This window comes from Miscanthus floridulus, chromosome 17, assembly GCF_019320115.1.
Source record: "Miscanthus floridulus cultivar M001 chromosome 17, ASM1932011v1, whole genome shotgun sequence".
Taxonomy (NCBI): domain Eukaryota; kingdom Viridiplantae; phylum Streptophyta; class Magnoliopsida; order Poales; family Poaceae; genus Miscanthus; species Miscanthus floridulus.
Window position 1 is genome coordinate 69941519 of NC_089596.1, and position 71606 is coordinate 70013124.

General features: G+C 44.9%; 3 protein-coding genes, 1 long non-coding RNA gene and 1 pseudogene across 4 annotated transcripts; 2 read left to right on the forward strand and 3 right to left on the reverse strand.

Moving 5' to 3' along the window:
• Positions 1–3980: 3980 nt before the first annotated feature.
• LOC136515764 (uncharacterized) lies at positions 3981–11364 on the reverse strand. Its single transcript, XM_066509267.1, has 2 exons — positions 11225–11364; positions 3981–4362 (listed from the first exon to the last, which is right to left on the reverse strand). Exons 1-2 carry the CDS (start codon positions 11362–11364, stop codon positions 3981–3983), a joined length of 522 nt encoding a protein of 173 aa, XP_066365364.1.
• A 5224-nt stretch (positions 11365–16588) lies between these two features.
• LOC136515765 (uncharacterized) lies at positions 16589–20056 on the forward strand. The gene is made up of 4 exons (XM_066509268.1): positions 16589–16943; positions 18076–18442; positions 18548–18669; positions 19465–20056. Exons 1-4 carry the CDS (start codon positions 16589–16591, stop codon positions 19530–19532), a joined length of 912 nt encoding a protein of 303 aa, XP_066365365.1. The 3' UTR covers positions 19533–20056.
• Positions 20057–22175: 2119 nt separating this feature from the next.
• LOC136517429 (probable anion transporter 2, chloroplastic) lies at positions 22176–26463 on the reverse strand. The gene is made up of 8 exons (XM_066510989.1): positions 25184–26463; positions 24082–24308; positions 23373–23721; positions 23235–23279; positions 23015–23161; positions 22767–22904; positions 22585–22618; positions 22176–22510 (listed from the first exon to the last, which is right to left on the reverse strand). Exons 1-8 carry the CDS (start codon positions 25670–25672, stop codon positions 22338–22340), a joined length of 1602 nt encoding a protein of 533 aa, XP_066367086.1. The 5' UTR covers positions 25673–26463; the 3' UTR covers positions 22176–22337.
• LOC136517430 (uncharacterized) lies at positions 24181–25174 on the forward strand. Its single transcript, XR_010774265.1, has 3 exons — positions 24181–24319; positions 24523–24549; positions 24623–25174. It is a non-coding gene; the product is annotated as an uncharacterized lncRNA (long non-coding RNA).
• A 40610-nt stretch (positions 26464–67073) lies between the features above and the next one.
• Positions 67074–70191, reverse strand: LOC136515766 (uncharacterized; annotated as a pseudogene).
• Between the last annotated feature and the right edge of the window lie 1415 nt (positions 70192–71606).

Consider the following 71606-nt stretch of genomic DNA (forward strand, 5'->3'; position numbering starts at 1 on the left):
GAAGCGGTGGAACGTTGCCGATGGAGAGCATGGCGTGGCGGCCATGGTAGATGAACTGGTCCATGTACATGCTCGGACATCGCCGATGGAGAGCTTGGCGCGGCGGCCATAGTAGACAAACTAGTCCATGTACATGCCCGGACGTTATCGATGGAGAGCTTGGCACGGCAGCCGTAGTAGTACTTGTAGTAAAGCTAAGTAGAGCCTGTAATTGAATAAGTTTGGGGGAGCCCCCGAGTGAACAATCCTTTGAATTTTAGGAGTACATTAGTCCTTTGTGTGATGAAATCACTTTGTAAGTGGTGAATTTGTGCAAAAATGAACAAGTTTTCATGTTTTGTTACGGAAACAGTAACAGTTTTTCAGTTCCCTCTTTTTGTGAAGAGGTTTCGATGCCCTCCTATGGCCCAAGTTGCAAAAAACTAGGATGGTGGGTGAATTAGTTCTGATTATGCTGGTGAGTAAAGAGGTTGTAGCCGCTGGGGCATGGGTCTCCTGTAGTCCTACCAGTTATACTCAGAATTCGTTCCCAAAATCTTAGTTTTTAGGACTTGAGGAGAATCGAAAAACTTTAGATAAAGTTTGCAAAGATAACCACAGGAAGTGTTTGCACAATGTACTTGTACTATTTGTACCAGCCCCCGAGTGAGGTCCGACCCCTCATGATTCGTAGGGGTTGGATGTCACTAAAGATTGGGTATTTGTAAAGACAAAAACTAATAAGAAGGAATATGCGTTTATTAAGGGTAAAAACGACATAGCTGCTCAATGTTTCAGGTGTTGGTGAAGACCTCACCATTGATGGTTTTCAACTTGTAGGTGCCCAGATGAAGTACTTCCATGATGACGTATGGCCCCTCCCAGGGCGGGGAGAGCTTGTGGCGATCCTTATTGCTCTGCATGAGGCGGAGGACAAGGTCCCCAACGTTGAAGGCCCGGTCCTACACCCGTCGGCTGTGGTACCATCGCAACGCCTGCTAGTACTTAGCTGAACAAAGGCGGGCGATGTCGCAGGCTTCATCTAGCTGGTCCATGGCATCTTGGTGGGATGCCTCGGCCCATTGTTCGTCATATGCTCTAATTCTTGGTGCTCCATAGTCAAGGTCCATTGGGAGAATGGCCTTAGCGCCATAGACCATGAAGAAGGGTGTGTAGCTAGTGGCCCAGCTAGGAGTTGTCCTTAGGCTCCAGAGCACCGACAGGAGCTCAACGAGCTAGTGCACGCCGAACTTGTTCAACTGGTTGAAGATTCTAGGTTTAAGGCCTTGTAGGAGCATGTCGTTTATGCGCTTGACCTACCCGTTCGTTCGGGGGTGCGCGATGGCTACCCAATCGATTTGGATGTATTGTTCATCGTAGAATCGAATGAATTTCCTGCCAGTGAACTACGTGCCATTATCTATGATGATGGAGTTTGGTACTCCAAAGCGATGGATGATGTCAAGGTAGAACAGCACAGCTTGCTTGGATTTGATCGTGGAGATCGGTCGAGCTTCAATCCATTTTGTAAATTTGTCTATGGTGTCAAGTAGATGGGTGAAGCCCTTGGGTGCCTTTTTGAGTGGCCCAACTAGGTCGAGCCCCCAGACCATGAAGGGCCATGTGATGGGGATCATCTAGAGTGCCTGGGCTAGAAGATGAATCTACCAAGCGTAGTACTGACACCCTTCGTAGGTGCGTACAATTTGCTCGGTGTTGGCTACTACGGTGGGCCAGTAGAAGCCCTGTCGGAACGCGTTCTTGACCAAGGTCCTTGGCGCGGCATGGTGACCATAGACCCCACCGTGGATGTCACTCAGTAGAAGTCTTCCCTGTTCGCTGGGGATGCAGAGCTGTAGGATCCTGATGTGGCTCTGTTTGTAAAGTTCGCCTTCTACAATAACAAAAGACTTGGCGTGGCATACGAGCCACTGGGCTTCCATCTTGTCTGTTGGTAATGTGTCGTGGAGGAGGTAGTCAAGGTAAAGCATTCTCCAGTCGTTGAGAGGGTCGGGCTCTACTGTTGGACCCTCTTCAAGCTCCATGACCTCGGGGTTGGGCGGAGCAGTTGGTGGGTCGGCCCCCGGGGCCGGATCAGATGGGCCATTGTTGGCCTATTCCGACCCCACGTAGCGCACTGAGGGCTTGTGTTGATCACTAGCGAAGACACCCACCGGAACTAGTTCTCGGCCAGATGCTGCTTTGGCGAGTGTGTCGGCTGCTTCATTAAGGCACCTTGGGATGTGATTGAGCTCGAGGCTGTTGAATCTGTCCTCCAGTCATTGGACTTCTTGGCAATACGCCGCCATCTTGGTGTCATGGTAGCTAGACTCCTTCATAACCTAGTCGACGACTAGCTAGGAGTCACCCCTGACATCGAGGTATCGGATGCCTAGCTCAATGGCGATTCGGAGGCCATTGATGACCACTTTGTATTCTGTGATATTGTTTGATGAGGGGAAATGGAGCCAAACCATGTACCTCATGTGGACCCCAAGGGGTGATACGAAGACTAGTCCCACATCGGCGCCCTTTTTCATTAGTGATCCATCGAAGTACATTGTCTAGTACTCTTGATCGACGACTGCTGGTGGTATCTGGACTTCGGTCCACTCCACGATGAAGTCAGCCAGCACCTAGGATTTGATCGTCGTTCGAGAGGCATAAGTAATGCCCTGATCCATCAGCTCGAGCGCCCACTTCGTGGTTCTTCCTATAGCATCTTGGCTATGGACGACCTCGCCGAGGTGGAATGACGTCACGACTGTCATAGGGTGTGAGTCAAAGTAGTGGCGTAGCTTCCTTTTGGTGATGAGGATGGTGTAGAGGAGTTTCTAGATTTGGGACTAGCGGGTTTTGGACTTGGATAACACCTCGCTGATGAAATATATATGGCACTGGACCTTGAGGGCATGCCCCTCTTCTTCCCACTCCACTACTAAGGCGGCGCTAACCACTTGCGTGGTGGCCGCTATGTACAGGAGGAGGGATTCTCTGTTGCTTGGAGGAACTAGGACCAGGGGTTTTGTTAGAAATTGCTTGACCATGTCAAGCGCCTCCTGGGCCTCAACTATCCACTCGAAGTGGTTGGACTTCTTCAGGAGTTGATAAAGGGGGAGCCCTCGTTTGTCGAGGCACGAAATGAATCAGCTGAGGGTGACAAGGCACCTTGTGATCCGCTAAACCCCCTTTATGTTCTGGATTGGGCCCATCATTGTGATGGCTGAGATCTTCTTCGGGTTGGCTTCGATGCCGCGCTCGGAGACAATGAAGCCGAGCAGCATGCCCCTCAGGACCCCAAAAACACATTTTTTGGGATTGAGTTTGATGCTATTCGCCCGAAGTTTCGCAAAGGTTCGTTCGAGGTCGGCGACAAGATGGTCTGCCCGTTTGGACTTAACTACGATGTCATTGACGTAGGCCTCAACGGTTCACCTGATGAGGTCCCCGAAGCAGTTGAGCATACAGCACTGGTATGTCACCCCTGTGTTCTTCAGACTGAACGGCATGGAAATGTAGCAGAACGATCCAAAGGGGGTGATAAAAGACGTCGCGAGCTGGTTGGATTCTTTCATTGTAATATGGTGGTAGCTAGAGTATGCGTCAAGGAAGCAGAGGGTTTCGCACCCTAAGGTAGAATCGACTATTTGGTCTATGCATGGCAAAGGAAACGGGTCCTTTAGGCATGCCTTGTTGAGGCCCCAGTAATCGACACACATCCTCCATTTCCTGATTTTCTTTCACACAAGAATGGGATTTGCTAACCACTCTGGGTGGTGTACTTCCCTAATGAACCCAGTAGCCAATAGTTTTGCTATCTCTTCGCCAATGGCCCTACATTTTTCCTCGTCGAAGCGGCGCAGGCGTTGCTTCACCGGCTTGGAGCCTCGGTGGATCTTCAAGGTATGCTCGGCGACCTCCCTCGGGATGCCTAGCATATCTGAGGGTTTCCATGCAAAGATATCTTTGTTATCGTAGAGGAAGTCGACGAGCGCGCTTTCCTATTCAGAGGAGAGCGTGGTTCTGATGCAGACTTTTTTGCCCTCAGAGCTGCTAGGGTCCATGAGGACCTCCTTGAACCCTTCCACTGATTCGAACGATCCAGATGACCTCTTTGCGTCGGGCGCTTCCACGACCTCCTCCCTAAGGGTGGTGAGCTCTTTGGAGGTGACGACTACTGTGGCATGGCCGTAGCATTCGACTTCGCACTCGTAAGCACGACGGAAGGAGGTGCCAACGGTGATGACCCCGTGGGGGCCCGGCATCTTCAGCTTGAGGTATGTATAGTTGGGGATGGCCATGAACTTCGCATAGCATGGATGTCTGAGGATGTCATGGAAAGTTCCGGGGAACCCTACCACGTCGAAGGTGAGGGTCTCAGTCCTATAATTGGACTGATCCCCAAAAGTGACGGGCAGATCGATCTACCCTAGCAGTATGGCCTATTTGCTAGGTATGATGCCATGGAAAGGCACTCGGATGGGGTAGAGGTTTGTTTGGTCGATGCCCATCTCGTCAAGTGTCTTGGCGTACATGATGTTGAGGCCGCTGCCTTCGTCCATCAGTACTTTTGTGAGTCGCTTTGGGCCGATGATTGGATCGACAACAAGCGGGTACCTTCTTGGGTGTGGGATGGCATCCAGATGGTCAGTTCGGTTGAAGGTTATGGCGGATTTTGACCATCAAAGGAAGGCAGGCATGACTGGTCCGGCCGTATAGACCTCGCAGCGTGCGACCTTCTGGCGGTGCTTGGAGTCGTAGGCCGCTGATCCTCCGAAGATCATGAGGGTGCCATTCATGTTGGGAAGGCATCGTCCTTCTCCTCTGCGTCATCTATGATGGGGGCAGGTTCCTTCCCCTACGCCCCTTTGTTGAGGCCCCCGGACAAGTATTTGCGCTTGAGGCCGCAATCCCTGTATAGATGCTTGGCCGAGAAAGCATGGTTTGGGCATGGCCCCTCGAGCATTTTCTCAAAGTGGTTCGGAGTGCCCTTTGCGGGCTTCCGGCCACCCTTGCGGTCGACAGTGGCCACGAGCGAGCTATCACGCCGTTGCTTCTTGTTTTTTCTTTTGGCAGGACTGTTGGAGGCGCCTTCGCCGGCGTCCTCATCCCGCCTTGCCTGGCCATCAGAGCGGTCAAAGATGGCTCCGACCGCCTCCTCTCCTGAGGCGTGGTTGGTGGCGATGTCCAGGAGCTCCTTGGTGGTCCACAGGCCCCTTCGCCCCAGCTTGTGAACTAAAGACTTGCAGGTTGTCCCGGATAGGAAGGCTCCTATCACGTCAGCATCGGCAATGTTAGGGAGCTCATTGCACTGCCGGGAGAAGCACCAGATGTACCCGTGGAGGGTTTCATCGGCCTTTTGGCGGCAGTTCTTGAGGTCCCATGGGTTTCTGAGGCATTTGTATGTGCCCTAGAAGTTGCCCACGAAGATCTCCATCAGATCCGCCCAACTTTGAATGGCGTTGGACGGTAGGTGCTCCAACCATGCTCGTGCTGAATTGGCCAAGAATAGTGGGAGATTGCGAATAATGAAATCATCATCACTCGCACCACCGGCTTGACATGTAAGCCAATAGTCTTCGAGCCAAAGCCTAGGGTTTGTTTCCCTAGAATATTTAGGGATGTTGGTTGGTGGTCGGTACCTTAGTGGGAAAGCAGCGTTGAGGATGTGTCGGCCGAAGGCCTGAGGGCCTGGCAGGCTAGGGCTCAGGCTTCAGTCCTCGCCACTGTCATAGCGTTTGCCATGTCGAGGATGGTAGCCATAGTGGGATCCCTCTCCCACGTTGCCATGGGTGCACCTACGGGCGTTGATGGTGCTACGCATATTGCAGTTGTGGCCGAGACGTTGATGTACCAAAACGGTGGTGTGCTGCCTACCGCCTGGCAGTGTCTGGTGAATGGACACATCCTTGGTGGGGCGCACTAAGGGCGTGCACTAGCTGGCATCGAGCTCATGTCGTTGAGACAACGAGCTTTCTACCTACTGCGCCACCGCACCCTCGAGCAACGTGCGAATTTCTTGGTGGGCCCGGCGATCCTCGGACGTCGCTGCCTCCGGAAGGTCGTGTAGCAAGGCCATCGCAGCGGCAATGTTTTGGCTCACCCAAGTGAAGTGAGGAAGGGTCCCGTCATCGGTGAGGATCCTCTAGTGTACAGTGTGGGCCATGGTATGTGCACACCCACCGCTTTTGTGGCGTTCGATCTCACGATTGATGTCCATGTACTCCTGGATGAGCCCTTGTCTGGCCTCATCGATCTCTAGCTTGTGGGCTCTCAGCTGCTCCATCCTCAAGTGAGATGGGGCCGCTGCCTCCCCCCTGGACCTACCATCAGGGTTGCTTGTCGGGGTAGCCTCTTCCCCGGAGATGCTTTCAACGCGCCCCTCGGGAGTTTACGCCATGAAGCATTCCCGGGAAGGATGATGGCTCCCCTACTGGAGTCAGAGCTGGAGGACAATCTTGGCTCCTCCATGAGGAGCCTGTGGAGAGTCTCTGTATCATGTTCAATTGTCCCCACAAACTCGCTGTCCATGGGTGGCTGAACCATGCGTAGTGCCAGAAGGTGGTAAGCGGTTGCCATGGCGTTACGGAGACCGAATAGAAACGCTGCCGAGGCGCTCTGCATGGGGTCTTTTGGAGAGAGGGTGATGTAGCGCGGGGCCTCCCTAGATAACTGGGGTCCAAGGGAGTTGCCAAGCCGACCCTCAAGCCTCTGGTGGCTGAGGCTGACGGAAGGGAGAGACTGCACGGCCGTGTGGGCCAGCGCCAGCTCTCCTCCTAGTGTGATGATGAAATCTAGGTCAGTGAAACACACGTGTGCGCCTGGGACCTAGCTGAATGCATGGGTGGCCATCCAAGGCCTGATTTGGAATGCACAAAGGCCCCTACCTAGCATGCCAACTATCGGTGTTTCGTACAAGCACCGACAAGTAAATTTATAGTGATGCACGTTAGGCCTAGATGGTGCGCTAAAGGACACAAGATTTATACTGGTTCAGGCCGAATGTCCCTACATCCAGTCTATTGATGCTCGTATTATTAGCACCGAAAAATGGTTCATAGTAGGGGGTACAAATGGTCGAGAGAGGGACTAGTCCCAAGTCTCTGATAGAAGGGTCGAAAGGATGTCAAGAGCTTGGTAGTAGCTTGACTGTGTGTGATGTGTGTTGTGTTGTTAAAAGTTGGTCCCTTTGTTGGAGGAAGCACATCCCCTTTTATAGACGAAGGGGACAGCTTTACAAGTGAGAGGGCAAGGGTGCGTACGCTACCTAGCCATGTTGTTCATGTCTACCAAGCCTTGTTGTCCATTCCAGCAGGAGTGAGAGAATGATAAGCGCCTACAATACTGTCGAGGCCACTGTAGAATGTCAGGATGGCTACAGAGTACTGCCCCACGTAGGGTATGGACTCTGGTATAGTGGTTTTGACTTATAAGCCTTGCCCAGCCTTGCTCCATATGCCTTCTAGTTCCTATGAGTCCCCATCGGAGGGATGCGGGGTCGGGGTCCAAAGTGGCACTGTGGGCAAGGCCTTTTGATTGGAGAGGACATCCAGAGGTCGAAGCGAGCGCTCCGATCTGGTGGACCCGAGTGGCTGTGAAGCGGGCGCTGCTTCCTTGGGACCATAACGTGGTGACAGCACATCCGTCATTTGTGGAGGACGCGAGTCCTTTCCTGGACCGTAGTGGTTGTCGTATGTCTACGTCGGGTTCCGTGTCCGAGGGCTGAAGGCGGTGCCAACAACTCCATAGGGCGAAGAGCACACGCCCGCAACACTATTTAGGCTCTGCTATGCCTAGAAGCATCTAAAGCACCCATCCCATCGTTCCCTGGTAGTACTTTTCCTGCCGGGGTGCAGGGTATGGTTCTTGAAGCCGCGGTTGACCCAAACGTCTTGTCCTACTCTGTTCCTATCATCGTGAGGGGGCGGGAAGAGGTTGATAGGCCAGACAAGCCAGTCTTTGGATATCGGACGAGGCGGAGTCCATCCCTAAGCCCTCGGGCGAGGTGGAGCTGGCCCTTAACCCTTGGGAGAGACTGAGCCCAACCCTCGGGGGTTGGGCGAGGAGGAGTCTAGCCCTCAGCCCTCGGGCGAGGCAGAGCTAGCCCTTATCCCTTGGGAGAGACCGAGCCTAGCCCTCGGGGGTCGAGCAAGGCGGTGCTAGCCCGAGGGCATCGAGCGAGGTGGAACCAAACTCCCATCATTCAGGCAAGGAAAGCAGCGGCGTCCTTGTCCGTCTGGGAGTTTTTAACGTTCGATGGTTATTGGTTCCACCTCTTGGAGTACCCTAGTGTTAGGTCTCTGATAGTGTGGATCGAGACTAAGCTCCTAGCCAAATAGTAAAGCGAGCTCGCTGACTTCCTATGTGCAAATTGCGATGTCTTTGTGTGGAAGCTCTCTAACATGTCGTGCATACCAAGGGAGGTCATCAAGCACACACTACGTGTCGTCTCAGGCTCAAAGCCCACCAAGCAATGCTTGCATCGCTTTGACGATGAAAGGCACAGGGCCATAGGCGAGGAGATCTCCAAACATCTAGCAGCCGGATTCATCAAAGAGGTATACCACTATGACTAGCTAGCTAATCCTATTCTTGTTAAAAAGAAGAATGGGAAGTGGGGAATGTGTGTTGACTATACTGGCCTCAACAAGACATGCCCAAAGGATCACTTCCCTTTACCACGCATAGATCAGATAGTCGACTCCACCTCAGGTTGTGAAATCCTCTCCTTCCTGGATGCCTACTCAGGCTACCACCAGATCGCAATGAAAGAGTCCGACCAGGTCGTGACTTCATTCATCACCTCATATGGTTTGTACTATTATGTAACCATGCCTTTCGGTCCGAGGAACGCTGGTGCCACCTATCAACGGTGCATGCAGCGATGCTTCACTGACTAAATCAACCTACCCGACCAACCTGACTAGGTCAAGCGGCTAAAACCAATAATCGCCATCTATGTAGATGACATAGTAGTGAAAGCAGCTCAAGCTAGCAACCTAGTCGCAAACTTGGCCGCAACATTCATGAACCTCCGAAGGTTCAACGTCAAATTGAATCCCAAAAAATATGTTTTTGGGGTCCCGAAGGGGAAGCTACTCAGATACAACGTGTCTGAGCGTGGTATGAAAGCCAACCCCAAAAAAATTGTGGCCATCTCCAACATGGGCCTGATACGCAATGTCAAGGGTGTACAAAGGCTCATCGGCTATTTGGCCGCTCCAAGCCGATTCATCTCCTAACTAGGCAAATGGGGGAATGCTTCTCTACAGACTTCTCAAAAAGACAAATGCATTTGTCTAGACAAAGGAGGCACAGCAGGCTTTGGAAAGCCTCAAAGTATCACTGACGTTGGCACCAATCCTCATCGCTCCTGAATAGGGAGAATCCCTCCTCTACGTTATGGCAAGCAACCACGTTGTGAGTGCTACCCTCATTGTTGAGAGGGAAGAGCTAGGACACCCCCTGAAGGTCCAACTTCTCGAGTGTCGTCTCGGTCTTCGCCAAGTGGGCCTTCATCACATCAAGTTTTTGCTTAGAATCAACCGCCCACTCGACTGCACACATCTCTATTGCCTGTGCTCCCATTGCCTCGGCCGCCCAGTCTTGGGACTCACGGCGAGTAGACTCTAGCTGGTGCCTAAGCTCATCGACCCACTGTGACACCACTGCTTCTTGCTCCATCCAACCGTGCTCCTCCCAGAGAAACCAGGACTTGCGGATCGACATCATCTTGAGTCCTGCTAACCCTTGGCCACTGTCAAACAAGTGCAGGTTAGTCACACTAAAAAATTTGACTATGAGGACAAAAGGAAGCATGAATACATACACAGACAAAAGCGGCAGAACCCTGAAGCCCCGACCGGCTAACGACGAGCCGACTAGATGAGGATCACTCAGGGGTTGCGACCCATGCCCCTTCGCATCAACCGAGGAAGGAGGCAGACCAGCCAGTCCCCGATCGGCCCATGAACGGCCGTGACCGCCAGCTCATGGCGAAACCATCGGAGCAACTGGCGGGGCATCTCCCCATTGGGGGTCGCACACATGCGTCGACCCCGGAGATGCAGGGGAATGATCATGCCCCCCCCCCCCCGCCGACCAATCGACGTGCTCCGCCACACTCAGAGCAGGGGGCCATGAAGTTGATGATGCCTCCGAAGGACGTGGTGACCGCACCCGCTTCGCCTCTCATTCGAGGACGACATCTTCACTTGCGGTGTGCTTCCTCGACTCAGGAACATCGCCACGCACTTCCAAACCATGCTCGCCGCTGACGGGCGCAGCCATGGGCTTATGGTGCTCCACCAAGGTCATAGCAATGCCCCTATTGATGAGTACATCACTCCTTTGGATATACCCACTAATCCTCTAACCATCATGCAAGGTCCAATGACCCGGGCTCGAATGCGTCAACTCAATTTAGAGGTGAGCTCGTTCTTAAGCGATCCTTTTTATACTTATGAGAATAGACTAATACCTAATGATGTTATCTTGCTTAGGAACATTGGAGAGAGTCATGAAGGACTTAGAGGACATGGTGGAGGCAAAGATGACCAGCAAGCATGTCCAATAGGAACCGGAGGCCCGGTCCAACACAATTTCGAGTCTGCCTCGGCCTCCAGGACCAGTCTGTCTTAAACTGGTCACCCAGGATGCATCCGGACTCCGTTTTTGACAATCCACATATGGATGGAAAGATAATTTGATAAGGAAGCCAATCCAAGTGATCTCACGTCAAAAGCTCTTAGAAATCAATGGTAATTGTCAAAACAAGTCAGCGTCCAGAATCTACCAGGGTGCTACGACATCGTCTTTTGGTCCGTTGGACCGTGTATCGTGTTTGGGCCCATTAGGGGCATGTCCAGGGGTCTTGCACAACCCTAGAGTCTTCATAAACAGCCACTGCCCCTCCATTAGGGTTTAGGTTTTGCTTAGATTATTCTGTCAAGAACAGTTTCACCGTTCATCAGTTTGTGAGACCCCAACTTTAAGAGATTAATCATTCATCTGTAATTTGGTTGTGTTCTTTCTTGTTCTTGCTTGTGTTCTTCATTGTGCAGGCAGGGATTAGCCTTCTTGGTGAGGTCAACCTGGTCTGAGACTCAATTGATAACCAGAGGAGCTATGGTGCTAAGATTGCAGGGTTTGATCTTTCGATCTGAAGCTGGATCGGTGTGTCATTCTTCGCCACAACGATAGTTACCACCACCTACCGGAAGATCAGGATCCCTGTTCCCATTACCTATCTTCCTCATCCTCCGAGGAACTCGTGTCATCACCCATTTCCATGGGCTCCACTGACTCGAGCTCCGCCTCCATGTCGCTCCGGCTCTCGCCACCATGAACCCGCTGGTTGATCTCCTTCTCCTTATCAAACCTCATCTAGGCCTTCTCGGCTTTCTTCTTCTTCTTGGCAAGCACAGCCCCTCTCTAGGTAGCTTGCCAAATTGTGCCTTCTAGCCCTCTTAGAAGATGCGGATGGGATTTATAGCCTGTGAGTCCCTTCAAAATGGGCAACTCAAAATCAATCAAAACATCAAAACAAGAAGGAAAAGGTCATGGGAAAAAACATACCAAATTGGATAGCTTCATGGCATGGAGGGGTCCGAGCATCCCTTCAAGGGAGTCTTCATCCCTCAACTGTAGCACTCGATCGAGATGACTCTAGACTTCATCCTTTGACAACTCCTTTGGCAACACATGGTCGGGATCCATTAGGCTAGAGTATTACCACATTGGCTGCATTCTCTCCACCAATGGGGTGACCCAAAGACCCACAACCCATCAAGCCCATGCTGCATGAGCCTCCAAAGCTCCATCTCGATAATCTCTAGCTTGTTCTATCAACGGGCGAGACCCCACGACTAGCTTTCCCTCCTCTCTAGCCTCTTCCCGGTGAACATTGGGAATGGCGCCTCCACCGAGATCCTAATGTAGAACCACACACCATGCCACCCCTAGTTGGAGTTATAGGGGGAGTACATGGGGTAGGGGACCAACATCTTTAGCCTCTTCTATAGGGCAAACCCCCCAACCGGTGTGATTCTAGGCAACTTCCCCTCAGACAGGGCTTGACCGCTGAAAATCCGATGGAAGAGGTCCACGTGTGGCTCCATCCGGAGGAAGGCCTCGTAGACCATGACAAAGCCGGCGATGTGCAATACCCTAGTCGGGTTGAGGTGCTACAACTCCAGGCCCCACTCATTGATGAGCCCGTGTAGGAACCAATGCATGAGATACCTAAGCCCACGCTCATGGAAGGCAAGGAAGGAGATAACCTCATTGGCTTAGGGTTGCGGAACAACCTCCCCCAACATAGGAGCCCTCCAATGCGCCACCTCCTTCGATGGGAGCAGTCCCTTCTCAGCGAAGGTGGCTAGAACCTCCTCATCCACATTAGAAGGCCTCCAGTTTGACATCGCACCTCGAATTCATGAATGAATATGTGAGTTTTTCCTCTCCCTCGCTCTTCCCTCCTCTATCCTAGAAACCACCGCGGCACACGAACAGGCTTGACAAAAAGAAGGAAGGAGAAATATCAACGGTTGAAGAAAGGCAAAACAACGGGAGGAAAACCCTCTCCCTTCCACCTATTTAATGTGGAAAGGTGTGTGGCAAGACGTGGCCCTGGTTGATGGGGCGCGGCCTGCCCGACGAAACATCGCCTAGCTAACGGGACGTAGCCTAGGTGGGGCCACCACTACCGCAACCTAGGCATGGGAAACAAGGAGCAACCACACACAAATGACCCTCCGCCTTCTCAGGCAAAGTTTAGAGGGACCCACCGATGGAAACTCCATCGAGGAGAGGCCAACGGGTTACCTGAGTCAATCGAATGGCTTGGGCGGCTACTGAGAGATAGGTAAGGAGTAGTGGGATGCCCCATTCAGGTTATGCCGACCCCATCATGAACAATGGACATGGATCCCACTGGACATATCCGATAGGAGCTCCCCAGACCCGTCACTTGAGCCATCAAGGTAACTTTACCAACCCCCATTCTACTTTCCTAGTGCATGAGCATTCATTCATCCATTCTCATGCATGCATTTATCCATACATCGAAGCATTGCATATGCAATTGTTGCATCACAACGCTTCACGTCGCATCATGAAGCGGTAGTCATCTCATTCGATATGAGCGATGACCGACTGAGGTTCGAAGGCCAGCCCACGAAGGGCACAAGGCCACCTCACATCAAATAGAGCTAGGGGAGAAAACACAGATGAGCACCAGTGGCCTTCGCCCAATCCACTGAGAAGCAAATATGGTCATCTCAACCTCCTCGTTCGATCCTAACCTCGAGCCATGCCCATAGAATCTCCATCGAGGGGAGGCCAGTGGGCCACCTGAGTCAGTCTTTGGAACAGTGAGTCTGTAGCCCCAAAAAAGAGTACCAAGGTACTCAGCCTACGACCAACTCCCTAGTCAGTCATAGACTTAGGGGCTACACCCACCAGGTGTGCTCGTGCGCACCAGGGGCTACACCCACCAGGTGTGCTCGTGCGCACCAGGTGCGCATCAGGATCAGTTCCAGCAGCAGCAGCCAAACACTTAGCAGTAGCTTCTTGATTTCATGAAGCATGTCCTTACGACTACAGGGATTGCTCCTTACCAGCCCATGTTGTAGCTTGTTTCGACTACTACCACCACCCCAATGCTCTAGCTATACAACCCAGTGGGCTTCAGAGTCAGGGACAACCGGCTACATAGTTTGCTTCGCCCGCCCAATAGATTTCATAGTGGTTTGCTTCACCAAGGACCGAGCAGACTCAGGGTTTCACTCCTATAGTCACCGGCTTCACTCCTACTCAGTTAGAGTCTGTGTTAGTGATAGATACTCTAGTCTCCTAGAGCTTGGGTGTTACTTTTAGTAAGCTAACAGGATAGCCTACACCCCTAGAGTTCCAAGTCCTTGCCCTACCACAGTCGCTCTGGTCATAGGGACTACTGAGATGATCTCATCTTCTATTGCTTCATTAGAGCCGCCTCCGATAGCCATTCCTACACTCGAGGCTTCAGTGATAGAGACAGCGGCAGTTGTGGCTCCACTTCCTATAGAGACACCTTCTGAGCCACAGGGTCAGGCTACTACCATAGCTTCAGAGTCTCCACAGGCTGACCCAGCTACCGAGTCCACCGAACAGACCCAGACCGCTTCACCTACACTTCTAGTGATAGAGGGTCCGCTTGAGTCTGCTCTAGAGGGTCCGACCGCTCAGAGTTTAGGGTTCGAGGATGATGCAGCATAGTTTTAGATCTCTCACCGCACCTCAGCGCCTGACTCGTCTGCTCCTACCCCGTCGTCTGACCCTTAGGTTTTCGTGCTTGACGCCAAAGGGAAAGAGGGAGCGAGTATGTTAGACTTAGGGGGAGCATATGAGATGGACTCGTTCTTTTGTGTGTGATACTTCATGCATTCATGTTTACTTTCATGCATTGTGTTATATGTGATATATGTGTGATTGTGAGACTTATGTGACATGTGTGCTCTCTACTTTGATATATATATATATTTCATGTCTCTTGGTTATGCTCATTTGCTTTGCTTTCGCGTTAAACTCCGATTCAAATGAGCTTTATATTTCGTACTCATGTTTAATTCATATCTTTTGAGTACATGTTGTTGGCTTGGTTTGTATAAGCATGGCTAACCTCTTTTGTTCTTATTGTCAAATTACTTATATGAACCAAGCATGTTAAAAACCTCACCCATCTCTTATACACATACTCGAGGTAGTGTTGTCATCAATCACCAAAAAGGGGGAGATTGAAAGCATCTAGGCCCCTAGTTGGGTTTCGGCGGTTAATGACAACACGAGATTACTGTGACTAACGTGTATTTTGCAGAGGTAATTTGAGTTAGGTCATGGTAATAATGATTAATTGGGTAATTATAGTTTTCATGCCCCTGTCGATGTAAATCATTTCAGTTTTTAAAGGATAGACGACAAGGTTAAGGATGGACTAGTTCTAAGTGTCGTTTGGCATTAGAGAGACACTTAGAGTAGTTTAGGATTTTATTTTTCCTTTGGCCATACTATTAAGGGGGTATGAACTAGTAGCTTGACCTAGGTGAGTCTAATGGTTTATGTGTGGTGCACACTTGTCAAACTTTGCACTAGGTAGCTCAGGGACAGCCCAAAGATCAGTTGGAGTCAACCTCATTCACAAAGGATTTTGAATTGGAAGTGAATGGAGGGAAAATTTGATGACCGGGCGCTGGAGTTTTATCGACCGGATGATGAGGCGCTGGGTCCGGTCAGTATTGGCGCCTGCACAGCCAAGGTCTGAGACAACCGGACGCTAGGTAGTTTTTGGAACCGGACGTGCCGCTAGCCATATCTGTAGCAGTGGGGTCATGGTTCTATGTAGGATCGGACGCTGAGCAGTAAACGACCGGACTCTGGGTTTGCAGTGTCCGGTCCACATCAGTAAGGTACCAGAGGAGAACTTCAATGACCGGACACGTCAGGTGGGTCTTGACTGGACGCTGGTCGGCGTTAGGTCACTCCAACGGCTATTTCTGATAGGGTCGCGCAGTGTAGCTACGTTGTACTGACTGGCGTGTCTGGTCACGTGGACCTACGCGTCCGATCACCTCGTGTAATGCTGAGTTGGACAGTAACGGTCATGTTTTGAATGGGGAAGTATAAATACTTCTCCAACTCGTCCAACTTAGCTCTCTTGCGATTTGGTTCAGCTGAGAAACATCTTTGAAGTGCAAGGTAGTGCAAGAGTCTAGTGGGGTGATTGAGATTTAAGAATCCAAGATTAAGGACCTCATTAGTGCATAGAGAGCAGCAAGTATGCATCCACCTTTCTCATTAGGCTTGTCTTGATCAAGTGAGAGCTTGTGCTTGTTACTCTGGGTGATCGCCCGCTCGGTGGTGATTGAAAGCTTGGTAATCATCCAGCGGAGCTTGTGGATGACCTAAGTCATGGTGTGAGCGGTTGTGGGCGATTCACCACGACAGAGTGTCGAAGAATCAACTCGTAGAGAGCACTTGATCCTTGCGCGGATCAAGGGAAAGCTACACCCTTGCGCGGGTACTCCAACGAGGACTAGTGGGGAGTGGCGACTCTCCGATACCTCAGAAAAACATCGCCGCGTTGCTCTCCCTCTCTTTAGTTTGAGCATTTACATTTGAGCAATTCAATTCATGTCTTTACAATCTTAGAACTGCCATGCTAGAGTAGGATTAGAATCTAGGGTACAAAACTTTTGTGCAGTAGAACAATAGAAATACTTGTAGGCGTGAGGTGGTGAAATGGGCTAAGTGTCGGACTTAATTATTGCAAGAAATTTAGAATTAGCTCAATTCATCCCTCTCCTTTTGGACATCTTGATCCTCTCAGCCACCACCACCGCCGGGTTAGGGTTCGAGCGAGGGCAAGAGAGAGGAGGAGTGCGGGAGAGTGAGACTGAGGAGACGACGGAGGTAACCGAGCCATTTACTTGAGGAACGGAAGATGGACGGATATGGTCCAGCGTATGCCACGTAAGCCTGCGAGCAGGCCCAAGCATTCAGCGGGTGTGGAGCAGTGGCATATTTCAACATATGCGAAAATTGTAATGGCGTGCTTCGGGGTAGAAGAACAGTAATGGCAAATCTTAGAATTTTAAGAATTATAATGGCACGAAAAAAAACTAAAAAGGAAAACCCCCGCGTGCGAACGGCATCTGGCACAAAAGGAAACCTCCCTCCCAATCAGCTCCAGGCGATCTCGACGCCGCCATCACCCGTGCAAACGCAGGCGGAAGAGCAGGGGGGCAGCACACTGCATCCCGCCTTCCCCTATCGTCGTCCCAGTCGTGCGGCGGGAGATCGGGACCCAGCGCGACCTGACCGCCCGAAAGTCGTGAGGGTAGAGCAACGGCCTCCCTGGTTGCGCTCCTCAGCACGCTCCCGCCCGCGTCGCGAGGAACTGAGCCGGCGCGGCGACCGCAACAACCTCGGTGAGCACCAGCGACTTCTGCTTCCTGAGTGTAGACGCTCAAGCCGTCGCGCGCGCCTCCCCTTGCCACTGCCGCCGGCGCCCTGCGTCCCCGCTGTGATTATGCGTGTCATGCGTGCGGCCCTCGCTGTGATGATGCGGGTTATGCTTGCGGCCCTCAACGTCGCGCTCTGCCCCTCACCGTTGCGCTCAGCCCTCGCGGCGGTGCGCGCGCTCGGCGGCTGCCTGCAGTCAGCCAGTGAATTCCTGCAGCCAGTCAGTAAAATTATTTCTAAATTCCTGCAGCCAGCCAGCGACTCGTTGTTAATCCTGTCCTTGCAACCGGGGATGCGGCTGATTAGCAATCTGACTTCTCCGGCCTTGGTCCTGCAGTCGTTCAGCATGTGATGATTGAGTTAGTTTTGGTTTTTCTTGAGAAAATCAGGGCAGGGGAAGGGTGCGGCATAGCCTCGGCCTACTGGCTTGGGTCTGGCTGAGTGGAGTGTTCATAGACCTGACTCATTCCTGGATGTGCACCTTCTCCTCCCGTTTGTCTCATGCAGGATCTCGTGTACAACACCTGACATTAGGTGCCTGGCAGTCAGTTCGATCCAAAACTCCCGGTGTTCAGGTCATTTCGCCGTGTACTGATCAGGTCATTTCGCCGTGCACTGTTACATAGTCTCAAACTCAATTTTGCTGTAGTTAATTACTGTCAGCTTTTGTTTTAGGTAATGCAAACTAATTTGGTCATGCAGGTCTCTGACGGTTTATGATTTCATCCTAAATGAATCATAGGCCCCGTTCACTTCGGTGAAAAAACAGGTCAAAATACTGTTAGCTAATTCGTTGTGAGAGAAAACACTGTTCCGGCTGAAAAAAGAAGCTGAAAACTACGGATTATAAAAGATGTGAACAGTCCGATAGTAGTTTGAAGAAGGGGCAGTTCCCTTTTAGAGTAGTTTCGGACTTCAGATGTGAATGAGTCATTTCATCCTTTCCAGTTGCATCCAATTAGTATCATAGTAACTGTAGTTTGAGATTTCCGAGTGGGAAGAAGAAGGGTAGTTCCCTTTCAAAGTAGTTTCAAACTTCAAATGTGATAAATGAGTTATTTCACATTTTCAGTCATTAATTATCTTGGTAAATTTCAGTTTTCTCTTCGTCACAATCACAACTAAAAAGACTAACGTGGAGACCATCGTCGTGCGACATATGTCGGGTCGTCGGTCTGCCGCGCGCCCCTGCGATCCCGCTCAGCGCCGGTAGGTGGGACCGCCCCTGCGATCCCGCTCTGCGCCGGCAGGTGGTTCCAAATACGTTGATCGGGGCTTCTCTATGGCATACGATCCGTGGCTCCAGCAACCGCCCTCGCGAGACCTCGCCCTCTCCCTCACGCCACCATCGCCGGCACAGCCGCCTCCTGCTCGCGCCGCCGACGCGCCGGTTCCTAGAGTTGCTCCGTCGCCCCGACGCCGTCGGACGCCGCCGCCTCCACGATCTGAGCATCGCCTGGAAAAGGTAACCTCGCTTGCCTCCTTCCTTTCCATTTCTCGGGAGGCACAAAACCCTAGCAGGATTCTCACCATGTATTCTCTCGGTCTCGCTGCGGTGATCGTGAAGCAGCAGGAGGATTCGTACGAGGAGGTCGGGATACGGCACGGTGAAGGACCTGACGCTGGAGCTGGTGAGCAGAGGGCATGGCAAGGGTCCAACGCTGCCGTCCTCGACGGCGTTGTCACTCCCAGGTGAGGTTCGCTCTTGCTATCCTTTTCGTTTATCTCGACTCCCTCCCCTCCCTCCTGTGATCCCGAACTCTTCTCTTACGAGCCCGCGGGTAGAGTGGAACATTAGAATTCCCATGGTTTGAGTCGTTGTACGAGTCAGGATCTGTGATTAGGGTGTTCTGCAGATGCGATTTAGGGCGTTAAGGGTGTTTTGCGGATGCGGTTTATTATAACTTTACGGCAATAGAGTTTTCCTACTGGCTTATCCTTAGTCCTCATTGTTATACTGAAGGTCTCAGTCCAATAGTCTGAAGTCTGAACTTCTCTCCTAATCTTCAGCTGATATACTTAACATGCCATTCTGATTGTAGCTAAGGAAGTTAGCTAAATATGGTCTTATGTGTTTAGAATTTCAGGTTGAGATGTCTTATATCTAACTGCAGACATCAACTAGGTGTGGTATTAGCTAAATATGGTCGTACGTTGTTGAATTTGCTTTTTTGGTGTTACTGCCACTTGTGAAACACCATCGCAAAGTTGAACTTGGAGACACTTGGTAGGCTTTTAATTGAAGGCCAATTTGCAGATTTTATTTCAGATATAGCACAATAAACTGGCTAATTTATATATCATGCAACAGACTGACGTAGATATAGGTCAACCAAGAAAAGCATGAAACACGAGAGATGGTCAGTGCATTACTAATGTGGATGTAATTCATTCTGATGACATTCTTGTGTCAACAGAAGCTATTAGTTTGCTTTCAAGTAATGTTACTTTTATTCTTGAGATATACTGAACTTGTTTACTTATCAGTTGGAACTAGGACAGCTTCTGATTCTGGCATAGGAAAAGCCGTGAAGCTGCTAGGAAAAGCCGTCTAAGAAAGAAGGTAGTTTCATCTACCTGATGGTAGATAGTATTTTCCTTGTGCATGAGGACTGTATTTAGTTTCTGTTTTCTGTCTCTATGTTGAACAACTTGAGAATAGCAGGCTGAAACTTAGCCAATTGGAGCAGGAGCTCCGGCATGCTCGCCAACAGGTATGGTCGTCATGTACTCGTGTTTTTTTGGATTCGACAAATCTGAGTTATCACCTTTGAATGATTTTATGGTAGCTATGTTTGTTCTAAAAAAAAAGTTCAGAAACCCTGCCCTTGTGTCCAAAGAGAAGAGATCACATTATTATGAAAAACGTGATGATGTTACAACATATTACGAGAATCCATCATCAACGAAACTACTGATTATATATTATATTTATTAACAATATATTGTTGATATAATCAGTTGTTTCATCACAAACTAGATAGTGTTAGCTATTATGCCTCACCAGAAACAAGCTGCTACCATCCAGTAGTGGATTGCGTCTACAGTCTGATTGTCGTATTCTTATATAGAGTTGACAATGGGAGGACCCTTTTTACTTGGTTACTTCTATTCAAACTTGTCCTTGTTATGCTTTTTGGAGCAACAAGAACGGAAGCCAACCTCAAGCGACTGGCAGTCAGGGGCCTGCAACAGCCAGCCGCCTGCACTAATAGGTTAGTGTTGGACAATCCAACCACTGAGTCACGGACAGCAATAGCATCTCTAATGTGTAGCTAGGTGATCTACCTTTTCCAGATTTGAGCATTCAAACTCTGATTAGCATTAGCATCTAGAAATAGAAATAATCAGTGAGAAATTGTTATTTGTCGACTTCTGTGATCAGATCTTAAAAGTCTTGCAGCATTTATCCTACATCAATTCTTAGCCTGTTTGTTTCGTCGTAAACGATCGTGGATTATTTACTGCTGGCTGGTTTGGCTAGTTTGGTGTGAGAGAAAAATACTGCTCCAGCTTATAATCCACGATCGTATACGATCGTATAAGCCCAGCCGAACAGGCTGTCTATCTAAAGATATAGAGTGTTGTCTGAAGGAGCTGTAGTCAAGCTGCATTTTCAAAGTTTTTTTAACTTCCTGTTGACCAGCAAAGAGTTTCATGAATAATAGTTGCATTTGTTTTCCATTTTCCAAATTTCCTGAACTTCCTGGTCTATATACATTTTTAGGTCATGCATTTTCAATGTAATTCAAATAGGATATATGGTATTCATTTATTCATATAATTTAGAGTTTCCTAGATTCACATAGTTCAAAGTTTACTAGCAAGGTGTCACGGCGTTGTGGCTATTTTCCCGTTGCAACGCACGAGCATGTTCCCTCTGTGGAGGTAATGGATATCGGAGATTTATTCCTACCGATATAAAACATTATCTTAGATGCATCACAGAAAGGTCTATACAATAGAGTTTGTGAGCCTACGATGACGCGCTCTCCGTGACTACGTTAATTTCACGAAGTTTGCTTTTTTTATTAAATGTCACTTTAACATCGGTATTTAGTTTCACAGTATTATTATCTTATCATCTTATCGTGCTATTATGTTTTTAATACAAAAGTTTAGTTGTCCCATAGCAACGCACGAGCACGAGCCTAGTAAAGAATAAGGACAAGGATCCATAATAGTCCATTTGTAAAAGAACGCAATTCTAGCATGAACTAACTATAAAAATTTTTATTAATATTTATAATATCAAATAAGTATCATTAAATTTGTTATGAGATATATTTTTATACTATATTTATTTGGCATCATAAATATTAATATTTTTATTTATATATTTAGTCAAAACTTTAGATATGTTAACCAATATATATATATATATATATATATATATATATATATATAGGGAGAGGCTATTCAGTAGCCGGCTACAAAAATAAGTTATTCTGTAGCCACCTCCATTTACTATAATTTTATATACTAATTTACCATAATGTCAATACATATTTACGATAGTTGGGTTACTATAACACATGGGGATATTTACCATAACGTTATATTAAACCACTTAGTAAGGAGTTACTATAATCTCGTAAAATAACATAGTAATTATCGTAACTCAAAGTGGCTACAGAATAAGTTATTCTGTAGCCAGCTACAGGATAGTAGTTATATAGAACTACTATCCTGTATATATATAGAACTACTATCCTGTAGCTATATAGAACTACTATCCTGTAGCTGGCTACAGAATAACTTATTCTGTAGCCACTTTGAGTTACGATAATTACTATGTTATTTTACGAGATTATAGTAACTCCTTACTAAGTGGTTTAATATAACGTTATGGTAAATATCCTCATGTGTTATAGTAACCCAACTATCGTAAATATGTATTTATATTATGGTAAATTAGTATATAAAATTATAGTAAATGGAGGTGGCTACAGAAGGTCGTCGTGACTCGCCACTCAGGACGGAACCCATAACCTCCGGCCGCACTGCGCCTCGGAGGCCGCCGGGCCGGCGCTCAGTCGGCTCATCGTTGTCGCGTTCTCCCCCGCACCCAAACACGGCAGGTGTTCGCACCAGATCGTCCACTGCTGTGCGCACCGGCGCATCTGCGCTGCGTTCGAACGGTAATTTCTTCGAACAGCTGACATGCACGTCCTTTCCGAATTCTTGTCTGTAGCTTGCCCACATGCAAGATGCAGAGATGTTTGCACACGATTTTTACACTTAGCAAACAATCAGCCTGTATTTTATTCCATTCTTGGGGAGATACAAATAAATGTTGGTACACTTTGGGATTCTGCGTCTGCACAAAAGAATCTTTACTAGCATTTAGCAAGTTCGTCTCAGTCAAAAATCAGGTCGCCGGTTGCGTAGATGTTGTAGAAGACGGTGGCGCTGAAGTAGAGCGCCGCCGTGAGGGTGAGGAAGGCCTGGAAGGACCCTAGCCACTGGACGAAGTAGCCGGTCCCGATGGTGCTAACTATGGCAGCCACCGTCCCTATGCCGTTCGTCATCCCTGTTCACGCATCAGAAGATATGTCAGATACAAAGCCTGAGCACTGCACTGATGAGGAGTGGAAGTTTACATACCGTGCAAGGATCCAGCGTATTTGGGAGCAATGTCCTGCTCGAATAAACAAGGAAAACACATTCAGTCAATTCAGAGAACAGATGGGCCAAACTAACACTTAAGAGTTCAGAAACTGGAACATTGTTCATGGAGTTGAGGTGGTATGATCACTGATCAGGCCACGAAGGAAAGGAAACATTACCTGTATATTGCAAAAGTATCCGGCTTGGCTAAAAGAACTCAAGCTCAGGGCAATGGTCATGAGAACTGCAGCAACTGATGGAGTTTGGGCAAACCTTAAGCATAGCAATGACACGCAAGGCCCCATAAAACCAATGGACTGCAGCAAAATAAAATCTGTGATGAGTGCTTTGTTTCAGGTTGTGCAAGTGATCAGTCTATTCTATGAGCAGAGCAAGGCCACAGCAAATCTCAGGCAATGCTTTTTACCTGCATAATTTTCCGAACTGGACCAATAGGGAAACCAGATTTGATCAGGAAATCTGCAGAGGCTCCTGCAACATAACCGGACATAGCCATGACTGCCCAAGGTATGGCGCTGAACCATGCTGCTTGTTTTAGATTGACGTTATAAACCTGTTGTAGGATTATGGTTAGAAACAGCTTAGAGTTCTGAGTGGTACAAATTAAAATGCCTTTGATAACATACCGTTTTGAAGTAAACAGGCATCCACGACAATAGGACAAAATAGCCCTGCATGGTATTTTGAATTTTCCATTTGTTAAAATTAGTACACGATACAATATGACCGAATTGCCATTTTTTTTGCTAATAGATCATCCTTACCCAGTTGTTGACCACATTGGCCAAAGTGATGGCCAAGAATTCAGTCTTTGAGAACAATTCCCTTAGGGATGGGAATTTACTGCCTTGGACTTTAGATCCAGTTCTTCCAGCTAGAATTAGTTGCAGCTCAGACTTGCTTATAGTACGGCTGTCAAGAGGATCGCTTTCTACATTTAACATCCATACAGAGAGCCACAAGTAACCAAGTGATGCGAAGAAGACAAATGTTCCCGAGAGGCCTATGTATGACATGATGATCGGTGTTGCTAGGAAGCTTATGACATTTCCAAGATGGAATCCACCCATGGAAATGCCAACAGCAGTGGCACGCTCATGTGTTGGGAACCACCTGTTTCATGTTCAATGTGAGATAAATCACAAACTGAAATCTTGTTCAATTACATAGGCATAAAATAGAGGGCAGTTGTTTCATTTTATATACTTTGTAGCAACTAGAATTTATATCAGTAAAAAAGAATGCAGGCAGAGAGTCCAGAAACTATGGTAAAGAGATGATGAAGGCTTGTATGTGCACTTGAAAGAATGGGTCTAGACTACAATAAACAGATTTAATTTAAACCCCAATTAGACATTCGTAATTTCTTTTCTGACTAGTTCTTTTAAGCTTCAGAGGTTAATGTTTCTTAAGCAAGGCTACCGAAAAAACGTCAATTATGAGCAAATTCAATGAGTGAAAATTGTTACTCACTTTGGTAAGAAGGTGCTCATTGTCGGAAATGCAACACCTTCTGCAAGGCCAAAGAGTGCACGTACAGCAAGCAACATGATGGTGGAGTGGGAGGCGGCCCAAGGAGTGAGAATTGTAGCCAAGGACCAGAGTGCAGCAGCACCTGCCATCACCTTCTTCCCGCCATATTTGTCTGCCAAAGCTCCTCCAACCATGGATGAGAAAACATATCCCCATAAAAACGATGACTGCAGAAATGGTGAGAATATTTAACCTCAGTGAATCAGCTTAATAGCAAGATAGCTGTGCTTGTTCAGAGCTATAGTCATGCATTGGGCATTTGGGCTTAATGATTTGAGTCTTCAGCAAATTAAAACTTATATTGAGCTTCAGGGCATACGCCACATGCAGCTTTTAGTTGACTGTTTCTATTATTTATCTTTTTCTTCTTCTTTTTTGCAGTACAATCTTCCTGTTCCTCGTCACCAGGTAAAATTTGACCCCCAATAACATGGACATTTCCAATAGCCCAATCATCGAATCTGAATCCTGTCTGTATCAGGAAACTTTGATGCCAATCAAGTTGCAGACCCTTCAGTACATAATTTTGGATTGCTCCAAAGAAAAGGCCTTGACTTTACCTATGCATTTGTATTCTGAAGACTAATACTACAAGCAAAGTATCTAGTATTGCTTGTTATCGCTCCTGATAAGCAGCAAAGGCAAACATCAGTTCCTATTCTCAAATTTATCGTGTTCTGGTGACGTTTTGGTAACTTGGAGCTGCTCTGCGTGGCACACGACAAGCACAAGACAGTATGAAGCTGGCAGAAAAAAAAAAATCATTGCAGTTCCGCGTGCTTCCAAAACGTATTGCTTCAGTCGTTTTCTCATGGCGTCCGGCGTTAACGTGACGATGCAGGGTTGACTTTGTTGAGCCATGGCCATGAACAGATCGTTCAAGACAACACATTTTGTTGCTCAGCGACAGGCAGCAAATGTGTTGCTTAATTTCTTGAGAAAAAAAAGGGGCCTTTGCTTCACTTCTACTTTTCGCCAATGCACGGAGATGAAAGAGGGAGAGGGAGAGGGAGAGGAGAGAAGGCTGTGGTAGGTGATCCACCTGGACGATGCCGACGAAGGAGCTGGACCATCCGTACTGCGCGGAGAGCGGCACGACGGCGACGGACATGACGACTCGGTCGGCGTTGCAGAGCAGCATGATGGCCGCCACCAGCGCCACCACCTTGGCGCGCTCGGGGAACGCCGCCGGCACGGGCTGAACGGCGCTGCTGGCCACGGCGGCGGCGCCGGCGGCGGGGCGGACCCCGTCGAAGCTCGCGCTGCACATGGCGAGGACCTCCCGCCCGCCGCCCCGCCTGATGATCCTCGGTCCATCGCCGCCGAGCAAGCCGAGACCGCCGCCACCACTAATGACGACGCTGCCCCTCCCGCTGCTGCTGGCGCAGCCACCGTCGACGCCGAGCGCCAGGGACGGGGAACGTACGCGCAGCGTTCCCGAGACGCCGGCTGCCCCGGCAGCCCTCGTGGATCTGTAACTGACCGGGCTCACGGCGGACGTCACGGACACACACGACCTGACCGACGCCATGGTTGGTCAAGCTTGATCCAACAACCCGCGCGTGGGAGAAGCCGAGCCCGACACACGGCAAGCAGCAAAGCAGCGGCTGCCTGGCTAGCTCTGCCTCTCAGTCTCAGAGGAGCACGGCAGGGGTCGACAAGAGCGTCGCGCGGCGAGCCAGGCCCATGGCAGTGCGGGGGCGAGCGAGCGGCGTGCGCGGGCGCGGTTGACCGGCGGTTGGGTTGGTTGGTGGGTTAAATTAGGACCACCTCGCGGGGTGACGACTGGCGAGGGTGTCGAGCCGAGGGCGGTAGGTGGCACTGCGGCAGCAGGCAGATCGGAGCGGAGGAGGAGACAAGGGAAGGGAGAGCGTGGCCGGCTTGGCAGTCACGTGGCTTAAATCGGCGAGGAGCCGTTTGGTTGGTTCTGGCAAAATGGCAGTGTTGTTAGCGGTGTCGCCGTCGCCGTGTCGGGCTGGTGTTGTGGTTCCTGAGCGGAAGGACCCCGGGAAGGGTCAAGAATTGCGGGGGCGCCGTGCCGGCGACCGGCGGGAACCGCACCTACCACGGCTCGCCAGATTCGCCACCTACCCGGCCACGGCGAAAGCCAGACGATGGCTTGACGCGCTCGGACCCCGGCAGAGAATGAGCCTGCGCCGGGACCCGGAAGGCAGCAACGCAGAGACTAGCGACTCGTTGACGTTTCTGGGCCGTGACATGGTGCGCGCGCGGCTGTCGTTTCGCCTTGTGATCAGCGGCACCAGAGTCCCGGGTGTTAGTTGGCGCCTTGGCGGCCCTGGACGCCGACGACCATGACCATCCTGATCACCAGTCATTAGTTTGGTGGCGCCAACACGCCGTGACACAAGTGCAGCTATGCTCGCGCCCGAAACCTATCTAGACCATTGGGGGTCTCTTACTCAGCTAGGGATTGTATCGAGTATTTTCTCTTGGCACGTACTAGCACACACCAACCCCGTCTTCCTGAACCGGCCTCGTCGTCGTCGCCACTCGCCCGTCCTTGTCTCCTCCAGTACATTCGCACTGACCACTGTATTTCCTCTGATGGAAAATATAAAATTCATTTATGTTTATATATATATATGTCAAGCTTTTTGTAGCTTTACTAGTAGCTATGGACAAACCCAACGCGGGTAGTCGAATATGTTAGCCCCACCTCTACGTAGACTTTAGATGATTTAAGGCTATTGTCCTCTCAATGGAGGCTGCCCCCACATTCTTTGCTCACCTGCATGCTACTTTTCTATCTTATTGATGTCACAACAGTGATTCTTCCCCCACAATGTTTCCTCTAGCTAGTGCCTTGAACTTTTGTCAAATGAGGATACCGCTGCCTCTGCAAGAACATGTGATAGTCTGCAGGGCTATCAATCACGGTGATTTGCACCCGGTTCGGCCGGTCATGTCTCAGCTTGTTTCAGCTTATTCTCCCTCATAGAACACTATTAAATTATTCAGAACTATCTAAAATCCACTGTGCAGGCAACCAGCCGAACACCCTCGGCTCTGACGTGGCCTCTGGGGCAGCACGTCAACGTGTCGTGTTGGGCACACCCTTAGGGCGAAGGCAATGCGTATGGATTAACTGGTCATTTTTGCGAATTGATCAACTGGTCCATATAAGTGGGGCTAAAATATTTGGGCTTTAGTTGCTACATTTTTTTTTTGGCAATTTTAATGATGAGAGCGGTCCTAAAAATGCATCCCATCTATCTAGAAATAAAAAAAATATCTCTTCCAATTAATTTTTCATCTTCATGTTGCCATTGTGATCACCTTGACGAGCGATCGCCCCTCCGCATCGCACGCCTGTCTCTCTGCACTACTGCTCATTGCTCTTTACCACTCAACTGCCCGTTGCTCCTCACTGCTCCATCTCTACACCACCTATTCTTGCTCGCTTGAGGTCACTGCTCTCCATGGACGCAGCCACCCCAAACTCTCAAAAGCATGTCGTGGTATCAAAATGAGGTATGCTCCAGTGGTGGAATCCGATGAGGAAGCGCCAACAACGGAACTTGTGGAACTGGCGACATCGAGGTTCAATAGCAGCAGCATCAAGCTTCACGGCAACGGCTTCCTTGAATTTCGACAAGCCCCTGGGTTGATAGCCAAAATTGTGTCCGATCTTTGTGTCAACACACTGATCTGGTGTTGTCCTTTTCATCGGCGGTAACGGCATCTTCACTGCAGTGACAAGCACCTGGATTGTTGTGTGAACTTTTCATGCATGAGTGGTTGAACACCGGAGTTGAACTCTTCCGGCAGAGGTAGGACTTCATTAGGGAAAATGTGGACCATGCCCCTCCCCTATGTTTGCGCAAACTCCATAGTAAAAGTAGTATGCTTACGTGACATACTGGTAAGTGACTACTATTGTCATTGTGTTTGCCCCTCCTGCTTTTATGTCCAAGCTCCGCCACTGTCTTCCCATACAGTAGCGGAGCTAGAAGCTTTTAAGAGCACAAACAATCATCTTTAAATAAAAATATTTAGCTAGCAAATTACAGTGTTTCTCTTCGATACAAAGAAATTTTTCTTTTGAACTTTGCCCACGAGCCTGGTTGGCCGCCCTGGGTGGCCGGCAGTGGCTCCCCACCACTAATTTTGGCAACTGTGTGAATGAGTATGGAAATGAGTGATAAGAGTTGATGGAAGAAATTAAGATGGGAATTTGATATATAGTTCCAACCCCTTATTTGGTTAGTTGAAGAATTTAAGAGGGAATTCATATCCCCTGTACGCTGTGTAGAGTTTTGAGTATTATATAACAAGTCTTGATGGATGGTAAGGATGCATTCATCTTTCACTAAGAGTATAATTCTCACTCGGTTATTGCCCCTTCCCCTGAGAAGTGATTGTGAGAGTTAGATGATATGTCTTGAGAATTATATAACAAACTTCAACCAAGAGTATTCAGTTATTTATCATAATATTGTATAATTCTTCACTCGGTTATTGCCACTTGTAATAACGTCAACCAAGAGTATTTGAGAGTGAAGCCGGATCATTTTATATTATTATTATTAAAAAGGTTGATTTTTCTTTTTCTTTTTCTTTTTCTTTTTCTTTCTTTCTTTCTTTTTTGCGAATTACGCGAGTAGACTGGCTGATGTTGCGTAACTTGGCGCTTCTACGTCCAAAGATGTATGGGACCCTGAAGAGTGGATGTGATTTGGACTTAACTACAGAAGTTAACGGCCACCGGTCACCTTAAGTGTGCAATCCAATCTTGCCTACATTTCTTCGGCTTGTGCTCTGTTTGGGTCCACAGACCCGTGCGTTGCACTGATCAAATAAAAAATGTTTCGTAGAGTCCAGCTGCGGTGGATAATTTGAAAGGGCAGAACAATCTGAATCATTTTTTTCAATAGTGACAGAAGAACTAGATTGTATGTGTCTTTGGTATCGAAACACATCTTTTCTTTTTTGTGTGACGAACTGAGCCGGCGGCGATACGGCGTGCTGAAAAATTGACACGTTGAACTGTATCGAGATCACTTGCCTGGGCTGGCCATTTCCCCAGGACAGCCCAGATAATTCGGAGGACTCTGAGCTGAAAGCCCAGATGGTCATCTGGTGCTGGACTGCTTGGTGCCCTCAGCAGGCTCCAACCTAAGCTGTCTGCGCTGCTTTGCCTGGATCGGGTTAGAATTTCGCATTTCAAAACTAAGACTGATCAGTGACCCACTACCACTGGTGTGTTAACTAAAACACGCGCTGCAGGCTCCACCGGCAGAGTAAGTAGTAACAAACTTCTCACCAGAGATAAATTAGATAAAAGAAGACCGGTAGATGACATGTCTTGTTTGCTTTGCAGTGAAAATGAATCCATTAACAATCTGTTTTTGTGATTGTTGTATTGCTGTCAATATGGAACATGGTAGCTCAAATCTTACAATGCAATATTGGTTCTGATTTTAAATTAGTTGCTCGATTCTGGTTATGTGGTAAAAGTGCTCTTACAAAGGATTTGTGCACTTCGGCTATCCTTTGGAGTTTGTGGAAATCACATAATGTCATTTGTTCACAAGGAGAATGTTGGAAGGATGTGAGGATGATCCTAAAGATGGCGGCAAAGATGATAGGAAGATGACACCTACCGTACAAGCTACATGAATGGAGACTTCTGGAGGGAGTGGTCAGCTGGCTGGAAGAAAAGGCACGCGAACATTTGAGGATCTCATGGCAGGAAAGGTGGAAGGATCAGAAGACTCAAGTGGGATGACAATAGCTCAAAACTCCAGCTTGGTAGATGCAACAACTGTTGAGAGTTTAGAAGAGGCTTTATTAGAAACCAACCATTTTTCGTTTCGATCAGGTAGTGAATAATCTGGACCTCAACAGTTTTGGCGAGGTATGGCGCTTGCCGTATATACCTCGATTGGGGCATGGATATCCCTTGGAATCACCCGTGGTTGGGCGTCTGTCGTTGTCTAGTGTCCGCGAGGATAAACAGCGTCGCTTGAGAGCTATTCACATGAGGAAGAAGATGCATATAATAGATATTGGGCTCAACTGTAACAGAACCGCTCAATTTATACAAGATCAAGTACGGCTGTCCCCGCTAATACGTTGACACGCGCATACTTTCACTCATATAAACCCGGTAGTCCGTCGAGTGTCCCGAAAGACCTCGGTAAATCAACATCACAACCAAGATCGCGTGATTAAGCAAATACACATCACATACGCAGGGTTACAGCGGAAATAATATTACAAATTGGTTCACAAATAATAGTATAAGTTTGGGTTTCAAAACCGCTTAGTGAAAATAACATAGTTTTCAAATGATTACCTTAATATAAGTTCTAAATACATTGCTAGCATAAGTGACATTATCAGACAAAAGCATATAGATGAGAAGTAACTATAGAATCACCGAGCCCACCAGCGGTTAGCCACCATTTTCAACAGGCCGAGAACTCCACCTGCAACATGGTGGGATAAACCCTGAGTACTCGAATGTACTCAGCCAGACTTACCCGTCGAAAACCAGAAATAAAGTGACACCAAGGATTATGCAAGACTTTCTTTAGTGGGCTAGCTGACTCGTTTGCTAAAAGCATAAGCTATCATAAAGAAACCATTTTAAGTACTTTGCATCATTTTTATTATGACCTATCCATCTAGGTAAGCACCTATACTATAGCAATCACTTGATTAACCAATAACATTCAGTTACCAACTTAGATTTAGCATATCCCATACCATCCAGATAACCATCAGTGTTCCATCATAATTACTACGATGCTGTAGCTCGAGTCAAGTGCTCACTGTCCAGGAGCGATGGCGATTCGAATCGATTCCTAACCAGCTGGTGATTTATTCCTCACATAAACCACACTCGCCGATCAAGTGAGCTATAGATCACTAATGACACTTTCCAAGTAGCCGCGGGATAATAGTCATGGATCGCACTACCCAGGGACCGCCCGACAGCCAGGACGCACCTTGGGCTCACTCTTCGCGTCCCCGTCATACCCCCTTCAGCACCAGTCTGCCAATCCGAGTTTATCCCAGCTCGAATAGTGTCACTAGCTTCGCGGTCGAAAGGTACTTCATTCGGCCAGCTAAATGTGAGGCATACGTTCAACATGACAAGAGGGACGAGCAACGATCGGTCCTTAATCGACACAGACGGAAAACTAACAGCACCCCAGAACCCTGTCTGGTTGCCTCCAACTTTTCCGTCCGGTCTCCAATTATCCATCACACATGGTTAATTCCAGGATATCATTCTTTCCATAGCTAAATTCTTCCAGTAACCACCTATAAATGTAGGTGACCGGAAATCACCGATTGCTACCGGTCTAAGCAAGGCTAAGCAGTTATTCGATCCCAACCTAACAGGGTAAAAAGGTAATAAGGTAGGCAAGAATAGTAATAAATGCATCAACGGTTTAATCAACTCATACAACTTAATACAACAATATATAAACTCATATATAGAAAGAATTACTTTTATAAAGTATGAGACTTAGAATGCTCCGGGGCTTGTCTATGATCCGACACAAGTCAGTTCAGTTAGCTTGCACTGTCTTGATGACATCTCCGGTCCTAGCACTTGCTTAGTCCTTCCATCTTCGGGATAGATCCACCAAACCCAATCTTCGAGTTCGGCTCCATATCACATCCTTCACGTGGTTCGTCTAGCACACCTAAATGAGATGCAAGATGCATGTGTATGAATGTGATGACTGGTAACACAAGATGCATCACATAAGCATTCAAGACAAACACAAGATTATGCAAGACATAGACACCAATAGCTATTTAACTAACATCACACAACTAACTATAGAGAACAAGAACATCAAGCATGACACAAGTTTAACAATGTCACAAGTATCATAACTTGACCATCAACAAGGGCATAAGCCACACTTAGCAACACATGGAGTAAACAACCACAACTAGCATATGTCTATTTCTGGACTGGAAGCAATAGCTTCATGTTTGGATCATAACTAGAGTTATACAAATCCAAGAGTCATGCAATAAGACATTCTGCAAAGCTTATGAAATTTTCTACAATTCATCTTTAATCATCTTAGCATGATTCTCAAGTTAACTAAGTCAAATATACCCATTTATAGAAACTGGTCCACAATTGACAGAGAGCAGCCATTTCTGAAACCCAACTTTAAACATGTATAACTCACAAACTACTTGGCCAAATGACACCAAATTTTAACAAAAGCTAGATACATAAATTATCTACAACTTTTGTATAAACAAGTTTCACAACAAAGCACATTATCATGAAGAACTTTGCTAAGTTCCCAGATCTATCCATAACCCACATTGGCAAGAAAATAATTATTAACTTATGTTGCAAACACATAATTGGGCAAAACCAACTTTACCAACATTTCACACATGACTAAAGAACACCAGAAAGCATGGTGCTCACCTCTAAATAAATTTTCTTAAAGCATTTCTTAATTTATTTAGACATCAAGGTGTATTTATGAACATATACCAAAAATACACAATAAATACTACAAAAATTACAGTAGCTCACATATCCTCTCAATAGTCTACTGTACAAATTTCATACCATTTGCATAAGTATAGCTACCTCTATGAAAAAGACAATTTGCTATTGCAAGAAATCATGTGAGAGCGAGATAAACCAATAACTCACTCATACTTCATCCAATACTTATGAAATTTTTACCACACATCAACTATCACATGAGTAGCATGCCACAAAAATTTCACTTCATTTGGAGCCATAGATTTGCAGTTATGGAAAATAATAAATTCAACTAGCATTACAACCTTACTGCACAAATCTATTTTTACCGTAAAATATTTAAACTAAAACATGCCATATTATAGATCTAGTTCATAGATAATTTCACAAGGATTCCAAAAAGTCCTTATTTGCTATTTTACGATTTTTCTATGAATTACTATGAATTTCTAAAGTTCAGCTAATTTTCCTACAAATAGGTCCTTATTGGTACTATTCATTTGAGTCATAGACTTTGCAGTTAGACCCCTCCCCTTTGTCGAATTCAAGCACGGGGTCCCTGACACAAACTTGAACAGAGGACGTCGGGGAATCGGCCGGTGGCGGCTAGAGAAGGGCCGGTGGCGGCGGGGGAATGATGGGGAAGCACCAGGGGCCTCGAGCGCACGCGTAGGGATGCTCAGCTCGGCCTGAGGTGGTCCGTAGTCTCCCGGCCACGTGCACCGGCGGTTAGAGGCGACGGCGGCCGACGGCTGTGGTGATTCCAGCATGGTTTTGGATGGCGAACATGAGCACGGAGTGTAGGAGAGGGAGGCGAAGCTGATGGTTGTGCTCATGCGGAGCGAGGGGGCTGATAGAGGGAAAAATGGCCGCGACACCGACGAGCTCGGAGCTCGGCCATGGCGGCCACGGTGCGGTCGTGGTCAGAGAGCGAGAGCGAGTGGGAGGGGTAGGGAAAGAGTGAGGGAAACCGAGAGGGACTCGGGCGCTTGACACCGCGGCGAGGAGAGGGCAGGGCGTGTGGCAAGGATAGGGGCGCGCGGCATCCATGCATGGTGGCCACGTCGGCATTCCGACGAACAGGTGGCAGGCGCTGGAGTGGGGAAGGTGGGACACCATTTTGGGCTAGCTCGGGTTCGAATTGGTCCATGGGCCTAAAATGAAGTTTGGTCTACACCTGATGCTCTCCAACTTTGCTTAAGGGTTCAGGGTCATTAGGGTTATGGTTAAGCAGATAACGTGCTCCTAACTTTGGTTTATCAGCGTGACGACGGTGATTAGGAAAAACTCAGAATTAACCATCAACACAAAGCCAAACGGGTTCCAACTTTTTGCATGCTCTTCTCCATAATATAACCTTCAACTTTTATTTTTGGACCAACTCAAATTGCTTAACAAATTTCAGAGAACACGAGACGCCAATGCTGATGTCAATGAAATTCCAGACTTAGAATATTTCCAAGAGCTAAAAACTGCAGTAGATTCAATCTTGTGACCTCTGTTTGACTTATTTCCAAGCTGATCTAGGTCTTAGTGCAAAACAAAGTTTCTTCTACATAATATGAACTATAACTTTTATTTAAGGTCCATCATCAAAGCTTGCATAGAACCTACAGTTCTACTTTGACCAAAGTAGGATCACGATAAAGCTTAGATTATCCTTTTTGATCCGTTGGAGTATTTTCTTGGCATTTGCCCAATATGAACCTTTCATGACTTTTGCTGTAGAGTTCCTCTAGAGTCATTTGGGCAAGGTTACAAGGTTTGGTTGATGACCTACATTTCCATTCACTTAATAGTGCAATTCAAGCACTTAGTAAAGTCATTCCAATAAGGATATAACTTATCATTTCATGTGACTTTTTTATTCCAAACTTTATAAAACTTTTCCAGTGACCCATATAGATGGGTATTGATGTGAGACACATGAAGATATTCCAATAACACTAGCCAAGCATATATCTTGAAAAGGGCCTATATATAAAGCAAGGGTGCAATATCCGAGTTTAGGTTGGGGCTTATTTCCATAGGTTTGACCTTGACATCTTCATCATCACTTAATATGTCATGTTTGAGCTCAAATGCATAGCTTAACTGGTGACAAACACCTGGGGTGTTACATCAACCATAGTTATTAAGGCGCCGCCTAGGCGTCTGGGCGCTTTTCCAATCGAGGCGTCGTGCCTGCCATGACCTCCCTGCATATGGCGTCACCTCATGTGAAAAGGCATCGCCAAGGCATCCGACTAACGCCGCAAGAGCGAAAAGGCGACTGCAGGCGTAGGGAGAAGTGCGCGGAGCAACGAGCGGGCGGACAAAAAAACGAGAGGCAGCTATGTGCGTAGGTGAAATCACGTGGGAGGACAAAAGAAGGTGCATGCGTAGGGGAAATTGGGTGCCTATACTTTCCCTAGGGGCGCACCCCACCCTGCAGCTCGTCAATTGAGAGAGGGGAGGGAAACAGAGGAGATTGGGGAAGAGAAGATGGTTGCAGAAGCACCTGGAACGCGCCCTAGCCCATCTAGCCGCTCTCACCCCTTCTGCTCTGTCGATTCATGGCACCTGCTACTTCTCCACGACCTCCTGATCTTTGCTCCGTCAGCTGGTGCCTCCGACATCCAACCTCATGTCCTCGCCCATAGATCCGTGCCTCTGACAGTCGGACCTATGCCCCATCAAGGACTGCCTGCTTTCGCTTCTACATGGGCTCTCCTTCATCTGCTTGCTTCCCTACCAGCAGACCAGGCCCAGCACCTTCAGTCCTTCAAGTAGGCTCTTCTTTTCTCTGTTTTTCCTATTATGTCCTTCCTCTATTCAAAAGTCTGGACTATATTGCTTCTTTGCTTATGCTTTGGATCTTGGACTTGGATACGGATATACTCCAGTCTCCTGTGATGTGTTATGCTGCTTGTGATTAGATAATTGGATACGGTAAACTGCTCTGGCTAGTGGTGTTGGCTGCTTGTGCATAGGCTTTAAAATTGGCAGCAAAAAGGTGTGTATCAATGTATGTTTGTCCTGCCCTAATGTAGGTGAGGGTATGTGTATGGTGTCGCCTCGCCACGTGCCTTATTCACCTAGGCGTCTGAAAGGGAGTGGGTCACCACGCATCGCCTTACCGCCTTAATAACTATGGGCTCAACAAACAATTATTTAGGCTGAGTGTTTTGGCCATTAGCCAGCCCATCCGGTGTGCTATTCTGCACGACTGCTCCAAGTTGGTTTGACCCTTGCAATGCCGTTGTAGTAGTCTGGTGAGCCACTGAGCCATGACACAAATTGCTGGAGCCACGAGCCAGCCGTGATGCAGATAGTTCATCCATTTTTTCAATCCAAATCACTACAGCTCGGACTATTTGTTCATTTGTTCTATTTGTTTAATTAGTTAGTTAATTTAGGAAATCGTAAGCATGATTAAGTAAAGATGAACTTGAAAGAAAATAGCAAGGATAATATTAAAAAGAAAAACCATATTGTTTTGCAAAAATGTACAACTTGCAATTAGAAAACTTTTACATGATGTGTTAGACTACTTTAGTTCAAAGAGAACTAGGAGGTTTTCCAAAGAAAAAAATCATCGACACCTCCCACAACAGTGCCACTTATCGCCCATGGTGGCAAGACACGTCAGTAGGGTATGCGCGTCTACGCCTGATTGCATGGAGATGGGACCCGAACAGTGATTAGGTACCTAAATCTGCATTTTGTGAGATTGGGGACCAGGGTGACACACTGGAACAAGTTTAAGGACCAGAGATGCACTTTACTCTAAAGTAAATACACCAGTTTTTAATTTGCTGACATCATTTTAAGGTTCTTACTACGTCTTACCACTCCAGCTCGACATTCCTCATCCCACCCTTCAACTTGCCATTCCTCATCCAGGTCATTTGGGCAACTTTAATGTATGTTTTTGTAGCTTGTGCTATATCTTGGTGTAAAATGGTCCAACATATAGCAATCTATGTTCCTCTAAAAGAAAAGCAATTTATGTGGGCCCTAATATACCAGAAAAGAAAAAACACTTTTCTCCCCTACCCACCATGTTGCATGAATCTTTGTTCTCCTCTTAGCTTGTGTTAGGAGGGACAAAGGTAGCTTTCTGGTGTTGATGGAGATGGAGAAGATAGCCGAGAGCAAGACTATTGGTAGCAGCTTGTAGTCGGTGGTGGAGATCATAGAGGAGAAGATAGTGGTGGAGCAGTGTCCACGACAATGTTGGAGCTGGCAGTGGCCATGACAGCCAAGGTGAACGATAGTTGTGGGAGTTAGATGGTGGACATGGAAAACATGCTCAAGGGAACCAATCACTCACTAGATATAGCTCATTGGAAGCAACAGTATATCTATCGAGTGCTAGAATTTATCAAGAACATTACTATCAGGGATGCCTGCTAGACACAAATTGTACCGCTAGGCTCCTTGCACCATGGCGAGCCCCATCTCTTGCTCATGGAGGAGCACAAAAACCAACAAGGCCATAGTGGCATAGGGAGGGAAGGGCGGGCAGGGGGGGCAAACCCCCCTAACTAAAGAGATTTTTGTAGAAAAAATCAAATTCAACTAAATTTTCAAAAAATGCAGAGTTGGTCCCCCTAACAATAGAAAAATTATATTTCTGGCTCCACCACTACAAGGCCTAGTTCATGAAGATGATTCTCACAGAAGCCTACGTCTTGTTGGAGGTGATGGCAATTTGTGCTTGAAAGATAATGAAGATATACACTTAACTGCTAGTTCTTCTGGTGTAGAATGGGACACTTATGTAGATTGTTTGCAGGAGTGTGGTAATGCGTAGGATGACGGTAGCCAAGAGAGAGATGATTGCCCACAAATTAATGAGGTACATCAAGTGAGGGTAGTGCTGCATCTAGTGAACCACTCCGAGAACCGTATGTGCCGGTTCGTAGCAGCTGTCAAGGAAGCGACTAACGATGTCCTAGCTAGCTATAATGACCTGGATGAGGAATGGCAAGCTAACTAGGCCACAACAGTGGAGGGAGGGAGGGGAGGGCACGGGGGGGACCCCTAACTAAAGGGATTTTCATAGAAAAAATTCAAATTCAACTATTTTTTCAAAAAAAATGCACAGTTGGCCCCCTAAAAAATCATATTTCTGGCTCCACCACTGCAATGCCTAGTTGAAAGCTCTAGTTTGGTTTTGGTGAATTGATAAAACCCTAAGTGCTAACCTAGTTTATCAAGTGATCATGAGATACATAGCACACTTCAAGTAGAGAAGCTAATGAAGATCATAGCATGACAATGATGATGGCATGACGATGATTAAGGGCTTAAACTTGAAAAGAAGAAAGAGAAAAACAAAAAGCTCAAGGCAAAGGTATAAACCATAGGAGCTATTTTGTTTTGGTGATCAAGACACTTAGAGAGTGTGATCACATTTAGGTTTGATAGCCATACTATAAAGAGGGGTGAAACTCATATCGGAATACGGTTATCAAAGTGCCACTAGATGCTCTAACTCATTGCATATGCATTTAGGATCTAGTGGAGTGCTAACACTCTTGAGAATATTTGTGAAAATATGCTAACACATATGCACAAGGTGATACATTTGGTGGTTGGTACATTAGAGCAAGGGTGGAGAAGTTAGAAGTGAAAACAGAGGTGATTCTAGCGTCGGTCTTATGACCAAACGCTAGATCCAAAAGCACCGAAAGCTGACTGCCTGTGTCCGGTCGTGTTGACTGGTGGTATAGAGGCTAGGGTTTACCACCAGACACTGGGTTGTGTCCGATCGAGGTGGACCGGACGCGTCCGGTCGAGGAAAACCAGTTTTCAACCCTTACTGTACTCGACCGGACGCTAAGGCTCCAGCGTCCGGTCAGTTTCACCAGAGTGTCCAGTCAACCTCATAGCCGTTAGAATCAGATGAACAGCGTTTGAAGCTAGTGACGTGTAGTGTCCATCTATGGACCGGACGCTGAGTCTAGGGTCTGGTCAAGTGGACCAGAGCGTCCGGTCAGAGCGTAGTGTACCCAGTGAAGGGGTACAATGGCTCTATTTCATGGGGGCTTCTATTTAAGCCTCATGGCCGGCTGTGGCTCACATCTTTGGCCATTTTTATTAACATAGCAACCTTGTGAGCTAAGCCAAAGTCCTCCCACTCATCTTCATCATTGATTCATCATCATTGTGAGATTGGGAGTGATCCAAATGCATTGCTTGAGTGATTGCATCTAGAGGCACTTGGTGATCATGTTTCGCTATGGATTTCACTTGTTACTCTTGGTGGTTGCCGTCACCTAGATGGCTTGGAGCAGCGAGGATCGTCGAGCGGAGGTGGTGATTGTCTCTGGCTCTGATCGGGGTGATTGTGAGGGGTTCTTGACCTTTCCCCAGCGGAGCGCTAAAAGGTACTCTAGTGAATTGCTCGTGGCTTGTGTGATCCTCATCTTGTGTTGGTTGTGTGGCACCCTATTGAGGGTTTGGCGTGTGAAGCCAATTAGCGCGTGAACCTCCAAGTGAGTGAATCGCCACAACGAGGACTAGCTTGCCAGCAAGCAAGTGAACCTCAGTAAAAATCATTGTGTTCATCATTGATTCTGAGGTGATTGGTCATCATTGTTATTCATCTTTGTGATTGGTTGGTTCTTCATCTACACGACAGTATAACTATCTTGATCACTCTCGATTATATTATCGCAAACTAGTTGACAAGCTCTTTAGTGTAACTAGTTGTGAGAGCTTGCTTGGTTGGTTGGTGTGGCTCTTTAGTTAGCCTTTGAGAGCACACTAACATAGGGTAGTGTCATACCTCTTGTGTGAATCGACACTATCTAAACTAGAATTGTGGTAGGTGGCTTGCATTTTGAGTAGGCTAATGCAACACTTGCTTCGCCTCATAATTATCCAACCTTTTGTTAAGTGTTGTTGTAGAAATTTTATTAGGCTATTCACCCCACCCCCCCTCTAGCCATTAGGACCTTTCAAGTGGTATTAGAGCCGAGGTCACCGTTATTTGAGGCTTAACAACCTTCGGTGTTAAAATGGCTCAAATCAACAACACCAAGAAGCCACCCCAATTTGATGGCACAAATTATCCTTATTGGAAGTCAAAGATGACCATACACATCAAGTCAATCAATAGAAAGGTGTGGAAGGTGGTAGAAACCAAAATTGAGATTGATGATCCGAAGAATCCCACCGCCGCCGAAGAAGTACTTCTCCAAAACAATGACATTACTCTAAGTGCCATTCATGATGCAATTGATGAAAGAACATTTGAGCAAATCAAGAACATTGAGATGGCACATGAAGCTTGGAAGAAGTTGGAAGAATCATTTGAGGGCACTCAAGCCGTGAAGGGTGCAAAGGTATACATTCTCAAAGAGAAGTTTGCAAGCTTCAAGATGAAGGACGATGAGAGTGTGCCAGAGATGTTCCATAGGCTTCAAGTGCTTATCAATGATCTCAAAGCACTTGGAGAAGAGGTGAAGGACAAGGACTTCTCCCACAAGTTCTTGAGATGCTTGCCTTCAAGATTTGGTACATTGGTCACCATTCTAGTAAGAAGCGGTTTGGACACCATGACACCAAACCAAGTATTGAGAGATATAATGATCGATGACACCTATAGAGATGATGATGAGAAGGAAGAAAAGAAGGAGAAGAAAGATGAGAAGAAGGATGAGAAGAAGAAGAGCGTCACATTCAAAGCCACATCATCCAAGGGCAAAGCCAAGCAAGAAACCTCTAGTGAAGAAGATGATTCATGGGATGATGATGATGATGAGAAGAAGATGGCTCTATTTGTCAAGAGATTTGCAAGTTCATAGTGAAGAAGGGCTATCGTGCAAGAAGAAAGAAATCTTCATTCAAGAACAAAGAAGAGTCAAGAAGGTGCTTCAAGTGTGGAAGCAAAGATCATCTTGTTGCTCAATGCCCGTACAATAGTGACAATGATGATGACAACAAGAAGAACAAGAAGAAGGACAAGAAGGAAAAGAAAGAGAGGAAGGACAAGATGGCCTTCAAGAAGAAAAAGGGTGGTTCATATGTAGTCACTTGGGATAGTGATGCTTCCTCAAGTGATGATGATGATGATGATAGTGATGATCACAAGACCACCAAGAAGAAGGTTCTTGCAAGCATTGCCATCAATGAGAAGCCTTCTCTCTTTGAATCTTCATCATGCTTCATGGCTAAGGCCACTAAGGTACAATCTTGTGATGATGAAAGTGATGAAGAACATGTTAATAATAATGAACATGAAAGTGAAAATGATAGTGATAGTGATGATGATGAACCTACTAAAGATGAATTATTTGATATGCTAGAAGATGCTAAAGAACACTTTGACATTAAGAGAAGGGAATGCAAGAGCTTGAATAAGAAAGTAAAAGCCCTTAAGCAAGCCCTTGATGAGCTCAAAGCAACTCATGAGAAGCTAGAGGTAGCCCATGAGAAGCTTGGCAAGGCTCACAAAAAGCTTGAAAAAGTTCATTCCACTTTGCTTAATGAACAAGATAAAAAGAAGCATGTTGAAACTTGTGATATAGGTGTAACTTGTGATTTAATTGATACATCACTATCTATGCCTATCATTGTTGCTACTACTAACCCTTCTTGTAGCACTTCTACTTCTACCTCATCTAGTAGTGATGGTCTCACTTGTGATACCTCACTAGCGGTTGAGAATGAAAACCTTAAGAAGAAGGTCATTAAGCTCACTCACAACCTAGCTAAGGCTTATGGTGGTGAGGACCGCTTGCTTATGGCCTTGGGTAGCCAAAGAGCTTCTCTCTACAAAGAGGGATTGGGCTATACCCCCAAGAAAGGCAAAGCAGCCTTTGCTCCTCACAAGACTAGTTTTGTGAAGAACAATGGTCGGTTTTACACTAGTTGCAAGCAAGTTGGTCACAAAGAGCAAGAATACAAAAATAAGAACAAAAATGCTAATGTATCCTTTATTAAGCTTGATTCATGCTATATGCTTACTAAGGGTACAAATGGTGTAAAGGCTAAGTTCATTGGCAAACCATGGATGGGCTCAAAGAAGAAAGCCATTTGGGTGCTAAAGAGTTTGGTTACTAACCTTCAAGGACCCAAGCAAGTTTGGGTACCTAAAAAGAATTGATCTTCTTTTGTAGGTCAATTATAAAGCCAGAGGAAGGCATTGGGTTCTTGATAGTGGGTGCACTCAACACATGACCGGTGATGCAAGAATGTCCAACTCAATCAATACCAATGGCAATGATGGTTATGATAGTATCACATTTGGTGACAATGGCAAAGGCAAGATAAAAGGGCTTGGTAAGATTGCAATATCCAATAACATGAGCATATCCAATGTGTTGCTAGTAGAGAGCTTGAACTTCAATTTGCTATCCGTGGCTCAATTGTGTGATCTTGGATTCAAATGCATATTTGGAATAGATGATGTAGAAATCATAAGTATAGATGGCTCTAACTTGATCTTCAAAGGCTTTAGATATGAGAATCTATACTTGGTTGATTTCAATGCTAGTGAAGTTAGATTATCTACATGCTTGTTCACTAAGTCTAGCATAGGTTGGTTATGGCATAGAAGGCTTGGTCATGTTGGAATGAAACAATTGAATAGATTGATTAAGCATGACTTAGTTAAAGGCTTGAAAGATGTTGTGTTTGAAAAGGATAAGCTTTGTAGCTCTTGTTAAGCCAGCAAACAAGTTGGAAACACCCATCCTAAGAAAAGCATGATGAGCACTAGTAAAGCATTTGAGTTATTGCACATGGATTTGTTTGGGCCAACACAATACACTAATATCAGTGGAAACAAATATGGATTTGTGATAGTGGATGACTACACTAGATACACATGGGTATTCTTTCTAGTGGACAAAAGTGATGTATTTGCAACATTCAAATCATTTGTCAAAGACATTCACAATGAGTTTGAAACAACCATCAAGAGAGTTAGAAGTGATAATGATAGTGAGTTCAAGAATACTAGAATTGATGAGTTATGTGATGAATTTAGAATTAGACATCAATTCTTGGCCAAATACACTCCTCAATCAAATGGCCTTGTTGAGAGAAAGAATAGAACACTCATTGATATGGCAAGGTCTATGCTTAGTGAGTACAATGTGAGTCAATCCTTTTGGGCCGAAGCCATCAACACGGCTTGCTATTATAGCAACTGCCTCTATTGTCACCGATTGAAAGAGAAGACACCGTATAAACTCTTGAATGGTAGAAAGCCCAACATTGCATATTTTCAGGTCTTTGGTTGCAAATGCTATATCTTGAAAAAAGGCACAAGATTGGGCAAGTTTGACAAGAAATGTGATTAAGGATTCCTACTTGGTTACTCCACTACAAGCAAAGCATATAGAGTTTGGAATTTGGATAGTGGTACTCTTGAGGAAGTTCATGATGTTGAATTTGATAAAACCAAGGGTTCACAAGTAGAAGATGAGAACTTGGAAGATGTTAGAGGCATTCAACTTTCAAATGCCATGAAGAACATGGATATTGGTGAATTAAGGCCTAGGCAAGTGAATGATGATGACAGATGATCAAGTGCAAGTGCTCTCCAACTCAAATATGCAAGAAGATACAAGTCAAGCTAGTGCAAGTGACTCTCATGATATTGATCAAGATCAAGTGGCTAGTACATCGTCTCAACCCAATGATCTAGCAAGTGCAAGCAATCAAGTTCCATTGCTCCAACCAACAAGTATTGTAAGAGATCATCCTTTGGATACAATCATTGGAGATATTTCAAGAGGTGTGCAAACGAGATCAAGATTGGCATCATTTTGTGAACACTTCTCATTTGTGTCATCTATTGAACCAAAGAAGATAGATGAAGCTTTGAAGGATGTTGATTGGGTCAATGCTATGCACGAAGAGCTAAACAACTTCACAAGAAATCAAGTATGGAAAATGGTAGAAAGACCAAAGGGACACAATGTGATTGGAACCAAATGGGTCTTTAGAAACAAGCAAGATCAAGATGGGATAGTAGTAAGGAACAAAGCAAGATTGGTAGCACAAGGATATACACAAGTTGAAGGTCTTGACTTTGGAGAAACATATGCCCCCGGTTGCTAGATTGGAAGCAATAAGAATCTTGCTAGCCTATGCTTGTGCTCACAACATCAAGCTCTATCAAATGGATGTTAAGAGTGCATTTCTAAATGGCTACATCAATGAAGAAGTATATGTTGAGCAACCTCCCAGTTTTGAAGATGATAAGAAGCCCAACCATGTGTACAAGTTGAAGAAGGCTTTGTATGGCTTAAAGCAAGCACCTAGAGCATGGTATGAGAGATTGAGAGATTTCCTACTCTCTAAAGGGTTCACCATGGGCAAGGTTGACACCACTCTTTTCATCAAGAAGATTGGAAAAGATCTATTTGTATTATAAATCTATGTTGATGACATCATATTTGGATCAACCAATCAAGAATTTTGTGATGAGTTTGGAAAGATGATGGCTAATGAGTTTGAAATGTCTATGATTGGAGAGTTGAGTTACTTCCTTGGTCTTCAAATCAAGCAATTAAAGAATGGTACATTTGTGAGTCAAGGCAAGTACATCAAGGACATGATCAAGAAGTTTGGCATGATTGATAGCAAAGTCATTAGCACACCAATGGGAACCAATGGCAACTTAGATAGTGATGCAAGTGGAAATATGGTAGATCAAAAGTTGTATCGGTCCATGATTGGAAGCTTACTCTATGTGACCGCTATCAAGGCCAGATGTCATGTTTAGTGTATGCATGTGTGCAAGATTTCAAGCCTCACCAAGAGAAAGTTATTTGAAGGCTACTAAAGAGAATATTGAAGGTACTTGAAGCATACACCAAATGTTGGTTTGTGGTATCCCAAAGGAGCAAAGTTTGAGCTAGTTGGTTACTCCGACTCGGATTATGCGGAGATGCAAGGTTGAAAGGAAGAGCACCTCGGGCACATGTCAATTGTTGGAAGATCACTTGTTTCATGGTCATCAAAGAAGCAAAATAGTATTGCATTATCAACCTACCGAAGCCGAATACATATCCGCCGGTAGTTGTTGTGCACAAATACTTTGGATAAGGTGCCTTTGAGTGATTTTGGAATCAAGTTCAAGAAAGTGCCATTGCTATGTGACAATGAGAGTGCAATCAAGTTGACAAACAATCTGGTTCAACATGCAAGAACAAAGCACATTGATGTCCGCCACCATTTCATAAGAGATCACCAATAAAAAGGGGACATTTGCATTGAGAGTGTAGGCACCGAAGATCAACTTGCCAATATATTCACCAAGCCATTGGATGAGAAAAGGTTTTGCAAGCTAAGAAATGAGTTGATCATATTGGATTTCTCAAATATGTGTTGATGCACCTCCACTCATATGGCATGCCTCTCCTTCGAGCAATCTAAGGTAAAAGTTGATTACCATGACATACATCCTTGCTAAGGACATGTTAAGTGCATCTAGTCATATTTTCAATCTTATTAGGACCTTGCAAGTAGTTCTCTCTTATTAGGCTCATTCATAAAAATCAAATAAATTTTGATGTTTATATGGTATCACTATTGCTTCTATGCTTATTTTGATCTAGTGATAGCATATGACATGTTTATGGGCTTGTAAACCTAATGTTTAATCTAGAAAATGAACTATAAGTGTTTAACTCAACATGGTACAAGATAACCCTTATTTGGAGGTGTGAAGAAGCTTGTCCTTGGATCAAACCGAGTTAAATATCTTTGGGGAATAATCTAGAATTGAACCAAATTTGGGAAAATGACCCTCACCCCTATTGACTTGACATTGATAATCTCGACCCTACAAGTAATTCTATTTAGAACCTTTGTGGTCATTGATGACAAAGGGGGAGAGAGAAACAAAGATAAGGGGGATAAGGGGGAGAGACAAACAAAGATAAGAGGGAAAGATAAGAGGGAGAGAAACAAACATAAAGATATCTAGATATATGACATAGGGGGAGAGATATAACAAAGGAAAGGGATCAACTAAAATTTTGAGTACACAAGTAGGGGGAGCAAGCTCATGAACTTGTATAGTGCATTTGAATGTGCATTTCATATGTTTGCTTGCATGGCACAAGTATTAAACTTACACATCCATGCTTGTGTGATAAATGTTAGTTGTAAGATTGAATGATAAAATGAAATCACTAGATAACTTTCATTTCCAAGTAAGTCTTTATAACTTATAAGTGATATCTTTTCAAAGTATGTTTCCAAGTGATATAGAACTAACCATGGTGCTAAGGATGATAAATTGGTGCACTCCGATTGGTATCACGCTTCAAAGGTCCATCTTTTATACCTTAGCATCATTTGGTAGACATTGACTCCTACATTACCTATCTAAGCATGTGTGCAAGCTTCAATCCAAACTCTTAGCACATATGTAGGGAGAGCAACTGCTACCACTTAGGGTTCATGAAACTTGTCCATATCCTTTTACACATGGTAAATATGCTTGGGCAAGCAACATGGATTCAATTGAATTTCAATTCATATCTTTGTATAAGGGTTGTCATCAATTACCAAAAAGGGGGAGATTGAAAGCTCTAGTTTGGTTTTGGTGAATTGATGAAACCCTAAGTGCTAACCTAGTTTATCAAGTGATCATGAGATAGGTAGCACACTTCAAGTAGAGAAGCTAATGAAGATCATAGCATGACAATGATGATGGCATGACGATGATCAAGGGATTAAACTTGAAAAGAAGAAAGAGAAAAACAAAAAGCTCAAGGCAAAGGTATAAACCATAGGAGCTATTTTGTTTTGGTGATCAAGACACTTAGAGAGTGTGATCACATTTAGGTTTGATAGTCGTACTATAAAGAGGGGTGAAACTCGTATCGGAATATGGTTATCAAAGTGCCACTAGATGTTCTAACTCATTGCATATGCATTTAGGATCTAGTGGAGTGCTAACACCCTTGAGAATATTTGTGAAAATATGCCAACACATATGCACAAGGTGATACACTTGGTGGTTGGTACATTGGAGCAAGGGTGGAAAAGTTAGAAGTGAAAACAGAGGTGATGCCAGTGTCGGTCTTGTGATCGGACGCTAGATCCAAAAGCACCGGACGCTGATTGCCTACGTCCAATCGCGTTGACTGGCGATACAGAGGCTAGGGTTTACCATCGGACGCTGGGCTGTGTCCGGTCGAGGTGGACCGGACGCGTTCGGTCGAGGAAAACTAGTTTTCAACCCTTACTATACTCGACCAAACGCTGAGGCTCTAGTGTCCGGTCAGTTTCACCGGAGTGTCCGATCAACCTCGTAGCTGTTAGAATCAGACGAACAACGTTTGAAGCTGGTGATGTGTGGTGTCCATCTGTGGACCGGACGCTGAGTCTAGGGTCTGGTCAAGTGGACCGGAGCATCCGGTCAGAGCGCAGTGTACCCAGTGAAGGGGTACAACGGCTCTATTTTGTGGGGGCTTCTATTTAAGCCTCATGGCCAGATGTGGCTCACATCTTTGGCCATTTTCATTGACATAGCAACCTTGTGAGCTAAGCCAAAGTCCTCCCACTCATCTCCATTATTGATTCATCATCATTATGAGATTGGGAGTGATCCAAGTGCATTGCTTGAGTGATTGCATCTAGAGGCACTTGGTGATCGTGTTTCGCTGTGGACTTCGCTTGTTACTCTTGGTGGTTGCCGCCACCTAGACGGCTTGGAGTAGCGAGGATCGTTGAGTGGAGGTGGTGATTGTCTCCAGCTCTGATCGTGGTGATTGTGAGGGGTTCTTGACCTTTTCTCGGTGGAGCGCCAAAAGGTACTCTAGTGAATTGCTCGTGGCTTGTGTGATCCTCATCTTGTGTTGATTGTGCGGCACCCTATTGAGGGTTTGGCGTGTGAAGCCAATTAGCGCGTGAACCTCCAAGTGAGTGAATCGCCACAACGAGGACTAGCTTGCCGACAAGCAAGTGAACCTCGGTAAAAATCATTATGTTCATCATTGATTCCGAGGTGATTGGTCGTCATTGTTATTCATCTTTGTGATTGGTTGGTTCTTCATCTACATGATGGTATAACTATCTTGATCACTCTCGATTACATTATCGCAAACTAGTTGACAAGCTCTTTAGTGTAACTAGTTGTGAGAGCTTGCTTGCTTGGTTGGTGTGGCTCTTTAGTTAGACTTTGAGAGCACACTAACATAGGGTAGTGCCATACCTCTTGTGTGAATTCAACACTATCTAAACTAGAATTGATGGTAGGTGGCTTGCATTTTGAATAGGCTAACGCAACACTTGCTTCGCCTCATAATTGTCTAACCTTTTATTAAGTGTTGTTGTAGAAATTTTATTAGGCTATTCACCCCCCCTCTAGCCATTAGGACCTTTCACTAGTTCATGGAGATGATTCTCATGGATACCTGATCTTCGTTGTTGATAAGTTTATGAAGTTGTGCCCATACACTGCACAACAACATGGTGTGCTTAGAAAATCAGATACCAATAGTTGTTCTTCAGAGGCTATAAATTGTTTAGCGAGGCACATTTGTGGTATGTACTTCTCTGACCATGTTCACACATACTTGTTCAGTGTTGATACCCTAAACCACCTAGATCTAAAACCACCCATGTTTCCACTACAATCTGAAGTCATGGTCAGTGGTGTAGGGGACCGTGATGCCTAAGAGGGGGGTGAATTAGGCAACTTAAAATTCTACTTTTTAACTATGGCCTTTTTCTACCCTTAGCAAAACCTATGCAAAAGATAAACTATCTAAGTGTGCAACTATGGTTTTGCAAATGTGTTGTTATCTCTACCGCAAAAGGAGTAATACAAACAATGTAAATGTGGAAGCTAAAGAGCAAGGTAGAGATATGCAAACTCCCGTCGATGACTCCGTTATTTTTTCTGAGGTATCGAGATACGCGCAAGCTTCCCCCTAGTCCTCGTTGGAGCCCCTCACAAGGAATCCCTCGTAAGGGCCAAGCTCCTGATCGGGTAACTCCATGGATAGCCTCGGGCCTCCCCACGAGCAAGTGGGTCACTGACGTGTCTCTCGGCAAGCCTATCCCGGATGCTCCCTGCCGTCTTCACTATCAAGCTTCCGGTCGAAACGTCACGGGCCTTGTTCCCTTCAGTACACGGTGACGGCCACACCACAAACACGGTTGGTGTGATCTCGCAAGACTACAAGCCCCTCCGATATACAACAATGGTGTATGCAAGCACTGAGAGGTAAGAGATATGCAAACCTCACTAAACACTAGGCTAACACCTAGAGCAAGCGCATAAGCGGTGGTCTAATCAACCTAAGCACTTCACAAAGTACCAACGCTAATCACCTAATGAAACACTAAACACTATGCATGTGGAGATCACTAAAATGGTGTATCAACACCCTAGATAAGTTTCCTCAGCTCCACATGCATCAAATGGTCGGTTGGGGGGTCTAATTATAAGCCCCACTGAGAAAGCAGCCATTGGGGACTAAATCTCGCTTTTCTGCTATTGATCAGACGCTCAGGTCATCCTAATCGGACGCGTCTGGTCGTCCCGACCATTAGAGCCATGATCAACTGATCAAACGCTGCTAGCATTTCGGTCACATGCCACCGGACGCGTCCAGTCGCAATTTCGTCGCTCTGGAACCTTTATGTACTCGATCGGACGTTGTAGTCCTGCGTTCGGTCGATTTGCCGCCAGCATCCGGTCAGTACTAGATGTGTTGCCGGTGATGATGAATAGTACCATCGGTGCGTCCGGTCACTTTACTGTTCAACGTCCGGGCACTACTACTGACGCCTTCTGTTGTCGAACCTCTTGATCGGAGCGTCCGGTCACTATACCAACGTCCGATCTAACGTTCGGTCACCTCTGTGAGCTCATTTCTTCGCAATCTTGCATCTGGCTTGATTCCTATCTTTGTGGTTGGACTTTGCTTAATATCTTGGGTCTTCTCTTGTGCTTCTAAGATCTTGCTTATGGTGTTGATCATCGAATCATCACATCGCCTTCATCAAAGTCACGTCTTGCACCCTATTGAACTACAAAACAATCACTTGCAAATTCATTAGTCCAATTTGGTTGTATTGGTCATCAAACACCAAAATCCAAAGTAAATTAGCCTAGGGTCTATTTTTCTTACAATCTCCCCTTTTTTGGTGATTGATGACAACACGACCAAAGCAAGTAAATAATAAAAATTTGGAATTTTAAAAACTATCTACTTGCTAGGATGCAATACAAGGGGCAAGGTTATATGATGCTAAAAGATACTACTTGTAAGACTAGAAGATACAACTTGAAAACTTATCTTGCCCTTCCAAATGTCTCCATGTGGTTTTATGGATTTAAGCCTTGCTTTTGATCCTATAAATTCTCCCCATTACATAGGCTAATCTATAATCCACTATCTTCCCTTTCTCGGACCATTACCACTTGAAAATTATTATGATCTAGCTTTTGGTCCTATAAATTAATGCTTGCTTTTGGTTCTCTAAATTCTCCCACTTTAGAATCAAACACCGAAAAGGAAGACATTATTAGCACTAGGGAGGGTCAAACTTTGTGATCCTTTGTATGTAGAGTGGAATAGGTCATAAAATTTGGCTCTCACATTATATAGACTAAGCTCTCCCTAAATATATGCATACATATGGTAGAAGGCAAAGCATATGTATAATTGGCAAATTATTGCTCAAGGGAATTTAATCTATATAATGCATGGAGAAAGCATATAAATATCAAAATGAAATCAACATGATGATATCGGTTTAGAAATACCACATGTGAAAACCAATTTGATTTCTACCACTTGCAATAGGTGGTGGATATTTGAAGTATGATGCTTAACTCCGGGGACTCCATTTTCCTTGCAATGAGACTAATACACACATGATAAGCTCAAAAAGGTGTTAGTCTCAAAGCATCCAACTTGTAGAGTAACCTCTCCCTAAATTTGTGCACACAAGTATGGAATACTTGTAGGAAACATGCATATTGATTTTAGAATAAAAAAATACCACTTGAAAGATGACATCACATGAATGTGAGAGTCATTTTCGAAGGTGATATTCAGGAGAAATTATCTACAATTTAGAGTTTGGCACATATTAGATGAACAATCGAAAGACAAGCTATGTGTCGTGCTCCTAAATAATTTTAAACCATGTAGGTTTGCTCCAAGGGTTAAGAGTGAAACCAAGCAAGCCTACCATAAGATATACCTAGTGTATGCATGATGAAAGAAATAAGCATGCAAATGCAAACCTAGGCATAAAAAGTACCTAGATGCTAAAAGATACCAATTATAGGAAATTAAATCTTATACCACTTGAAGAAAATTAAATCTAGTTGCCTAACATGGAAAGGGGAATTTGGGTCCATAGTATTCACTAACCCACTTGGCAATGACTTTGTCCATAATGATACACCCCATGAAATGCACCCATACTTTGCTAAGTCTCCAAATTCCCCAAAGTCTATTGAACTTCTCACTTCCCTTTCGGGATCCAAACCTTCTTGGTGCTCTTCATGTTGGAAATGATCTCCTTTGGCACCCAAAAGTGTTTGACCCCATTGTTGGCTTGCTTGTTCACCTTGATGACCACCACCTTGTCATTTTTCTTCTTCTTGAAGAGATAAGGTGTGGAGGCCTTTTGTCCACATTGTTGGTGTAGGTGTTGGAGAGCTTGCTTGTTTGTTTCTTCTCTTTCTTCTTTTCTCCTCCCCCATTCTTCACCTTGCATTCATATGACTTTTGGCCTTCCTTGTGGCACACGTAGCAAACCACGGTTTGTCTTTCATCAAGCTTCTTCACTCCCTTGATAGTGTTATCTTGATGAAGTTGGGCTTGCTTCGCCTTGCCTTTCACTTGTGTCAAGTCCTTAGCGAGCCACTTCTTGCTTGAGTTGCTCATTTTCCATTGCAACCTCTTGTGTGCATGTATCTACAATAACTTTCTCAACACAAACTTGGTTGCACAAGGGTGAGTCTAAATATAAATCATTACAAGAAGTAGAGGCATCCTTTTTAGGCATGTTAAAGATGGAACTTTTCTTTTTAGATGCCTTGGTGGGGGTTGTACCGACGGCTTCAAGTTTAGCAACTTTATTAGTTAGCTCATCACCATGTTTGCACATGGTTTCCATTTTAGCAAGCAAACTTTTATAAGCCTCTTGTGAGCTAGCTAACTTTTCTTTTATTTTTTTATTTTTCTTTACAAGTTGCTCATCATTAATTGTGCATGCATTTTTTGTTGCACTAGCCTCAAGTTGCTCAATTTTAGTAGATAGTTCAATGTTGAGATTAGCAAATGTCTCATATTGTTCAAGCAAAGTTTTATATGCTTCTTGTGAACTATCAAGCTTTCCTTTTAATTTTTTGAGCTTCTTTTGTTGACTAGTGCAAACTTTAACATAATTAAGATTTTGTTGCACAATTTCATCATAAGAAGGCATTTCATCATCACTATCACTCTCACTAGAGAATGAGCTTTCGTTACCTTGTGCCATAAGGCACATCTGAGAAGAGCTTGATGCTGAGTGCTTGTGCCCGTGTCTCTTGTGATGGTCTTCTTTTTCACTTAAAGAATCATCTCATGACCTTATTGATATGAGCGCTTGGTTCTTGCACACCTTCTTCTTTGTCTTACGTGTGGGCTTGTTTGGACAAACTTCTACAAAGTGCCCCTTCTCACTACATCCATAACATCCTCTCTTTCTTTGCCCATTTCTTTGATTGGTGAAAATGAAATTTTGAATTTGGAAGGGCACACCCTTGACATTGAGCCTTTGGATCATTTTCTCCACCTTGTTGATGAGTTTGATTGATTCTTTAGTCAAGGTCAGAGGTGGAGGAGGAAGATTTATCATCATCGTCGTCGTCGTCCTCATCTTCTTCTTCATCTTCACTTGAGGTGCTTGAGCTTGAGCTTGTCTCAACTTGCTTGCCCTTCATCTTCTTTTTCTCGCTACATGCGAGAGCTTTGCCTTTGCTTGATGAAGAGGCTTCTTCTTGACCCATCTTACGTGACATTTCAAATGCCACTATCTTGCCAATGACTATGCCCGGGGTAATGGTGCTCAAGTCCTCCATATTGTGAAGGATGGTGATGATGCTTGCATATTTCTTTTGTGGTAGGCACGGAGATGATCTTCCTCATGATGTCTGCATCATCTAGCTTTGTTAATCCTATTGAATGGAGCTCAATGATAATTAGATTCAAATGAGAATACATATCACAAATAAGCTCATCATCATTCACTGTAAAGGAATCATAATTTTGTTTAGCTAGATAATATTTTTGCTCACGGACGTTAGATGTGCCACCATGGAGCTCTTGAAGTTTTAACCAAATTTCATGTATCGTATTTAAAGTGAACACTTGGTTAAACATATCCGTGCTAAAAGATTCAAACAAGCAATTTTTAGCTCTAGCATTGAAATGCATTTCCTTTTCTTCACTCTTTATGTGGTTTATCGGGATTCTTAATAGGTTTCATCCCATCATGAGTGACTCTCCAAACATCCAAATCAACCACCTCAAGGTGACAAGCCATTCTAGCTTTATAATAGGGGAAGTTAGTGCCGTCAAACTGCGAAGGCCTAGAGGTATCCATCTCAATCACTCTAAATAGTGTCGGCTCAACGACAATTAAATCAAAGGTCTAAATTGAGCCAACCGGCTCTGATAACACTTGTAGGGGACCGTGACTTCTAAGAGGGGGGTGAATTAGGTAATTTAAAATTCTACTTTTTAACTATGGTCTCTTTTTCTACCCTTAACAAAACCTATGCAAAAGATAAACTATCTAAGTGTGCAATTACGGTTTTACTAGTGTGTTGCTATCTCTACCATAAAAGAAGTAATACAAACAATGTAAATGTGAAAGCTAAAGAGCAAGGTAGAGATATGCAAACTCCCATCGATGACTCCGTTATTTTTACCGAAGTATCGAGAAGCGTGCAAGCTTCTCCCTAGTCCTCGTTGGAGCCTGTTACAAGGAATCCCTCGCAAGGGCCAAGCTCCCGGTCAGGTAACTCCGTGGATAGCCTTAGGCCTTCCCCACGTGCAAGTGGGTCTTCAACATGCCACTCGGCAAGCCCCTCCCGAATCCTCCCCGCCATTTTCACTATCAAGCTTTCGGTCGAAACACCGCGGGCCTTATTCCCTTCGGTACATGGTGGCGGCCACATCATAAACGCGGTTGGTGTGATCTCGCAAGACTACAAACCCCTTCGATGTACAACAATGGTGCGCTCAAGCACCAAGTGGTAAGAGGTAAGGATGAAAACGGTACGGAAATATCATGTACCGAACCGTATCGTTTTCTACATTTAATCCGATCGAATTCGTATTTTCGGACAAATTTGAATTCGGTTCGAAATTCGGAACACCAAATTCAAAATCAGAATGAAGATGGTTTAGACATTTTTTTCAACCGTTTTCTACTTTTCTAATTTTAATTCAGAATATCCCGAATTCAAAATTTGGTTTCGAAATTCGGTTTGAACCAAATTTGGCCCACTACAAGTCCAACCTTAGAAAAATCATATCTTTTTCATACAATCTCGAATGAAGATGATTTTTATATGAAAATTGTAGCTCTCGATGAGATCTATAACTTTTTAGTTCTTAGTTTTTTCATTTGATGTCTTGAAGATGTTCAAAAAAATTAAACAAAGTCAACGATATATTAATCGTGTACAAGCGCTTGTTGCCTTAAAAAAATCATATCTTCCTTACATCGTGTCGAATGGAGATACTTTTTAAGAAAGTTGTAGGACTTGTTAATTATTATGTACTTGTTAATTGTTATGCACTTGGTCCTACGGGTCAATATTCCATATTGATTTTTCGTATACCGACTGTTTTCGAAATTTTTGATATTCCGTAAGTTTGTGTTCGTTTTCATGTTCGGCTTTACCGCTTTTGTTTTCGTATTCAAATATAGAAGTAGAAAACGGTTGAGAGGTTTTCCGACCATTTTCATCCCTAGTAAGAGGTAAGTAAACCTCACTAAACACTAGGCTAACACCTAGAGCAAGTGTATAAGCGATGGTCTAATCAACCTAAGCACTTCGTAAAGTACCTACGCTAATCACCTAATGAAATATAAAGTACTATACATATGGAGATCACTAAAATAGTGTATCAACACCCTAGATATGTTTTCTTAGCTCCACACGCATCAAATGGCTGGTTGGGGGATTATTTATAAGCCCCACTGAGAAAGTAGCCGTTGGGGGCGAAATCCTGCTTTTTCTGCTACTGACCGGACGCTCAGGTCGTCCTGATCGGACGTGTCCGATCGTCCCAACCATTAGAGCCGTGATCAACTGATCGGACGCTGCCAGCGTCCGGTCACATGCCACCGGACACGTCCGATCGTAATTTTGCCGCTCTGGAACCTTTTTGTACTCGATCGAACGCTGTAGTCCTACATCCGGTTGATTTGCCGCCAGCGTCTGGTCAGTACTAGATGTGTTGCTGGTGATGATGAACAATACCATCGATGCATCTGGTCACTTTACTGTTCATCGTCCGGTCACTGCTGTTGATGCCTTCTGTTGCCGAGCCTCTTGATCGGAGTGTCCTGTCGCTATACCAGCGTCCGGTCACCTCTGTGAGCTCGTTTCTTCGCGATCTTGCATCCGGCTTGGTTCCTATCTTCGTGCTTGGACTTTGATATCTTGGGTCTTCTTTTGTGCTTCTAAGATCTTGCTTGTGGTGTTGATCATCGGATCATCACATCGTCTTTGTCCAAGTCACGTCTTGCACTCTATTGAACTACGAAACAATTACTTGTAAATTTATTAGTCTAATTTGGTTGTGTTGGTCATCAAACACCAAAATCCAAAGTAAATAGACCTAGGGCCCATTTTCCTTACAAGTGGTAGAGCTTCCGGTAGGACGAGGTAGGCGCTTGTCATACCTTGATTGGGGCATGGATATCCCTTGGAATAACAAGTGGTCAGGCATCCGTCATTGTCTAGTGTCCGCAAGGATAAACAGCGTTGCTGAGAGCTATTCACAGGAGGAAGAAGATGCATATAAATAGATATTATGCTCAGTAAACAGTTATTCGGGCCAAGTGATTCGGCCATTAGCTAGCCCATCTGGTGTGCTATTTTGCACAATTGCTCCAAGTTGATTCGACCCTTGCAATGTCGTTGTAGTAGTCCGGTGAGCCACTTTGCAATGCCCTTTGCAATGCCATTGTAGTAGTCCGGTGAGCCACTGAGCCATGACACGAATTGCTAGAGCCCAAGCCAGCCGATAGCCATACTGTTCTGCCGTGATGCAGAGAGGTCGCCCATTTTTCCAGTCCATATCACTACATCTCAGAACACCAATACATGTTAATATCCATTTGTTCTGTTTGTTTAATTAGTTAGTTAATTTAGGAAATAGTAAGCATGATTAAGTAAGATGGACTTGAAAGAAAATAGCGAGGATAATATTAAAATAAAAAACCATATTGTTTTGCAAAAATATATAACTTGCAATCAGAAAACTTTTACACATGGTGTGTTAGACTACTTTAGTTTAAATCTTACTTTGTTATCTATTCTTTATCACTTTATGCTACGGACTTCGCCATACCTTAACTTTATTTTGGTCTCCGCCACTGCAAATGTTTGTGTGGGCTTGTTTCTTCAAAAGAAAACATGGGAAACATTCTCCTTTTTTTTAAAAAAAAAGAAGAAAATCATTGGTGATCGAAATGTCGTTGATGAAGTGAACCTTGCGTGGCTTCAAAGGGAATCCTGCCAATTGTCGTAGTGCGACCACCTGTAGCAATAGGAGGGGAGAAGAGGTTGCCTAACATTTTTTTGTTTGGAATTTCGTTTTGATGAGAAAAAAAAAGGTGGCCTAACAACATGGAGCTAAACTTGCAGGAGTCCCGCCCAATTCCATTCGAGCGACTGTCACTCAATCCGGATGTAGTGAACGATCAGACCACAGCTCTCTCACCCCGCACATTTTTTATGGTTGCTGATGTCACCCTAAAAAAAGGAAAACATTTATTTTAAAATGTTATAACTTCTGAATGATGTATCTGTTTTTAATTCGGTCTGCACCTGTGTGTTCTACGCGACGAGGTGGACAAAACTAGACCCCACTTACACATGTAAAGGGACCGTGACGTCTAAGAGGATGGGTGAATTAGGCAACTTAAAACTCTAACTCTAAACTATAGCCTCAGTTTTCCATTCTTAGCAAAATATATGCAAAAGATAAACTATCTAAATGTGCAACTACGGTTATGCTAGTGTGTTGCTATCTCTACCACAAAAGGAGTTATGCAAACAATGTAAATGCGGAAGCTAAAGAGTAAGGTAGAGATATGCAAACTCCCATCGACGACTCCGATATTTTTACCGAGGTATCGAGAAGCGTGCAAGCTTCCCCCTAGTCCTCGTTGGACCCCTCGCAAGGGCCAAGCTCCCGGTCGGATAACTCCGTGGATAGCCCCGGGCCTTCCCCACGTGCAAGTGGGTCTTCGGTGTGCCTTTGGCAAGCCTCTCCTGGACCGCTCCCCACCGTCTTCACTATCAAGCTTCCGGCCGAAACACTATGGGCCTTGTTCCCTTCGGTACACGGTGGCGGCCACACCACAAACACGGTTGGTGTGATCTCGCTAGACTATAAGCCCCTTCGATGTACAACAATGGTGCGCGCAAGCACCGAGTGGCAAGAGGTATGCAAATCTCACTAAACACTAGACCTAAACCTAGAGCAAGCGCATAAGCGGTGGTCTAATCAACCTAAGCACTTCACAAAGCACCTACGCTAATCACCTAATAAATCACTAAGCACTATGTAAGTGGAGATCACTAAAATAGTGTATCAACACCCTTGGTATGTTTCTTTATCTCTCCATATCTCAAATGGCCTGTTGGGGGTCTATTTATAAGCCCCATAGAGAAAGTAGTCATTGGGGGCAAAACCTAGCTTTTTGTTGCTGATCGGACGCTGCTGTCGTTCTGACCGGACACGTCCGGTCGTCCAGACCGTTGGAGCACGCGCGTTGATCGGACTTTGGGCCGAGTCCGGTCATCATTGATCGGACGCGTCCGGTCACACTGGCGCCGCTGTAGAACCTTTCTAGACTCGATCGAACGCCACTACCAGGCGCGTCCGATCATCCACAACTGTTGCGTCCGATCACGCTGAATTATTGTCGCGACGATGAACAGTGAAGTCCATGCGTCTAGTCACTAGTCGCTCAGCGTTCGGTCGTTGCTACTGACGCCTGTTGTTGCCGAGCAACTGATCAGACGCGTCTATTCACTCATAGGGCCACGTCTGGTCACCTCTGTGGAGCTCGTTTCTTCGCGATCTTGCGTCTGGCTTGGTTCCATCTTCGTGCTTGAACTTTGCTTGATATCTTGGGTTTTCTCTTATGCTTCTAGGGTCTTGCTTATGGTGTTGATCATGGGATCATCATGTCACCTTCGTCCAAGTCACGTCTTGCACCCTATTAAACTACAAAACAATTACTTGTAAATTCATTAATCCAATTTGGTTGTGTTGGTCATCAAACACCAAAATCCAAAGTAAATGGGCCTAGGGTCCATTTTCCTTACAATCTCCCCCCTTTTTCGTGATTGATGACAACACGACCAAAACATAAAAATAATAAAAATTTTGGAATTTAAAAACTATTTACTTGCTAGGATGCAATGCAAAGGGTAAGGTTATATGATGCTAAAAGATACCACATGTAAGCACTTGTAAGCTAAAGATACCACAAGTAAGCTAATGCATATCACATGTAAACATCTTTGGAAACTTATATCTTGCCCTTGCAAATGTTCCCCATCTGGCATTATGGATTTAAGTCTCCCCCTAACTCCATAATCTACTATCCTTCCTTTCTCGTACCAATACCACTTGTAAATTATTATGATCAGGCTTGCTTTTGGTCCTATAAATTCTCCCCCTTTGGAATCAAACACCGAAAAGGAAGACATTAGTAGCAAAGGGAGGGTTAAACTTTGTGATCCTTTGTATGTGGAGTGGAATAGGTCACAAATTTTGACTCTCACATTACATAGACAAAGCTCCCCCTAAATATATGCATACATATGATGGAGAATGTAATTTATGCATAATTGGCAAATTAATGCTCAAGGGAGTTTAATCTATATAATGCATGGAGAAAGCATATAAATACCAAAGTGAAATCAATATGATGATATTAGTTTAGAAATACCACATGTGGAAACCAATTTGATTTATACCACTTGCAATAGGTGGTGGATATTTGAAGTGTGATGTTTAACTCTGGGGACTCTATTTTCCTTGCAATGAGACTACTACACACATGATAAGCTTGAAAAGGTGTTAGTCTCAAAGCATCCAATTTGTAGAGTAACCTCCCTCTAAATTTATGCACACAAGTATGGAATACTTGTAGGAGACATGCACATTGATTTTAGAATAAAAATACCACTTAAAAGATGACATCACATGAATGTGAGAATCATTTTCGAAATTGATATTCAGGAGAAATTATCTACAATTTGGACTTTGGCACATATTAGATGAACAATTGTAAAACAAGCTATGTGACGTGCTCCTAAACAATTAAACCATGTAGGTTTGCTCCAAGGGTTAAGAGTGAAATGGAGCAAGCCTACCATAAGATATACCTAGTGTATGCAAGACATAAGATTAAACATGCAAATATAAACCTAGGCATTAAAAAGGAACTAGATGCTAATTGAGATTGTAAAAAATTAAATCTAGTTACCTAACTTGGGAAGGGGAATTTGGGTCCATAGTATTCACTAACCCACTTGGTAATTACCTTGTCCATAATGATGCACCCCATAAAATGCACCCATACTTTGCCAAGTCTCCAAATTCCCCAAAGTTCATCGGACTTCTCACTTCCCTTTCGGGATCCAAACTTTCTTGGTACTCTTCATGTTGGAAATAATCTCTATTGGCACCCAAATGCGTTTGGTCCCATTGTTGGCTTGCTTGTTTACCTTGATGGCCACCACCTTATCATTCTTCTTCTTCAAGACATAAGGTGTGGATGCTTTCTTATCCACCTTATTGATGTAGGTGTTGGAGAGGTTGCTTGTTTGCCTTTTGTTTTTCTCTTTCTTCTTTTCTCCTCTCCCATTATTTACCTTGCACTCATAGGACTTGTGTCCTTCCTTGTGGCATATGTAGCAAACCATGGTTTGTCATTCATCAAGCTTCTTCACTCCCTTGACGGTGTTATCTTGACAAAGTTGGGCTTGCTCCGTCTTGCCTTTCACTTGAGTCAAGTCCTTGGTGAGGCGAGCCACTTCTTGCTTGAGTTGCTTATTCTCCATTGCGACCTCTTGTGTGCATGTTTCTACAACAACGTTCTCAACACAAACTTAGTTGCATAAGGGCTAGTCCAAACATAAATCATTACAAGAAGTAGAGGCATCCTTTTTAGGCATGTCAAAAATTGAACCTTTCTTTTTAGGTGCCTCGGTTTTGGTTGTACCGACGGCTTCAAGATTAGCAACTTTATTAGTCAGCTTATCATAATATTTGCACATAGTTTCTATTTTAGCGAGCAAACTTTTATAATCATCTTGTGAGCTAGCTAACTTTTTCTTTAATTTTTCCTTTTTCTTTACAAGTTGCTCATCATTGATTGTGCAATTATTTATGTTTGCACTAGTCTCAAGTTGCATAATTTTAGTAGATAGCTCCATATTAAGATTGGCAAAAAATTCATATTATTCAAGCAAAGTAGCATAAGCTTGTTGTGAGCTATCTTATTTTTCTTCTAATTTTTCAAGCTTCTTTTGTTGACTAGTGCAAACTTTAGCAAAGTTAAGATTTTGTTGCACAATTTCATCATAAAAAGGTAGCTCATCATCACTATCACTATCATTGTCACTGTCACTAGGGATAGGCTTTTTGCTACCTCATGCCATAAGGCACACGTGTGAGGTGCTTGATGATGAGTGCTTTGCTCGCACCTCTTGTGGTGGTCTTCTTCTTCACTTGAAGAATCGTCCCATGACTTTATTGATGTAAGGGCTTTGTCCTTGCATGCATTTTTCTTTGTCTTGGGTGTGGTCTTGTTTGGACAAAGTGCCCCAACTCATCGTATCCATAGCATTCTTTCTTTCTTTACTCATTTCTTTGATTGGTGATGATGAAATCTTGAATTTGTTTGGGCTCACCCTTGACATTGAGTTTTTGGATCATCTTCTCCACCTTGCTAATAAGCTTGATAGATTCTTCATCAAGGTCGAAGGAGGAGGAAGATTGATCATCATCACTTGATTCTTCATCCTCATCTTCTTCATCTTCACTTGAGGAGCTTGAGCTTGAGCTTGTCTCAACTTGCTTGCCCTTCATCTTCTTTTTTCTCACTATGTGTGAGAGCTTTGCTTTGCTTGATGAAGAGGCTTCTTCTTGACCCATCTTGCGTGACATTTCAAATGTCACTATCTTGCTAATGACCATGGCCGGGGTCATGGTGCTCAAGTCCTTCATGTTGTGAAGGATGGTGATGATGCTTGCATATTTCTTTTGTGGTAGCATGGAGATGATCTTCCTCACGATGTCTGCATCATCTAGCTTTGTTAATTCAATTGAATGGAGCTTATTGATAATTAGATTCAAATGAGAATATATATCACGAACAAGCTCATCATCATTCATTTTAAAGGAATCATAATTTTGTTTAGCTAAACAATGTTTTTGCTCACGGACATTAGTTGTGCCGTCATGGAGCTCTTGGAGTTTTAACCAAATTTCATGTGCTGTATTTAAAATGAACACTTAGTTAAACACATTCATGCTAAAAGATTCAATCAAGCAAATTTTAGCTCTAGCATTGAAATAAATTTTTTTCTTCACTCTTTGTGGGTTTATCGGAATTATTAATGGGTTTCATCCCATCACGAGTGACTCTCCAAACACCCAAATCTACCGCCTCAAGGTGACAAGCAATTCTAGCTTTATAGTAGGGAAAGTTAGTGCCATCAAAGTACGGAGGCCTAGAGGTATCTATTCCAATCACTCTAAATAGTGTCGGCTCAACGGCGGTGAAGCCAAAGGTCCAAATTGAGCCAATCGGGTTTGATACCACTTGTAAGGGACCGTGACTTCTAAGAGGAGGGTGAATTAGGCAACTTAAAACTCTAACTCCAAACTATGGCATCTTTTTCTATTCTTAGCAAAATCTATGTAAAAGATAAACTATCTAAATGTGCAACTATGATTTTGCTAGTGTGTTGCTATCTCTACCGCAAAACGAGTTATGCAAACAATGTAAATATGGAAGCTAAAGAGTAAGGTAGAGATATGTAAACTCTCATCGACGACTCTGGTATTTTTACCGAGGTATCGAGAAATGCGCAAGCTTCCCCCTAGTCCTCGTCGGAGCCCCTCGTAAGGACTCCCTTGCAAGAGCCAAGCTCCCAGTCGGGTAACTCCGTGGATAGCTCCAGACCTTCCCCACGCGCAAGTGGGTCTTCGGTGTGCCTTCCGGCAAGCCTCTCCCAGGCCGCTCACCGCCGTCTTCACTATCAAGCTTCTGGCCGAAACACTGCAGGCCTTGTTTAATTCGGTACACGGTGGTGGCCACACCACAAACGCAGTTGGTATGACCTCGCAAGACTACAAGCCCCTCCGATGTACAACAATAGTGCACGCAAGCACCGAGTGGTAAGAGGTATGCAAATCTCACTAAACACTAGGCCTAAACCTATAGCAAGCGCATAAGCGGTGGTCTAATCAACCTAAGCACTTCACAGAGCACCTACGCTAATCACCTAATGAATCACCAAGCACTATGCAAGTGAAGATCATAAAAATGGTGTATCAACACCCTTGGTATGTTTTCTTGGCTCTCCATATCTCAAATGGCTGGTTGGGGAATCTATTTATAAGCCCCGTAGAGAAAGTAGCCGTTGAGGGTGAAACTCGGCTTTCTGCTACTGACCGGACGCTGCTGTCGTCCTGACCGGACGCGTCCGGTCGTCCTGATCGTTGGAGCGCGCGCGTTGATTAGACTCTGGGCTGAGTCCGGTCATCATCGATCGGACACGTCTGGTCGCGCTGGTGCCGCTCTGGAATCTTTCTGGACTCGATCGGACATCATTGCCTGGCGTGTCCGGTCATCCACAGCCGTTGCATCCGGTCACGCTGAATTATTGTCGCGACGATGAACAGTGAAGTCCTTACGTTCGGTCACTACTCACTTAGCGTCCGATCGCTGTTGCTGACGCCTGCTGTTGCCGAGCAACTGATCGGACGCATCCGGTCACTCATATTGCCGCGTCCAGTCACCTCTATGAGCTCGTTTCTTCACGACCTTACGTCCGACTTGGTTCCCATCTTCGTGCTTGGACTTTGCTTGATATCTTGGGTCTTCTGTTGTGTTTCTAGGGTCTTCCTTATGATGTTCATCATGTCGCCTTCGTCCAAGTCGCGTCTTGCACCCTATTGAACTACAAAACAATTACTTATAAATTCATTAGTCCAATTTGGTTATGTTGGTCATCAAACACCAATATCCAAAGTAAATTGGTCTAGAGTCCATTTTCCTTACAACATATGTTTTGATTTTTTTCTAGTAGCAATTTTATATTTTAACTTATAACTTATAACTTATGCACATTGTATTGAATAACTTATGTACACAAGTTGTATAGAATAACTTATGTACACAAAATATGTTTGATAACTTTTGTGCATAAGTTGTGTTTCATAACTTTTGTGTTTCTAAGTTTTCGTACAAATTATAAGTTAATTCATTTCTTTATGTGTTAATAATTTTTGTGTTTATAAGTTTTGGCACAAGTTATAAGTTAATTCGCTCATTTATGTTTAGTAACTTTTTTGTAGATTAGTTGTGTTTCATAACTCTTTAGTTTCTAAGCTTTTCGCATAAATTATATGCTATAAGTTAGATGCTATAAGCTATATGTTATAAGTTAATATATATAAGTTGATACTAGAAAAAATTTCTTGAAAATATATGCAAGTGGGGTCTAGTTTTGTTCGTCTCATCACGTAGAATATACCGGTGTAAACGAAATTAAAAATGAATACACCGTTCAAAAGTTATAGCATTTTAAAATAAATGTTGTGTTTTTTTGTTAGCTTTAGTCAGAATGACGTCATAGGAGGAGGGGAGTACTGCGCTCACCCGTAGATATCCAAATAGGGAAAAAGGTGGGATTTTTTTTTTCAAAAACAGAACTGTAGTTGTCGGAATATTGTTCGCTGGGTTCCCGTCGGGTGAGCGTTCGTGAATTAGGCTGTCCGCACCGCAGCCTCTATCGCGCGCTAAACGACCTGCAGCACACGGTAGCGTTCGGCGCGCCCGCACCACAGAGCTGCAAAGCAGCCAGTACCGTACCGGCCGAACAGGGGCACGCTACTTCCAACGTACCGCGGGCCCGTACGCTAAGCACTGTAGCATGAGAGAGAGAGAGAGAGTCGGTGTGAGAGAGAGAGGGGAGGGAGGAGAATAAAATATGGAACAGTGGGTATAGAGTATGGGATAGAGATAACACGGGTGCGGAAGAAATTGATATAGAGTAGAGAATCTCGATAACTAGGATAGAATATTCCTTTTAAGAGATGAAAATTGAGATGGACGAGTACGGATAGCCTTAGGCTGCCTGGTCCGAGCCGAGCCATGATCAACCTGTCATTTCCTTTCAAAAAAATAATCAACCTGTCATTTCAATTTTACATGCATCATGCATGCATCCAGGCACGAAAGAGACAATGTTGCAACCAAGGCAAGGAAACGGCTGGCGGGAGGAATTTGTGCTCCCCCTCGATCGTGCAGGCGTCAACTTCAACCAGGGCAACGTTGGCCCTGAAATAGTCTATCCGCTGTAGGTCATTTGGTTTTCTCTATCGTGTGGCAAGCCAATCGGTCATGATCCAAGCGTGTGCGTGTGGCTATGATGAAGATCGTGTTCCACTGATGCACCTTTGGATTAGGCAGGTACGCAGATCAGGTCGGCAACAAGCTTGATATACACTATCTGCCTCACAAAGTAAGATTTTATAGCATCTACAAAATTTGTTACACAAGAAAGACGCTGTAACACTATTTGACATTGCATCACTGTTACATTATTGTTGGCTACTTTTGAGAGTTATCCATGTTATTTTGCTTGGTTACTAATATGTCCTATAAATCTTATAGTGTCTTACTTTTTTGGGTGGAGAGAGTATTATGTATCCTTAAACTCACTCATGTACAGATCGATAGATAGATGAACCTGATGACATATCTGCCGGCCGAACATCCTGATCCACACCGGCCAAGAATTAATACCGAGCTTAGTGGAACTGTACGAGGGGCTAATTACTCTTTGGTGCTACTACGGAGTAAGCAGCAGTAAACACGACACAAGTCTTTTCAGGCTTCAATTGTTTCAGACGAAGGACATTGCAGGAGCTGCGCTGAAGCAGCAGTACTATCATCTGGCTATCATTGCAGGAGCTGCCCACGCATGCATGCGTTCCATGCACATGTACTCCGTGTTTGCATGCATGGAAAGAAAAAACGGGAGTGCCCTACACTCCGTCCAATCCTTGGCAATTGGCACGGCTTGGGCTGAAAAGGAGAAACACTGCAGCGCAGCGCCCTCCGTGCATTTCTTTCACGGATTTCAGCTTACGGCCCCACGGGACCATACAGCCAGGTTGGGAGCGTGCACCGTCCATGTAAAAGCCATGAGACCGATCGTCCGGGCAATGCGTGATGGCCTGATGCGTGGTGTCTACGACTCCGGGCGCTGCATCTGCATGCACGTATTGTCACCTGTACCGATGAGTGGCCAACTCATGCCCTAGTCGGTTGGGTAACCGTAAACTCCATGAAACATCGCCTCCCTCGTACTCAGATCAGACGCAGACTTGTTCGGCTGTTCTTGTCTGGATTTGTTTTAACTTGTTTTAGCTTATTTTTTCTCACAGAATATTATTGAATTATCCGGAACAGTCGGTATACAGTGCTTTTGTGTATCAGTGCTTGTTTAGTTCCCAACCAAATTCTCAAAAAGTGCTACAGTAGTCATCACATCGAATCTTACGATACGTGCATGGAGCATTAAATGTAGACGAAAAAAAACTAATTGTACAGTTTTGTTGAAAATTGCGAGACAAACGTTTTGAGCCTAATTAGTCTATGATTGAATACTAATTGTCAAATAAAAACGAAAGTGCTACAGTACCAAATTTCCAAAATTCGCGAACTAAACATGCACTCAGCCGAACACCCAGTAGCTGGGCTTCACTCCTCATTTGTGTAGGACATGGGGTGGCTCCATGCGTGACAGGAGAAGACGAGAAGTTACATCCCACTCCTCTGGTTTAAATTCAGGGCGTAAAGTTTTGAGGTGTCACATACTCCCTCCGTCCCTTAATGTGTGTTGTTCTAGAATTTGGCACAGGAATTAAAGAACCTAGCGACAAACCTGAACACCCCTATAAAATACCGAGTACGTTCACCTACGAATGGACATGTCATTAATGCTCATTCTTGGATTGAAAGATGCAGGCATGCCACACACAAACATTATTTTTACAGTAAACAAAACACAGTTGTCACATCAACTTTTTATACGGTTACACATGCACTGCATTATTTTGGACTTAAAGAAACCAAACATTACACTAAATCGTGGGCGGCAAGCAGCACTTGACACCAAAAAATATCAGTGCGCTCCATTTTTACACAGAAGAGGCAAACTAAATTTTGAAACTAGTTCTCCTAGCGCCATTTTTCTAACTCATGTGCCAATAAAGCCTAGTAACCCTTCGTTGCACTCATTTGAACTATTTCTCATGTATCCTCCATGGCAATAGACTTGAACACAGTACCAGAGGGAGGGGAGGAGTTGCCAGATCTCAACAAGAAGCCTGATGAATATGAAGAGGATCATAATCCCTTCGAAGATGTAGTGGATTCAATTGAAGTTGGGGGATCTGGTCGCTTTGGTCTCCATCCTGATCAAATTCATGAACAAGCAGAAATTCATTAAGGTAAGCACGTTTGCTTGTATCCAAATCTGAGTGTACTGTTTCAAGCTCTCTCTCTCTCTCTCTCTCTCACACACACACACACACACACACACCTTCTCCCTCTCCTTCTCCCTCTCCAAAAATTAGTGTGCTGGTTTATTTCTATCCTAAAAATCATAAGCAACATCAGGGAATTTAGTCATTATTATCTTTTGTCACCTGAAACTCTTTTCTGTACCACTTGTTCTATGTAACCTCTCTATCCTAAAATAGCATGGGCTTCTCTTTATCTTCTATCCGTCCTAAAATTAGTATGAACTGGAAGTCTCTCATAAAAATTTAAGCAACATTAGTTAGGTTTATGTGTGAGGCATGCAACTTATATTTGCTTCTGGTTCAAAATGAAATTGTAGTGAGGGGAGAATAGCTCACTTGTGGGGTGACAATGCCTTTCATATTCATCAGCTGCTTCTGTACAGGTGACAATGTTGGCCATCCATTTGATTTGAATGATCCACTAGTAGAACAACAAGGAAACCTGCATGCAGGTGATTATTTCCCTTAGGTTTAAGTCATGTTTGCAAGAATAATTGTCCCTATGAAAAGTTTGATAATTTATTTAATGACAATCAGCACACAGCATCTACATTTTTTGTAGGAATGACAACACTGCCTTACAAACAGAACATGATACCTTGGACGATCTCATACAAGACTTCGGAGTGTACATGGATGATGTTGACATCATATTTGATGAAGAGGAGTTGTCCGACTCGGATGATGACGAAGATCAGCAAACCCAGCAAGAAGAAGCAACAAATATGGTCAGGATTTTGACAGAAAGAGAACGGCAAGACATTTATGAAGATTTGCTTCGGTTAAGCAATAATGGCAAATTAAAAAGAGACAGCACAACACTTATTGTTGCAAAGTACAATGTCCATGTGCGTACAATACAACGGGTATGGCAGAGAGCAAAAAAATATTTGGAACAAGGCATACCAGTAGATGTCAAATCTTTGCGACCTAAGAATTGTGGTCGTAAAAAAATTCAAGTGGACTTCACAAGGGTTATTGATATTCCCTTAAATAGAAGGGGTACCATAAGGTCACTAGCAACTGCTCTTAATATCAACAAAAGCTCTCTACATAGGTTGTTCAAAGAAGGCTTGCTACGATGACACTCCAACTCATTGAAGCCTTATTTGAAGGAAGAAAACAAACAGGCAAGGCTGCGGTGGGTTCTCTCAATGCTAGAAGAAAGTACTCTACCAGACAATCCCAAGTTCAAAGAAATGAAAAATATTATTCACTCAGATGAGAAGTGGTTCAATGGGACAAAGAAGAATCTGACTATGTACATGCATCCAGATGAAGAAGACCCACATAGAACAATGCAAAATAAGAATGCCATTCACAAAGTCATGTTTTATTCTGCTATTGGAAAGCCCAGGTTTGATGCTGAAGGGAGATGCTATTTTGATGGGAAGCTAGGCATATGGGCTTTTGTGCGAATGGTACTAATCTTTGTCTAAATAATACATGCAATCCCTTTTATGTTATTTCAAATATCATTCTTTTTAATTACAGGAACCAGCAAAAATGAGAAGTAGCAACAGACTAAGGGGCACACCTATCACAAAGTCCATGAAGGTTGATAGACAAACAATGAGAACTTATATGATCGACAAACTCATACCAGAAATACAAGCTCGTTGGCCCAGAGAAGCAAGGCATGAGACAATATGGATACAACAGAATAATGCTCCTTCTCATGTACCAGTAGATGATGCAGTTTTTGCTACAGCAGTAGCCTGAACAGGCCTCGACATACGCCTAATGAACCAACCTCCTACTTCTCCTGATATGAACTGCCTTGACCTTAGTTTCTTTGCTTCTCTTCAGTCGCTAACGGATAGAACGACATCCAGAAACATGGACGAGCTCATCCAGAATGTGTACATTGAATATCAAAACTACAACCCCGTCCTTCTCAATAGGGTATTCCTCACACTATAAACATGCATGATTCAAGTTATGAAGGATAATGGAGGCAATAGGTACAAGATCCCTCACATGAACAAAGAGAGTGTAGAGGCACAAGGCATGCTCCCTATAGCTCTAAGTTGTGATAGCCAGCTAGTTCAAAGGGCTTTTGAGTTGTTGAACACTTAATGGTTCTGTTCATGTAAACATCTTTTGTGATGCTTTTGCGTTGTATAAATTCTCCGTATATATATGATCATGTATAAATTCTCTGTATATATATGACCATGTATAAAGTCTCTGTATCATGTGGCAGTGACAAACTAGTAATTCCTTAGTGTGTCATTTAACATTGCAACTCACAAAGTACACCATAACATAGATACATGCAAGCACCGCAAATCAAAATGAACCAAACCAGTCCAACATAAACCATCAGTGCAAACAACCAACAACACATCAGTACCACCAGCACTAGGGTGGAGTTACAATCAAAATGTTACCAATACGTTGACTACGATCTTGCGTGTTGTAGCCCAATGGTTCTAATGTTTGGAACTCTTGAAAATATCTTCATATGCAGAAATGAAGGTAGTGAACATGTCTATTACCTGTTCATTTAAGTCGTCATCTTCCACTTGTGAATGGCCTCGCAAGTCCACACCATCCAAAAAACAACATCCCTCATCATCAGTTTCTAGATCAGAGAAGCTAGCTTTATGGTCCACCTCCTCCTTGCTAGTATCCATCTGCACCTTGGCACACGACATGTCTAGCTTGTCGCTCTCCATCTCCACACTTCCACTCTCTTGCTCCAACTTTACACTACCCATCTGCACTATGCTACACAGCATGTCGAACTTGTTGCTCTCCACCTCCAACTTCACACTATCCACCTCCAGCTTGGCACTCTCCTTCAACTTGACCCTATCAACCTGGACCTTAGCAGACAACATCTCCAACTTGTCGCTCTCCATCTCCACATTGCCACTCTCCTTCTCAAACTTGACATTGTCCATTTGCAGCTTGTTGCTCTCCATGTTTACCTTGGAAATCTCCTTCTCCTGCTCTAGCTCAAAAATAAGGTCGCACCACTAGTGAAGCATAGTACTGCACAGAAACGATAGAATTTATACACAAAATCAGTGGCGGAGCTTGGAACCAGAGCACAAAATCAGCAAGTTACCATAAAATCAGCAATGTAAAGCTGGCTTACCCCAAACGCCCATGACCTTGGTTGCCACATAGCCCAGCAATTCTGCTCACTGTAACAATTTCCTGTGGCTGCGTCTCAGGCACGTACTCATCCTCATCGCCAAGCAAAGATGAACCCTTAACCCCTTCTTCTTCATTCGAATCAGGTATCAACTCGAATCGATCCGCACCCCCTTCCTGTGTATCTTAAGCAAAATCCTATCCTTCGATGGCGATGCAGTTAAGCTTATGGTCCCACCAAGTTCCACGACGACGATCCCGACCGTGCATCTACTTTGCAGGCCACATCCTATGGCTTGAAGGGATTCCCAAGGCACGCTTCATTCGCAAGTAGCGAATGAACCGGCTAGGCCCATGTGCCCCGTTGCCGCCTGCCATCCAAGGATTGCCTGACAAAAGAACACTGCAATAAGAGTAAAACACTTGATTCTCATGCAAATGATAAACTAATATGACAAAAACAGAAGCCATTCTTCTTAATGAAAAAAGCACTAGCACAGCAGCAGGATTTCTGAGCATAATAGTAGCTGAGCCATATTTTTTGTAAATGTCTAGGCCATCAACAAAGTGGATTAGATGTGCCTAACTTAATTTTCTGAGCACTATAACGGATTATTCCTGTACAACCCGGTCCAAAGGCTCAGCATGCTCTTCACACATTGGTGCATGATGCAGGTAACCTATTTTTTATTTGCTTATAGTGGTCATGGAAAGATCAAAGTTTTTTCAGAATAGAGATGTGATATTTGGAGCAGGAGGAGTACCTTGACGAAACTTGAGGGTCCTCAACACAGGCCCTCAGATCTAGCCTAGCTCCACCTTGAGCTGGTAGGAGGCAAGGTTGTGGGAGGCAGTGTGACGACAGTAGAGGGCAGCGGCGACTAGGAGCGGCGAGCCTCTGCGGGTCGGCGTGGAAGCCGTGCTTCACCCCTGCGCTGCCGGATGAGTCTCGGCGATGTCACGTGGACGAAGGGCCTGCGTTCTCGGCTCCCCTAGCCTAGCGCAGGATGAAAGGGAGGGGCCGGGCCAGAGGAGGAGGCAGATGTCGTGCGCCGCCGCACGAGTGAGCCTACGCTCTCGCCTCCTGCAGCCCAGCGACCGGCGACGACGATGGGGCGAGCGGCTACGAGGATGCGGCGACCGGAGACGATGCGGATGCGGATGGGGCGACAGAAGACCGACGATGCGGTCGAAGAGGGCGAGATTGGGGATCGGTGGATTTTTTTACGAAGTACTACCCGGCCTGTGTGGTGGTGTGAGGGGAAAGCAGTGAAGGGATAAGGCTGCTGCGGGCGACGTGCGGTGGGAGTCTGCACCTATGCGTGGGACCTGCGTCACTAGCCCAACGACACACATTAAGAGACACCGCTCCCCTCCCAGAACGACGGACATTAAGGGACAGAGGGAGTAGAGGTGTCGCATAGGGTGTTAGGATACTAATAAAAAAACAAATTACAGAATCCGTCAGTAATCCGCGAGACGAATTTATTAAGCCTAATTAATCCATCATTAGCACATGTTAAATCATGGACTAGTTTCGGCTTAAAAGATTCGTCTCATAAATTAGTCGTAAACTATGTAATTAGTTATTTTTAGTCTATATTTAATACTCTATATATGTGTCTAAATTTTCAATAGAATAAAGAGTAAATTTTAGAGAAAAAACTAAACAAGGCCGATGCATTTCAAGCTCCAGCCTAAGGATGGCAACGGGGATGTACCCGTCGGGTATCGCCGGAACGTTCTCTTCCCCGCTACGGAGAATTCATTCCGTCCCCGTCCCCGTCCCCGTC

What these genes read in the sequence shown, in the direction of transcription:
- LOC136515764 (XM_066509267.1), bottom strand. Translation starts at nt 11,364, where the DNA reads ATGAGGTTTGATAAGGAGAAGGAGATCAACCAGCGGGTTCATGGTGGC. An exon ending in TCGGAGGATGAGGAAGATAG is followed by an intron (nt 4,363 to 11,224) that starts GTAATGGGAACA and finishes GTCCAATTATAG; the next exon opens with GACTGAGACCCTCACCTTCG.
- LOC136515765 (XM_066509268.1), top strand. Translation starts at nt 16,589, where the DNA reads ATGGCAAATCTTAGAATTTTAAGAATTATAATGGCACGAAAAAAAACT. An exon ending in CTGAGCATCGCCTGGAAAAG is followed by an intron (nt 18,443 to 18,547) that starts GTAACCTCGCTT and finishes ATCGTGAAGCAG; the next exon opens with CAGGAGGATTCGTACGAGGA. An exon ending in GACGGCGTTGTCACTCCCAG is followed by an intron (nt 18,670 to 19,464) that starts GTGAGGTTCGCT and finishes TTTACTTATCAG; the next exon opens with TTGGAACTAGGACAGCTTCT.
- LOC136517429 (XM_066510989.1), bottom strand. Translation starts at nt 25,672, where the DNA reads ATGGCGTCGGTCAGGTCGTGTGTGTCCGTGACGTCCGCCGTGAGCCCG. An exon ending in CCAATGTGGTCAACAACTGG is followed by an intron (nt 23,280 to 23,372) that starts GTAAGGATGATC and finishes AATACCATGCAG; the next exon opens with GGCTATTTTGTCCTATTGTC. An exon ending in TGCCTGTTTACTTCAAAACG is followed by an intron (nt 23,162 to 23,234) that starts GTATGTTATCAA and finishes ATCCTACAACAG; the next exon opens with GTTTATAACGTCAATCTAAA.